This window comes from Coregonus clupeaformis, chromosome 7 (assembly GCF_020615455.1).
Source record: "Coregonus clupeaformis isolate EN_2021a chromosome 7, ASM2061545v1, whole genome shotgun sequence".
Taxonomy (NCBI): Eukaryota; Metazoa; Chordata; class Actinopteri; order Salmoniformes; family Salmonidae; genus Coregonus; species Coregonus clupeaformis.
In genome coordinates, this window is record NC_059198.1 from 8,147,477 (window position 1) to 8,208,424 (window position 60,948).

Below are 60,948 nucleotides of genomic sequence, written 5' to 3' on the forward strand. Positions count from 1 at the left end.
GCGGGCTGCCTACTGGACATCCTCTGGTCCTGCACCATTTTCTCTCTGTACCCTCTCTTTACACTATGATCTCCTGTGCCCTCCAGAGTGGACCAGATCCTGGGTAAAGGCCAGATTCCTCTGGATAAGAAGATCAGGGACAAGCTGCTGTCTGATGGAGACCTGATGGAGGACATGAGTATGCTGGGGACGCGTCTGCAAAGTGGAACGGCAGGTCAGTGGGTTTCCATGAAAACACTGGTTCATTAAATATGAATTAGGTGTGCTTAACCCTTTACACTCGTGAGAATTGGCCTATATGGATAGGGCTAAATTGAAATGTTTCTGACAGAAGAAATATGAAAAGCATATGCATAACCATGGTAGCAATTGAAAGGGAACAGTTTGGAGATAATGGGAAAATAAATTATTAGACCAAAGGTGAGAACACAAGTTCACCTGACACGAGACTGAATCCAAACATTACACTTTTCATTTTATGTGTATTTTACATTTACTGTACTTTAGCCACGTTTGTTGATAACAAAATCTGAAAATACTCTGGATACATTCAGTAACTTAAGCCTGTTCCTCGAAAATGTGGGGTAGGTGCAACATAAGACAAAACATTTACAAGGTTTTGAGAAAGAGGACTAACTGGTGTCTCCAAGTGGCCACACCTCTCCAAGGCATGCACAGATCCTAAGCAATTTCAATGCACTATTATGACTCAAATAAGTTTTGTTTTTTTTAGCTCTCCTAGCTGTGCCATTGAGGAACCAAAGCAAGCACATTTGTAGTTGTTTCATTTGGAACACAACCCTGCATCCCTGCCATCACACAATTACTGTTGCTGTTTACGCAATCCAAAATGAATCGCAGTCTGGGTCAGATGGGCATGATTTGAAAGCTTGTTCTATTGCCAACATGACTAGCTAAGTTAATATATACGATCTTACAGTGTTAGGCTTTCACAAGGCAATTCAGAGAAACAGATTGTAATTTTGGTGTGCATAGAAAGGAGTCATGAGTGCATTCAGGTGCGTGTGCCGCGGCAAGTTTTCTTCACAATAAACAAGCATAGGCTCATTCTGTTTAGAACAACCCAGGGTATGACGCCATGTCATCCTTGTAACTGTACATCAAACATACTGATCATAAACGCTGATATGACATGAGTTTTATGATTTGGAGATGTGAAGTGCACATTTGGACTCACCGGTGTTTGGCTTGCTTGTATGACAGCAAAGTGGTATTTATTATAATAATCCTCAATGTATCATCTTTCAAAATACATTGAGTCCTCTTAACAGAATTTCCCTCACTCAGACAACAAAACATTTCAAAAGTTGTCCAACTAGCAGGAGGGATGGGGGGCAACTTCTTGCCGCGCGGTGCTCAAGTTCAGAACAGCTGTCAGTCAAAACCCAGTACAGCGCTAGGAAGCGCAGAGCCTGAGCTCTGATATCATGTATAGCATGTTACTGTACAGCCACTATGTTCCAATTTAGGAGCTTATTAGTGCCCAAATCTGCCATTTTCAACCCATATACGGGTATGAGTGTAAAGGGCTACCAACTACTGTTATTCAACATATTATAATTGTTTTTTATTATGGTTAAATGTGGTTAAATGTTGTTTGGATGACCAATTATGTGAAAGTACTCTTTCTGTTGTGTAGCTAGTGTTAACCTTCATTTATATTTCCCACCCTTTCTTCCCTTCCTCCCCCTTCCTTCCTTCCTTCAATCCATCCCTCTCTAGGTTCAGTCTATTGAGTCGAAGCTAGACTCCCTGTTGGACATCTACCGGCATGTGTTGGCGTAAAGGCTCCTCGTCTGCTCTCACACTCTCCTCCTTGCCCCTGTTCGAGCTGGAGCAGACCTCAGACTACCAGAACTCTATCCTCTCCAAGGACCACTCCACCTGCTCTACCCAGGTCAGCAGCACCGGAGGTGGGCCAGGGATAGGGGCCAGGGGGTGTGTGACCCGCTCCTCCACCAATGCGTCAAACCTGTCCCGGGTCTTCACCTTATCCTGGCGACCACCGAGCTCAGCCTCAACCTCAACACCAGCACCACCTCACCTTCCACCGGGGGCTCCCGGCCTCCTTGTTCAGTCCGTCGCCCCTTCCTCAACACCACCACCACCATCATCATCATACCCTGCCGGAAGGTGGAGAACCAGTCCATAGGGGAAGTTCTTCTCACTCACCTCCTATTCTTACTCCTAATTGTGTTTCTGGGAGTGGGGGGTTTCCTACTCTGGCCAGGCCCCACCGCCTCCTCCCGAGCCCAGCCGGACAGTGGGTCACTCCAGGCCAGAGAGGGAGGTGGAGGTGGGGGACTTCTGTGGAAGCCCGGAGGAGAGGGAGGATGGTGGTGTGCTAGGCCCAGGACAAGGCCTCAGACTGGGGAGGCTGGGGCAGCCAAGAGGGGGGTCCAGTGGGAACAGCAACAGCCGGCCCTGTAATGCAAAGAAGAGGGCTCCTGGAGGAGAAACACAAGCCTGGAGATGGAGCCCTGGTACCCTCTCTTCTGCCCTGGGAGGAGGGGAGGCCGCTGCTCCTCCGGCTCCAACCCCAGCCAGGTGGACCGAGGCCTGGGCAAGTCCATGTCCATCCAGACCTGGTGCAGGGGACCACCACCTCAGTGCCCTGGACAGCCACCACCATCCTAGCCTCAGCCTCTCGTCCCCCAGCCCCCTGCAGCAGTGGCTCCCCCACAGGCTCCCACATCAGTCAGGACCCCGGTGGAGGGGGCGGCGGGGCGGCTGGGGGGAGGAGGACCTCTTTATCAGCGACAGGGACGTGACGCCCTCCCTCTCCCCCTGAGACTCGGGGCGGAGCCTTTGGTTTTGACTTCCTGTCCCATGGGACAGCCGACGCCACCTCTTACTCTTCAGATCTACTGAGGACGGGGCCGGGACTTGGGGCGGGGTTAGGTGCTCTGGCGGGGTCCAATAGGAGCCTGGCAAGCGGGAGCGGGAACACATCGGACACCCCCTCAGTCGGGAGCACAGAGTCCCTGAGCATGCCGCACGTACGCTAAAATAAGAGACACCCCCGTGTCAGATGGACCAATCAAAAAGCCTCACCTTACAGAGATGCTCTTTATTCTATTTTGGGGAGGGGGAGGGGGAACAGGGAGGGGACTATAATGGTTATTTCTGTTTATTTTTATGTTGATTAATTTGATAAGAAGCATAGTATTTTTCATACATGTCGACCATACATCAACATATCATTGCATGAATTATTCTTTTTAAAAGTACAAAACAAAGAAAATAAAGGTTTTAAGAGAGGGAGAGGTGTATTAAAAAGAGACTTTGATATATATATATATATATAAAGAAACAAGCAAAACTTGATCCTGAAAGACAGTGATCTGTGATCTCGACACTGCATGAGCACTGCATGTTTTCAGTCCAAAGTTCATGGTATTTACAACTTACCCATAAGTCTTCATTCATTAACACAGGAAGTTGTTGACGCGTATAGGACTTATCGCAAAACCCTTCTAGAAAACTCTTCCATTTGAATACACAATCATGTACAGTGACAGTTAAAGTGTGGGGCATCCTAACTTATAAGACTATAGCATATAGGGCAAGTTAAATGCTTACATAAAACCAGGGTTCTTCAATCCTGGTCCTGGAGGGCCGAAACACTTCTGTTTTTTATTTCTACCTGGTAGTTAATTGCACTCACCTGGTTTTCCCAGGTCTGAATTAGCCCCTGATTAGAAGGAGAGGATGAAAAACAGAGGTGTTTCGGCCCTCCAGGACCAGGATTGAAGAACCCTGCATAAAACCAATATCACACTGTTATCCAAAGCTTCTTGAAATGAATGTTGCCTCAACATGACCAAGTTTTCACCCACGTTAGTTCCCTATAATAGTTTCTCAATTGAGAGACTATTGTGGACATACAATGGTACAAAACACCCCTCATTGTAAAGATAGGCTTGCCAAGTCCACTAGTTTGAGGTCAATTAAATTCTGCCAACAGGTCACACACACACACCAATACACACACACTCCGGTAGCTTACATACTGTATAACCATTGTACACAAGCTGCTACACATAGAGTCCCGGGAAAGGAATAGCTGCTAAAACAGGAGAGGAATACAGTGGGGGAAAAAAGTATTTAGTCAGCCAACAATTGTGCAAGTTCTCCCACTTAAAAAGATGAGAGAGGCCTGTAATTTTCATCATAGGTACACGTCAACTATGACAGACAAATTGAGAAAACAAAATCCAGAAAATCACATTGTAGGATTTTTAATGAATTTATTTGCAAATTATGGTGGAAAATCTGTATTTGGTCACCTACAAACAAGCAAGATTTCTGGCTCTCACAGACCTGTAACTTCTTCTTTAAGAGGCTCCTCTGTCCTCCACCTCGTTACCTGTATTAATGGCACCTGTTTGAACTTGTTATCAGTATAAAAGACACCTGTCCACAACTTCAAACAGTCACACTCCAAACTCCACTATGGCCAAGACCAAAGAGCTGTCAAAGGACACCAGAAACAAAATTGTAGACCTGCACCAGGCTGGGAAGACTGAATCTGCAATAGGTAAGCAGCTTGGTTTGAAGAAATCAACTGTGGGAGCAATTATTATGAAATGGAAGACATACAAGACCACTGATAATCTCCCTCGATCTGGGGCTCCACGCAAGATCTCACCCCGTGAGGTCAAAATGATCACAAGAACGGTGAGCAGAGAGCTGGGACCAAAGTAACAAAGCCTACCATCAGTAACACACTACACCGCCAGGGACTCAAATCCTGCAGTGCAAGACGTGTCCCCCTGTTTAAGCCAGTACATGTCCAGGCCCGTCTGAAGTTTGCTAGAGTGCATTTGGATGATCCAGAAGAGGATTGAGAGAATGTCATATGGTCAGATGAAACCAAAATAGAACTTTTTTGGTAAAACCTCAACCTGTCGTGTTTGGAGGACAAAGAATGCTGAGTTGCATCCAAAGAACACCATACCTACTGTGAAGCATGGGGGTGGAAACATCATGCTTTGGGGCTGTTTTTTCTGCAAAGGGACCAGGACGACTGATCCGTGTAAGGGAAAGAATGAATGGGGCCATGTATCGTGAGATTTTGAGTGAAAACCTCCTTCCATCAGCAAGGGCATTGAAGATGAAACGTGGCTGGGTTTTTCAGCATGACAATGATCCCAAACACACCGCCGGGCAACGAAGGAGTGGCTTCGTAAGAAGCATTTCAAGGTCCTGGAGTGGCCTAGCCAGTCTCCAGATCTCTCAACCCCATAGAAAATCTTTGGAGGGAGTTGAAAGTCCGTGTTGCCCAGCGACAGCCCCAAAACATCACTGCTCTAGAGAAGATCTGCATGGAGGAATGCGCCAAAATACCAGTAACAGAGTGTGAAAAACCTTGTGAAGACTTACAGAAAACGTTTGACCTGTGTCATTGCCAACAAAGGGTATATAACAAAGTATTGAGAAACTTTTGTTATTGACCAAATACTTATTTTCCACCATAATTTGCAAATAAATTCATAGAATCCTACAATGTGATTTTCTGGATTTTTTTCTTCTCATTTTGTCTGTCATAGTTGACGTGTACCTATGATGAAAATTACAGGCCTCTCTCATCTTTTTAAGTGGGAGAGAACTTGCACAATTGGTGGCTAACTAAATACTTTTTCCCCCACTGTAGCTGCTAAAACCATAGAAATTGAATTACTAGAATACGGTCCACCCGTCATCGACACAGTTGAATGGGGATGCCCGTTCTAGTAATGATATTTCTATGCCTAAAACACAGTTCAATTATGCAGCCTGTGGGGTTTTCTCCCGACTGACCAAGGGATCCACATTCTGAATGGGATTTCTTGAGATACCCGTGTCTCTTCTCATTGGAATTTGTACTTTTTTGTCACTTCAACACACAAGAGCAAAACACGATGAAGGGAGAAGAATGTGCAAACATATATTATGTTATCTGAGTAAGTGACCCTCTTTTAATGAAATTAAGATACTTGCAGTCTTACAGTACATGGTTTCAGTCGAAATCACACTCACCGGCTGTAATTATTTTAATACATTATAGTTTTGGATGCTTATTCAATTGTTTAAACTGAAGTTGACATGCTGTAGAATGTATATAATGTTATGTTAATAATCTGTAAGTGATATTTTGCACACCCTGGCAAGCAGTGTGAGTGACATCATGGCTAATGCTAACAACATTTAGCCCTTTTGACTTAAAGGGATAAGTCACCCAAATCACAAAATGACATTGTTTTTCTTACCCCTTCAATCAGTCTTTGGACAAGGAGAGATGGCAATGAGGGACAGCGAGTTATTTACAAGGTACCAAAATTAAAATGTAATTTTGTAATTTGGGTGGACTATCCCTTTAAATGGTACAGATTCAGGTACAACAGGGTCATGTTCAATAGGGCACAATGTAGCAAAACATTTTGAAACGGAATGCAAAAATAACTAATTGGACACGCTCAGCCTCAGGTACTAGGCTACCTCATCGGTTTCAAAAGTTTTGTAACATTTCGTGCCTACTGAACATGATCCAGGTAAGGACTCTTGGATGTTTCGCCAAGGGGGATGTTTCAAAAGAGAGAAACCAATTCTAAACAACATTAAATACAGAATGAAATTGTTCTGTACGCTACATCTAAAGCTCCAGTACACATACCATTGGAAAACAGAAACATTAGCATTAACATTTATGGTCGATTAAATCCTTATTGAAGGCTTTACCAGAATATGTGAAGTATACAAAACGTGCAGTACATAATATGGTGCCTTTCTTAGTGATATACTGTCCATTTCAACATGTTCATTTGCACCCAATTGTTGGCCTTTTGTGCTGAAATGGTCGCACATCCTTCATTTTTCTTTCGTCCCTTGTAAAAAAAATGATATCTGATTTGGGCATTATTTATCCACAGACAGACTATGTATTACCACGTGAAACTGGCCTTTAGAAATGTCATGAGTGTCTCATACGATCGCTATCCTAATTTATTTAAATTATGTACACATACCTATACGATAGTAATAATTTCAGTTAGCTCCATCAAGCCTGTAACGTCATGAAAAATGCTAAAGGAACTTTATTGTCATACAGCAATAAAAACAAAAAAGGAAATTCAAGTGTATGTTTGTGACATATTTACAGACATGTTCTGCTAGCCTATGAGCATTGTGGTGTACGTGGTCAGTGTATGTTTTATAGCTGCGTGTTGGCATTTTTTAGCAGCGTAGTCGGCTATTTATTACCTTGAAAATGATTTTCATTTTTCAACTGTCAACCCATATTTAAATGATCATGCGGAAAAATGACAGACATGTAAGTTTGAAGACTTTTTTAATGTCTTTGATTTAGATCAAGCTTACAGGTTGCATACAATAAGGTGTAGAGGACACAGTATCGATAAAGTTTGAACAGTGCAAGGGAGCTTTTAAGCCAAGCAAGGTGCTATAATATGTTAACATCTGATATCTTTTTGAAAATGTATCGGGAACATGCAAGCAGCCATAGGAACACAGGCTAGAACACATATCTTTGGAAGCTGGAACACAACACCATTTCAACATTTATCAACTTAAAAAATGTTGTACATTTTAATAACATTAACTAGCAGCTAGTTTAATGCAAACCAACACTATCAATACAATTATTGAGGTTTAACTGACTACAATAGCACACATCTAGAGGAGATATTTAAATCGTCTTCCACTCAGTGTATCCTAACCACAAACAGAGTCAAACAAACAGACCAAAACATATATAAAACAGAACACTTCCTTAAAGAATATACCGTATGATTTTTTTCCTCCGTCTGCTCTTGCGATGCATCGTGAGCATGGACCAGACTTTGACTATGGTGTGTAGGAGAGGTGTGGGGGGTAATGGGGTTGTTGGTTTTACGGTGGCGGACGCTAACGTTGCAAGCCCAACACAACGTTCATTTGACCTTCTGGGCCTTCTGGGCCGACTTGGTGACCTTGCCCCGTGGACCGGAGCCTTCTTCTCCACTGCCTTGATCACGCCACCGCCACCGTCTGACGCATGTCACGCACCGCAAAGCGCCCTGGGAGGATGGAGAGAATGATCAAATGTAAGTCATATTTGTAATGACTTTATTATAAACGTATTTCAGTCTATTGCAGGCTTTATAACACATGATACAATGACATTTGTGATCAACTGTAGCACTTTGAAAACAGCCCCAACTTCACTAAATGGAAAATGTGATTAGTTCTAGACAAGGAGCACCAAGACTGAAGAAGGACGGGATAACTTCTTATCTCATGAACAGAGCATGTTCTGTAATATCGATATGACAAAGGTAATGTCATCTGTCCCCAATAGGGGTCTGGGTTGAGGGCACACACACACATCACTTACCAAGAGGTGGGTACTCAGAGAAGCTCTCCACACACATGGGCTTCCCGGGGACCATGTCAACGATGGCAGCGTCGCCAGACTTCAGGGCCTTGGGGTTGTCCTCAGCTTCTTGCCCGAGCGCTCGGTCAATCTTCTCCTTCAGCTCAGCGAACTTACAGGCGTGTGGGCCTGTGGCAGTCCAGCACAGGGGCGTAGCCGGCGCTGATCTGACCTGGGTGGTTCAGGATGATGACCTGGGGGGAGGAGGGGAGGAAACACACACTTGTCATTTTTCTTCTGTGACTCTATGCTATTTGTTCCTTCTTAAAAAGTGTGGTGAATGGTGTTCATGAAACACACAAAAACAGCATGTTAATTGGTGTCTGTATGACTCGTTTCCAATCCAGACACACAATGTTCTCCACAGCTAACTCTCCTATCCAGACCTGTGCAGTGAAGTTGGCCGCCTCCATCGGCGGGGTCGTTCTTGCTGTCTCCAGCCACGTTCCTCGCCGTATGTCTTTTACCGACACGTTCTTGACGTAAAGCCCACGTTGTCTCCGGGCATGGCCTCGGTCAGCGCCTCGTGGTGCATCTCCACTGACTTGACCTCTGTGGTCACGTTGACGGGGGCAAAGGTCACCACCATGCCTGGCTTGATCATGCCCGTCTCCACCCGCGCCCCACCGGGACCGTACCAATACCTGGGAGAGAGGGAGGTGAGAGGCATGAAAGGTTTTAGGCAATCTTTCAAGTCTCTGAGGCCAGGATTCAATCCGATTGCACTTGTAGACATTGTAGCTTTTAATGGAAATGTTACCGCGTTCTTGCAGAGATCGCATTCAAGGTAAACGCTGCAGATGTCAGCGTAATTGTAAATTCCCGTGAAATGTCAAGTGTGCTAAATTGCGGATCGAACGCAGCCCGGATTGAATCCCAGCCTGAGTGCAAGGTATAACATCAAAATAAAATTAATGTAAGAGCTGAAAAAACAACTCAAAACCCTTTGGCTTTCATTGCACCACACTAGCCAAATTGACCATTTAAATGGAATTGACCCAAAGCCACTGGCGTAGCCCCTCCCCGGAAGGCAGGGGGCCCACAAGCTCCTCCCAGTAAGGTGATCTCCACCTCCCAGGGCCTCACCTCCTATCTTGTAGACGTCCTGTAGTGGCAGGCGGAGGGGTTTGTCTGTGGGGGCGGGAGGGGGGCTGGATGGCGTCCAGGGCCTCCAGCAGGGTGGTTCCAGAGGCATTGCCGTCTTTACGGGTGATCTTCCACCCTTTGAACCATGTCATCTACAGGGAACAGACAAAATATTAGGAACAAGCATAACTTAAGCGTTATGGCCTACATAAGTAATATGCATTAACACACCTTGTAAAACTAACCTTTTCATCCAATTGTAGTTATACTAATTGGGCAGTGTAATTCAGTGGTGGTGTGCACGACTGCATCTGCAACTCTATTGTGTAATAAGGTGGCGTCCTAGGAATATAAAGTGGTCACCCTGCCTTGGAAAAAGATAAGTAGAAGAAGAATACTAACGTTAGGGCTAGCCTCCAGCATATTGTCCCCATTCCAGCCAGAGATGGGAAACGAAGGCCACCGTATCTGGGTTGTAACCAATCTTCTTAATATAGGTGCTGACTTCCTTCACAATCTCCTCATAGCGTTTTGGCTGTAGTTGGGCTCGGTGGAGTCCATCTTGTTGACCGCCTACGATCAGTTGCTTGACCCCTAGGGTGTAGGCCAGAAGGGCGTGCTCGTGGGTTTGCCCATTCTTGGAGATGCCCGCCTCGAACTCGCCCACGCCCGCCGCCACGATGAGCACGGCACAGTCCGCCTGTGGCGAGAAGGAGACGGGAAGCGACCATGACGTTTAATTTTGTTTGCATTTGAAAGATTTTTGAAAGCATAAAGTGTTACATGAAATAATAAGCAATTTCTTCTAGTAAACATAATAACAAAATTTAATGGTGCCATTTATGGATTCCGGGAATAACGGTTTGATTTTCAGAGTAGCCAACGTAATCCTGGTCAAAGGTTTTGTTTTCTAAGAGTAAAGAAGACATGTTTAATATGATTCATGCTCTTCTTTCTTCTAGTTTTGGGGCCCATATGTACCAAATAAAAAGGCCCATGGCTAAACTTTTAGTCAGGGTCCATGTTTAGTGACAGCTGGATACGGTAGTGTCTGCAGCCCATACCTGAGAGGTGCCAGTGATCATGTTCTTGATGAAGTCCCTGTGTCCTGGGGCGTCGATGATGGTGACGTAGTACTTGCTGGTCTCAAACTTCCACAGGGAGATGTCGATGGTGATGCCTCGCTCCCTCTCTGCCTTCAGCTTGTCCAGCACCCAGGCATATTTAAACGAGCCCTTCCCCATCTAAAGAGAGACCAAATTAATGTCAAAAGTCAGTGCCGTTTGTTTGTCTCTTTTAACTTTATGTTGAACAAAATCGAGAGAGAGAGAGATGGAGAGATAAATAAGTCAATGCTCAGTTCAATGGTATGGATTCAAAGTGGAATCATACCATATCCCTGAAATACAGAGCTTGGCGTAAGGTTTGACAATAGACTCCAACTTCATCGATCCTGCATAACAACAGGATAGACCTTAAATACATTCCCACCAGAAAGCGTGGTTTCGTTTAGCTACTTGTGTCTGGCCACCTCCATACCTCAGCGGCCTCCTTCTCAAACTTCTCGATGGTCCTCTTATCGATGCCCCCACACTTGTAGATGAGGTGGCCTGTGGTGGTCGACTTGCCTGAGTCCACATGGCCGATCACCACGATGTTGATGTGAAGCTTCTCCTTGCCCATAGCTGTTCACTCAGGAAGACGCTGGAGTAGACTGTTGCAAGTTATTAGGAATTAATGTCATTAACTGAGCAAAATGTATTACATTTTAGGAGGTATTAAGAACTGTGGTCCTCTGTAGCTCAGCTGGTAGAGCACGGCGCTTGTAACGCCAAGGTAGTGGGTTCGATCCCCGGGACCACCAATACACAAAAATGTATGCACGCATGACTGTAAGTCGCTTTGGATAAAAGCGTCTGCTAAATGGCATATTATTATTATTATTATTATTATTATAAGAAGAGAAACATTTGTGAAATTGATGAATACTAGTGACGAGTCCAGTCTCCCTTTGCAATGCTTTTGTTTTGTTGATAAGTCTGTAAGCAACAAAGAAAGCTCACAACAGTTTGTAGACTATTGCATTACACACACACACCTCTTCTCCCTCACACATCATCATTTCAGTCAGAGAACCATTCACACCCCTTATCTCTATTCCCTCCTGACAATGTGTCTAACGTTTCACTGAGTGGCTTGCCACCATTTTGAGAGCGAAGTCATCTGAAAGAATGAACAAGTGAAAGAAAAGCAGCTATTTCTCAACAACATAGCTGTTATTATCCTTCCTGGTTCTCAAAGCCTGCCCAGCCATGTTCATGATGACACTGGATACTGGTGGGTGCAAACAGTATTTGGACCGTTTAATATTTCAAGAGACAGTCATAGAAACAATAGCCAGTCAATCAATCAATATACATCAAGGTTACATTCCATATTTAGTATACTGGGCTCTATACAGGGAATAGTGCACTATAGCCTATAAGGAATAGGGTGCCATTTGCAATTTTACCTAGGTAACCCCTCCCTCCCTCCTCATACACTCCCCTAAACACCTGCTACAATTGACACTGAAATAAAGGTTTTTTTTTACATAACATGGCTATTAACAAGATATCAAAGAAATACCATGTAAACACACAATGAACATTTTATGTAGTTGTAAAAACTTGACAAAATAATGGTATTGTGACCATTATATTACATGTTTATTTGCTCCTATGAAGCAATGAAAGACATTGCGGGACAGCAATAGGTAGGCTATTAACAGACTACTGCCTTAGTTTTGCGAATAATGACGCCAGTGTCATGCATGCATCTTGCTGTCTTGGTAACTATTTCGCGTTATCCAAACATAAGGCTACAGCGTCGGTTGATAAAAGATATACCTGAGGGAGGTATTAAACGGCGCCATGTTACATTCGCGAACAACCTCATTATTTTGCTAATAGTGTCAGCCGCGTTGTTATTGTAATTTCCACATGGAGACTGCAATATATCCAAGCCGACTGCCTTGCATAACACTATTACATCCAGCGTTATACCGACCTTTGTCGGAACATAATTTCACAGCACACATTTAAAAATGCAGACCACGGTTTGTAAATACTTTAACTTGTTGTAGCTAAAATGGTATCATACCTGAGTTTGTATAGAGGCGCTCGTCAAAATTCGGCCAGTGATCGTGGATCAAAAGATGCTGTCTGGTTTATTATTAGGGACGCAGTAGTTGGTGCTGCCGCTATTGGCTTCACATACGTCATTAGTTTAACCCCCTCGTGGAGAATTTCGTGTTTTTCGCCACCAGGTGGTGGTGACGTACCATAACAATCAGAGAATCAGGCCATACGGTCATTAATGTGTAACATTGTAACAATTTGTGAACATGAGAGGTATGATTGTCAAACAGAGCTGTGAATTTGGTATACATTTACACACAAACAGACCACCCATACAAGCACACTCAAACAGACATACTGTACGTACCAGTTTAGGTTAAGATCTTCGTTTTGAGTGGAATAGAATACAATGACTTTAATAATATTATTTATTTTCCAACAGATGTTCTGGTATTAACATTCAGTTCATAGCATTGACCAGAACCTCTGTAGCTCAGCTGGTAGAGCACGGCGCTTGTAACGCTAGGGTAGTGGGTTCGATCCCCGGGACCACCCATACAAAAAAAGAATTATGCACGCATGACTGTAAGTCGCTTTGGATAAAAGCGTCTGCTAAATGGCATATTATTATTATTAACAAAAACTGTTGTGTTCTACAAGGTATTTGTGAAAGAACATTACAAGAGCAGAGGAGAAAAATAGTAGAGAACTGTGTGTCACGCACAATCACACAACTCAAAAGGCACTTGTTTAACTTGAAATACAGCATCTACCAGACTGTTGCAGTAGGTTCAAACACATTTGGAGACCAGACCTAAAACTTATGACCAAAGTTTGAAAGCTTCTGTAGTTATACCTCCCATTAGTACGTTTTTTAAAACCATTATTACCAATAGAGGTACAGTGAGGGAAAAAAGCATTTGATCCCCTGCTGATTTTGTATGTTTGCCCACTGACAAAGAAATGATCAGTCTATAATTTTAATGGTAGGTTTATTTGAACATTGAGAGACAGATTAACAACAAAATCCAGAAAAACGCATGTCAAAAATGTTATAAATTGATTTGCATTTTAAATGAGGGAAATAAGTATTTGACCCCCTCTCAATCAGAAAGATTTTGGTTCCCAGGTGTCTTTTATACAGGTACGAGCTGAGATTAGGAGCACACTCTTAAAGGGAGTGCTCCTAATCTCAGTTTGTTAACTGTATAAAAAGACACCTGTCCAGAGAAGCAATCAATCAATCAGATTCCAAACTCTCCACCATGGCAAGACCAAAGAGCTCTCCAGGACGTCGGGGACAAGATTGTAGACCTACACAAGGCTGGAATGGGCTACAAGACCATCGCCAAGCAGCTTGGTGAGAAGGTGACAACAGTTGGTGCGATTATTCGCAAATGGAAGAAACACAAAATAACTGTCAATCTCCCTCGGCCTGGGGCTCCATGCAAGATCTCACCTCTCGGTGGCGTGCAATGATCATGAGAACGGTGAGGAATCCGCCCAGAACTACACGGAGGATCTTGTCAATGATCTCAAGGCAGCTGGGACCATAGTCACCAAGAAAACAATTGGTAACACACTACGCCGTGAAGGACTGAAATCCTGCAGCACCAGCAGAAGGCCCCCTGCTCAAGAAAGCACATATACAGGCCCGTCTGAAGTTTGCCAATGAACATCTGAATGATTCAGAGGAGAACTGGGTGAAAGTGTGTTGTGGTCAGATGAGACCAAAATCGAGCTCTTTGGCATCAACTCAACGTGTTTGGAGGGGAGGAGGAATGCTGCCTATGACCCCAAGAACACCATCCCCACCGTCAAACATAGAGGTGGAAACATTATGCTTTGGGGGTGTTTTTCTGCTAAGGGGACAGGACAACTTCACCGAATCAAAGGGACGATGGACGGGGCCATGTACCGTCAAATCTTGGGTGAGAACCTCTTCCCTCAGCCAGGGGACTGAAAATGGGTCGTGGATGGGTATTCCAGCATGACAATGACCCAAAACACACGGCCAAGGCAACAAAGGAGGGCTCAAGAAGAAGCACATTAGTGTCCTGGAGTGGCCTAGCCAGTCTCCAGACCTTAATCCCATAGAAAATCTGTGGAGGGGGAGCTGAAGGTTCGAAAGGTGCCAAACGTCAGCCTCAAAACCTTCATGGACTTGGAGAAGATCTGCAAAGAGGAGTGGGACAAAATCCCTCTGGAGATGTGTGCAAACCTGGTAGCCAACTACAAGAAACGTCTGACCTCTGTGATTGCCAACAAGGGTTTTGCAGAGGGGTCAAATACTTATTCCCTCATTAAAATGCAAATCAATTTATAACATTTTTGACATGCTTCTTCTGGATTTTTTTGTTGTTATTCTGTCTCTCACTGTTCAAATAAACCTACCATTAAATGTATAGACTGATCATGTCTTTGTCAGTGGGCAAACGTACAAATCAGCAGGGGATCAAATACTTTTTTCCCCCCTCACTGCTAGCTAGGTATATTTGGGTAAAATGTACATTGAACCCAACAATAGTAAATCAACCCATAGTTGTACTACTGTATACATTCTGATACATTTGGTCATCTTGATGAAAACGCACTTTCAAAAGAAATAAAAAGAAATAAAAACATTGAAAAACAAAAGACTAAACCAAGGTAATGTGCCAGTGTTAAAATGAAAAACACTGCATCATCCTTCTCCCTCAGAGAATGCGTGACTGAAATGGATTCGTAACCTCACTCCACCAAACTGCTAGCTTTTCGTACTGTAGTTGGCTAAGACAATGTTCTCAAGAGGCGGTCACGTGTGTTTGAGGAGCAGAGGTGCCTGTTACAAAGGCTATACATTCTGGTGTACATATTAACGTCCAAAACATATTGTAAAGCTTCTGCTAAGGCTAAATGGGTTGATACTGTAGCAAGACCAGAGGAACAGAGTTAGTAACACTGTGTGTGTCAGTTTCAGCCACTTTCAGCCAATATCTGTTTCTAGGTTAATAATCATTGGCCTTCTGTTCAAGTGTGAGCAGCCAGGATACAGCTCACTGCATGTCACTGTAAGGTATTTTAAAAGGGTTCAAAAGTCAGTGAATCAGTCAATGTGGTCCAAAGCAGGTCAAGTGCCTACTGTTCACCTGAAAGTACTGTGTGTCGAGACTTGTGAGCCAATCTTTTCGTATCTTCACTCCAGAGTGTTCCTCATTAAGTAACTTCACTCCAGATTTGGGAAAAGGTTGAGCCGAGAACCACCTCCAGCGAGCAAAGCCACTCTCAATCGTTTATTCTGGAAAGAAGAATAACTTTAACAAATGGACTAATAACAAATAAAACCTGTAGGCCAAGCTCATTACATCGCACTAATGTAGGCCTACAAATTATGAATACGTAGACAAAAACCTATTGGTAACATTTCGCTCAAAGAAGCTAAAGCAAGAGGGCAGCATCTCTAGAGTATATCTAGAGAATATCTTTCAAGTGCAAGAAAGAAAAAAACATTTTACACTGTTTGTATGATAACATTAACAGGTAACTTTTCTGAGCTTCGATGGCGCCAGTACTTACTCTAGAGTCTGTAGTTTGTAGCGTGGGTCGTCCCCTGATGGCAGAGAGAATTCTCAGTCCATCTTCTCCCGTGTCATTTCCCATCAGGCCTAGCTCTGTGATGCTGGAGTGGCTGGACTTCAGGGCTAAGGCTAGGAGGAGCAGCCCTCTGCTGTGATCCCACAGCATCTCAGACTGGGGGAGAGACAGAGGATATTCACTTCACCTATTCAACAAGGCATTATAAATGCATTTTTTTGTGAATATCCTTATAATACAGTATGAACACTGTCAACATGTTACTTACAACAGTCTCTCCAGTTTACAGGTTGTTGAGGTCAGTCCCATGCAGATTGTTTTTACACCGCTGTCTCCCAGTTCGTTTCTAGAGAGATCCAGCTCTTTCAGGTTGGTGAGCTTGGAGCTGAGAGCTTCGACCAGCTCCGGACAGCATCGCTCTGTCAGCTTACAGTCACTCACTCTAGGTGTGTGTGGGGGGAGACTATTTAACATTTGAGCAAATTTTCTACAAATACACACAACATTACAGTCCAAAATCAAAGATTGTTAAATGTTTAGACATCCAAAGTAGTCTCATTTGATTTGAGTGTACTGTCCCTTCTAAATCACCACACACGAGTCATCCTCAGTAGTTTTGTTCACTGATGTGCCATTTCAATTATAAAATATATCTATCAACTAAACTAATCAATGGTGAACAGTTAGGCCTTCTACAATTGTACAGTCTAATCACTGTACTCACCGTAGGGTCTCCAGTGAAAAGCGTATCGTTTTGAGGAACAGGAAGAACGCGGCAACATCCGAGTCACCCAGGTGGTTCCTGCTGATATCCAGCTGTTTGAGGAAGGTGGGGCCAAAACTGAACCCTCCAGCCACCCAACGACAGCCTTCAGACGTGAAGCCACAGCGCGCCAGACTGAAGAGACGGAAGAAGGGCAACACTCTTCAATGTCAATTCATTGATTAATTAATCAATTATTTTATTATTTAATATGCATGTATGGTATCAAAGGAGTTTGGAAAATGATAAGATAGCAAAAATACAAATTTCATATACAAATTCGCTAAGTTTGAATGTGTTGTGCTATTCAGCTCATATGGCCAGCAAAGCAAACTGGCGGCCAGCGGGCAAAATTCGGCCCATAAGTGATTTGTTTTGGCCCGCCAAAATTGTCTAAATTGATTTAATCTGGTGTACATGGAATTGGGCACAACTCTCCGTGAGCTAGCTAACTTACTTGAGTTTCTCCAGTTGACAGCCGGGCAGTCCGAAGGCGTTGCAGAGCATCTTGACCCCCCCTCGTCCTTCAGGTTGTTGTTGCTCAGGTTGAGCTCCCCTCAGACTGGGGATGTTCACCAGACATCCAGACATGTGCTTACAGCATTTCTCAGTGAGCTGACAACAGTACAACCTGGTTGAAAGGGAGATGGTTCATTTATTACAGTGAATATTCGACTTCTGATTCAGTGTGTGGTCGCAATACACATTCAGTCCCTTATTGGTACCCACTCTAATTTGTAAATCTGGGTCAACCTCAGTAAATCCATGAGCAGCTCCAACTCCCTGTCTCCCAGGTTGTTCAGACTGATGTCCAGCTCTCTCAGGTGTCTGGGGTTGTCGATCAGCAACACTGCCAGAGCCTGGCACAGCTCCAGGCCCAGCTTACAATTTGAAAGCCTAATAAAGATTAAAATAAAATTAGAAGACCAACAACTGTATTTCCTTACCGAAGGATATTGCAAGTGGGGGTAAAGCAAGCCTACACATAATCAGAACAACAGGTTCTGTGGACATTTATTTAATACTCATTGATTCAATACTCACTTCAGGGGATCTGCAGTTGCGCACTTAACAACCTTTAGTCCGTCAATGAGATGAAACACCCCGATTCTCCCGGTTCGTTGCCGCTCAGATCCAGCTTTCGCAGGTGCGAGGGGTTGGATTTGAGAGCTTTGGCCAGAGCGGCAAAAGCCATCCTGTTTCACCCTGCACGGACAGGTTCAGTCTCCCAGTCGGCAGTGTGGCTTGGCCAGGCCGGCTCGCCAGTAGCTGCACTCCTGAGTCCTTCAGCGATGTTGAAACAGGTCCAGAGCTTTCAGATTGGACACCTTTGAGGTGAGCGCGAGGCCAGACATTCACAGGATTTCTCAGTCAGGTTGTGATATGACAGCCTGGTGGGGAGGGTTTATGGAATCAAAAAGAACATTAGAAGTCATACTAGTAGCCACTTGAACCACCAAAACTGTAAGACGAGCCCAACAAACTTGAATTACATCATTTTGATGACAATTATCTTGTGCTCTGGACATTTCATATCGATATACAGTGCCCTCCACGAATATTGGCACCCTTGGTAAATATGAGCAAAACGGGCTCGTGAAAAATCTAACTGAAGTATATTCCCATTCATATTTTACGCTAAATTCACCTGAGTGATTAGGAACACTTAAGTGGTAAGCCATGACTTCCTGTTTCACTGGGGTAATAAATATGAGGTGACACACAGCTCAAGTTCCCATAGTCATCCATCACTATGGGAAAGACCCGAGAACACAGTAATGATGTGCAACAAAAGGTTGTTGAGCTGCACAAATCAGAAATGGCTATAAGAAAATAGCTCAACAGTTGAAAATGCCAATTCCTCTATCAGGGCAATAATTAAGAAGTTTAAAGACATTTACATTACATTTACGTCCATTTAGACAGACGCTCTTATCCAGAGCGACTTACAAATAGGTTGCATTCACCCCCATAGCCAGTGGGATAACCACTTTACAATATCTATTTTTTTATTTTTTATTTTTTCTAGGGGGGGTAGAAGGATTGACTTTATCCATATCCCAGGTATTCCTTAAAGAGGTGGGGGTTTCAAATGTCTCCGGAAGGTGGTGAGTGACTCCGCTGTCCAAAGGCTCATGAGGGAGCTTGTTCCACCATTGGGGTGCCAGAGCAGCGAACAGTTTTGACTGGGCTGAGGCGGGAACCATGCTTCCGCAGAGGAAGGGAGCCAGCAGGCCAGAGGTGGATGAACGCAATGCCCCTCGTTTGGAGTGTAGGGACTGATCAGAGCCTGAAGGTACAGAGGTGCTGATCCCCTCACAGCTCCATAGGCAAGCACCATGGTCTTTGTAACGGATGCGAGCTTCAACTGAAGCCAGTGGAGTGTGCGGTGGAGCGGGGTGACGTGGAGAGAACTTGGGAAGGTTGAACACCAGACGGGCTCGCGGCATTGGATGAGTTGTAGGGGTTTAATGGCACAGGCAGGGAGCCCAGCCAACAGCGAGTTGCAGTAATCCAGACCCGGGATTGTTGATGTAAAGCAACTGGAGATGTTAACAATTGGCCTGGAAGAGGACGTGTGTCTATATTTGCCCACATGCAGTGAGGAGGAGGGTTAGAGTGGCCAAAAAATATCCTAAGGATCCACAACGGAGGATTGCAGACGTTAGTTGGGTCTTGGGGTCAGAAAAAGTCTCCAAAACTACGATCAGACGCCACACCTATATAACCACAAGTTGTTCGGGAGGGTTGCCATAAAAAAGCCTTTTTGCTGTCATCAAACAGCAAACTCAAGCGCCTACAGTTTGCCAAACGTAACTGGATCTTTGAATGGGACCAGGTTCTATGGTCAGATGAGACCAAAATATAGCTTTTTGGAAACAAACACCAGTGGGTTTGGCATAGACAGAAAGATGGCCATGCTGAAAAGTATGGTGGTGGATCTTTGATGTTGTGAGGCTGTTTTTCTTCCAAAGGCCCTGGACAACTTGTTAGGATTCATGGTATCATGGACTCCAAGTACCAGCAGATATTAAATCAAAACCTGACTGCCTTCTGCTAGAAGCTTAAACTGGGCCGTGGTTGGATCTTCCAGCAGGACAATGATCCAAAGCACACCTCCAAAATCAACACAAAAATGGTTCACGGACCACAGAATCAAGGTTTTTTCTCATGGCCATCCCAGTCCCCCTGACCTAAACCCAATAGAAAACATGTGGGATGAGCTGAAGAAGAGAGTCCACAAGCTTGGACCTCGGAATCTGAAGGATCTGGAGAGATTCTGTATGGAGGAAGGGTCTCTCAGATCCCTTTGCCATGTGTTCTCCAACCTCATTACGCATTATAGGAGAAGACTCAGAGCTGTTATCTTGGCAAAGGGATGTTGCACAAAAGTATTGAATAAAGGGGTGCCAATAATTGTGGCTCACATATGAGAGAATATTTGTTTTATGATAAGAATATTTTTTCTTTCAATTATTTTACATTAATTAAAAGGTTAGATTTTTGTACATTTTTGAATGAAAGGCCAAGAGGATAAATAAAGAAAAAAATTCACAGCCGTTTTGCTCATGTTTAATAAGGGTGCCAATATTAGTGGAGGGCACTGTATAATAGCTGGTATTATTAAATGACCAAGTACTTACATGACTCTCTGGGAAGCTTTGATCACTGGCAGCATCCTCAGAAGTTCCTTGTCTCCTCTGTTCTCTACTTCCAACCCAAACATGTCTGTCGACCCAGACTTCGATGCCACTAACAGAGAGGCCAGGTCGGACCAATGTGCAGGTGGATATTTGGCATCTGGGGGATTCCGTCCTCGAGAAAGCGCATGCCATCAGTTTCTAGAGAGTAGTCTTTCAGTTCCCTCAGGCAGTTCAGCAAGTTGAGGGTCCTCGGTGAAGAGGGATTCTCCATGACCTTCTTCTTGATGTACTCTAACATTTCCGGAAGGGCAGTAGACGAGGTGAAACCAGCCTCTGAGAACATCTGGTTAAAGTTCTGCGCAATGCCGAGGAGGAAGCGAAGGAAGAGGTCCATATGTCCGGTCTTGCTCCGCAAAGTCATGTCCACCGCGCTCTTGAGTTGGGTGGCATCTCCAAAAAACCAGAGAGTTCTCTCGATCTTGGTTTTCCGGTCGTCAGCACGGTTTTCATCTTGGCTGCCAACAGATTGAAGAAACCGCATTGCGGCGAAGAACTCCTGGATGGTAGTATGCCCAAAGTAGTACATCTTCTTTTGGTGCAGCCCAATATCCTCCCTGAAGATGGGTATGTTCACTTTTGCGTACATGGCTGCCACTTGGACATCAATGTTGCACTCTCGTAGGTCTTCCTCGTAGAAAACTGTGTTGCCTTTCACCAATTGCTTAAAGGCTAGATCCCCCAATTCATCAACCATCTTTACATTGCGGCGCTCCATTTGTAACAGGATGAGTAGGTCGTTGAATAATGGAGTTAGTGCGACAGGTTCGCATGTTTTGTCGGGTACATATGTCTGTTTCTCGAGTATGGACGCTGAGATCGAACAGATAAAAGGTATCTGGCACAAGTCGTAGAGGCCCTTCGAGTTCTTCAAGTAGGTGATAACAGCTTTAGCCTGGTTCTTGTCATTGATTGCCTCCTGAAGAACTCCCTCTTTCTGTGAGTCGGTGAAGCCTTCGATTTCTGACACTCTGTCAATGTATTGAAGAGGGATGCGACTGACTGCCGCAGGTCTGGAGGTAATCCATATGTGAGCGGCGGAGGGAAGAAGATTACCAATAATGAGGTTTGTCAGCAGTGCCGGCACGGAGGAAGCCTCTGTGACATCGGTCACCATCAGGCTGTTCTTGAAGTCGAGAGGACGCGAATTCATCCAGACCGTCAAGGAAGAACACAACTCTGCAGTTCTCCAAGTTGGAAATTCCAGGTTCTTTCAATTCTGGGAAAAACTCGTAAAGAAGTTCAATCAGACTCAGTCTCTCCTTCAGCAAATTCAGCTCCCGGAAAGGAAGGGGAAATATGAGATGGACTTCCTGGTTTCCTTTTCCCTCTGCCCAGTTAAGAATGATCTGACGCACCTGGCTAGTTTTGCCAATACCAGAGACGCCCTTTGTCAGAGCTGTTCTGATAGGGCTCATCGAGACTCCTGAGTTTAGGGATGAGCATGTTCCTTGGTGTCTTCTCCTGTAGCCTGGCTCAGTTAAAATATACTCATGTTGGTTCCCCTTGCTACTTTCACCAGCTTGATAGTGGAGATCGCAATGTATATAAAATGGATGCTCAGTCTCCCCCCCTGGCGGACTTTGATACTTTTTCTTCAGGATGGCTTTTAACTTATTGCGGAGTTCCCCCACATGTGAGGCAGAGGCTTTCCTGTCAAATTGGCAAATAAAAGTATTTCTTATTTTCTATAGGGCAGGTCTCTGTGCAATATGAAATACTAACACTTCAATGAACATGCCCTACTGTGTATTCCAAATGACACATTCATTTTCCATAGACTCATTTTGATCTGGTCATCTGTTCTTACTGTGTGGTGAATGTGATCATCTTACCTTTGCTCAGTCAACCGTTTTTTTTTCCCAGGGGAAAACATTTCCCTGGATTCAGAGGAGGTGGATCTGTTACTACGAACGTTTGTGTCCCTCCAATTTCTCCAGAGACAGAATCTGTGTAGAATGTAGTAAGGCAGGCTAGCTGGTCCCTCACGTGATAAAGGCTGCAAGGAGGTCCCACTACCAACCAACCATTGACCTGTAAACACAAAGAATATTGTGATTAGCAATATTGGTACTGTGTGCATATAGGTACACTATATCAGTGATGTACTGCCATTACTCCTTAAAATTGCACTGCCTCTCATATGGGAAATTATTCATTAACATGTTAAACCACAAATGATTATTGCTAAGATTTCCACCTCAGCTTCTCATTGGTAGCCTGGGTATCTGTTTGTGTTAACATTATACTCCTTGTACTCCGTGACATATGCCAAACAGTTTGGCATGACAAGGAGTGGCATGATGGTACCCAGGCTTGCTCATCATTGGTGCTTTTAAACCTTGATTTTGAAGATTATTACTTTAAAATAGGCTAACCTTGTGAAATTAAGGCAACAGTCTTTGCTAGCTAGCCATTGTAGCTGGCTATCCATTGTTTTAGTCATGTAAACATCAGCTAGGTAGCTAGCCAAGTTAGTAAGTGCCTTGGCTTGTGCGAGCCGGAACGGCTCATAGGCTCCTGCCCTATCTACTGTTTCTGTAGAACGAGGCAGCTTAATTTTTATTTATTTTTTGTCATTTAGCAGACGCTCTTATCCAGAGCGACTTACAATGAGTGAGTGCGTACATTTTTCATACTGCCCCCCCCGTGAGGCTATTTAGCAAGTACACCCCCTGGACAGGACGCTAGTCTATCGCAGGGCCTTACCCCCAATCTATCGCCTTAATGCTGAGTGCCAAGCAGAGATGCATCAAGTCCCATGTTTACAGTCTTTGGTATGACTCGGCCAGGGATTGAACTCACAACCTTCCAATCTCAGGGCAGACCCTAACCACAAGGCCACTGAGCTAGCCAAGTTTGGAGACTGATCAAATAATTTGCGATCTTTAGGAATGTAAACATGATCGATGTGGCCTATGTAGCTAACTAGTTGACAAAACACTGAATCTGCTTCATCAGCTTGATTCCGGGTCCTATTAGGAATCAGTCTGGGCTAGCGGACTACATTTGACATTTTAGTCATTTAGCAGACGCTCTTATCCAGAGCGACTTACAGTTAGTGAGTGCATACATTTTCATACTGGCCCCCCGTGGGAATCGAACCCACAACCCTGGCGTTGCAAGCGCCATGCTCTACCAACGTAGCTACACTACATAGCTAAAAGCTACAGTAAATGGCTACGATAATGTACAGGCTAGCATTCATCACATTCCACGTTTCTTTGCTATAAATTACAAAAACAACACCGAACTAATGCAATTCCATAGTTCTATACTTACTTGCTTTTCTCCCTTATTCTATTTTACCAATTCGTCTCGATAAATTCACGTTTTCGAGAAAGCGCTAGGGGTGAGTGGTTCCGTCTTTCTCTTCTTCCTCCTCTTCCTTTTCTTCTTCTTCCTCTTTTTCTATGATATTATGGCGGTCCGCAAACAATCGTTTAAGAGCATGCCGCCACCTACTGTGCTGGAATGTACGATCAATCATGATCTGCCCAATTCTGTACTGCCTTGAAAATCAACCATACCCAACCCCATTAAACTTTATCTATATCATGCTGAAACACTCCACCCTTAGGATTGTTCAGCATGTCAACAACCATTTCAACAGTAACATCTGTTACCCCAATATCTCTTTAACCTGGCATTTCTGCTTTCCACAACCTGAGTCGTATTGATAACCTTGCCAATAAAAGCCATGAAGTCAACTTGATTCATTATCAAAGTGTCCTTTGACACCGCACATTCATGAGCACAAGATTTCTGAACAGTCCTCGAAACCATGCCAGGACCAGCAGAAGCACCACCCCCGACAGTAGGTCCACTTATTACAGGTACATCTATGTAAGCTCCATCAGTCCGCACTGTAGTTCTACCAATCTGTTTTACGGCCTCTGCATAAGATACATCATGACTGATCCTATATCTCTGAGCCTCTCTAGCCTCTCTCTGTACCTGGCATCCACCAAATGCTGCACTGTGTTCTCCCCCACAATTACAGCACTTAACCTTCACATTGCTTCCACATTCACCGTAAACATGTGCCCCTCCACACTTGGCACATCTTTTCCTTCCTTTACACTGAGCAGCTACATGTCCCATTCTTTGGCATTTAAAACACTGCAGTGCATATGGGACAAATTGAAACTAAGGAATCCTATCTGTACTTTTTCCCGGCAATACTTTTTCTAACCTCAGCATCAATGATAAGCACTTCTTTGACCCTCTTGATCAATCTTTTGGCCTCAATCACTCTGCCTCCTTCACATTTTCTTTAATATCATCTGTGGACATAGATATTGGGACTCCAGTGATAACTCCCCTCAATCTAGCATACGCACCAGGGAGATGGCTTTTAATCTTCTTCCCATTAAGCTTTTCCATTTTCAAAATCGTCTCTTGCTGAGGCTGGCTACCAGACAATATTAACAATCTACCATTTCCAATGAACCAAGCTAATTTCACTTCACCTATCTCTTTCTCTATGGTATTAGTTAGTCGGATAGGGTGTAAGTGAGGCCCTGTGGTCTCATCAAACACTATCACCACTTTCCACTCCAACACATCACTACTCTTGCTTCCTACATTGGCCCTCTTTATGCTTTCTTTACTAGATGCTCCACTGCTTTCTATATCATGATCTCTCTTCTTCCTATGTCTTTCCACTACAGACCATTCCGGTCCTTGACCCTCATCCTCCCGCTCCATACCATCAGAACTGACACCCATATTGTTCGCATTCCAGCACAGCTGTTACTTCACCAACTTTTCTCAATTTCCTCCATTTCGTCCGCACTACACTCTTCTTCTTCTTCTTCTTCTTCTTCTTCTTCAGTGGGGTTTATCAGCGGTTGGCCTCTACACGCTTCACCAATCAAGGAACCTCATGAAAGACAACATACTCAACTCGACCTCCCACGGGACAGTGCTGCCCTTCCATCCACAAACAGCCGCATCCTCTCCAGGTTGCATTGCCCAGTTCCGAAGCCAGAGACTCTCCGTCAAAATAAAGACCCGGGTGTGAAAAATAATAATGTATGCAGTAACTGTATGTCGCTCTGGATAAGAGCGTCTGCTAAATGACTTAAATGTAAAAATGTTGCTAAACTATGTACAGTAGCTGAATATACTATAAGTAAACTTCTGCAGAAGACAAGTCATCATTTGGTTTAGGCTCTGTTGCATTCTAAAAGTTTAGCCTAGGTATAGATTTCATGAGTTTAGCCTGTGTGGCCTATACCAAAGCTGTCCCTCAGGACCCAGAGTGATGTGGCGGGAAAAAAAACATCTGGGGCCCATAGTTTTTCCTGATTTGCGAACCTAACCAGGTAAAACTCTGGACATTATACAGTATGACGTGATTAATCTAAAAAGGTTTAATATGGGCTATGATGGGACCAAAGTTTTTCTAATCAGGTCACGTTTTTTTAATTCCTGGAAAAACTCCTGAACTTGGGGAGGATGAAACCCCTGTCAAATTGCAGCAAACTTGTACTTCATATTCATTCTATTTTAAAGGAGGGGGGGGGTTCCTATACACAGACACAGAGAAGCAACTTGATGGACAATGAAACGCACAGGGCTGAGCTTGCTTTATGCAGGCTTGCATCGTATAGTTCTGCCCTATGCAACTGCAGGCCTTATTAAAAAAATGTACTCACAGTCTGTCAGCTATTGTGTTTATTGATAAATTCAAGTGAATCATTTTGGATTGAAAAAGTATTGGTGTCACAAGAATATAAACCAAATTTGATCCCATTCACATACTGTATTTTAATAAACTAAACCAAAAGATTGAAAAGCGCTGTTGCAAATGCCGCCTCACCACAGGTTTTCCGGTGACCCTACCATAGGCCATGCTGCTTGATTACATTTAGAGTTGTAGACCTTTATAATAGCATAGGTTGTTCTGTTTTTATTGAGGGAAAGAAACACCACATTTTAAATGGTAACTCCATTTTATTAGTAGATTTTAGCGAAAAGAACGATACAGAAATCACAGTCACAGTAACTGAAATATAGAAGCATCTTCTTTTTATAACAGCCTTTCTTATGTTAGTCTATAGTCTAAGTAGGCTAGCTAGTAGGCTATACAATGGGGAGAACAAGTATTTGATACACTGCCGATTTTGCAGGTTTTCCTACTTACAAAGCATGTAGAGGTCTGTAATTTTTATCATAGGTACACTTCAACTGTGAGAGACTGAATCTAAAACAAAAATCCAGAAAATCACATTGTAGGATTTTTAAGTAATTAATTTGCTTTTTATTGCATGACATAAGTATTTGATCACCTACCAACCAGTAAGAATTCTGGCTCTCACAGACCTGTTAGTTTTTCTTTAAGAAGCCCTCCTGTTCTCCACTCATTAACTGTATTAACTGCACATGTTTGAACTTGTTACCTGTATAAAAGACACCTGTCCACACACTCAATCAAACAGACTCCAACCTCTCCACAATGGCCAAGACCAGAGAGCTGTGTAAGGACATCAGGGATACAATTGTAGACCTGCACAAGGCTGGGATGGAAGAAGTTCAAGATGACGGTCAATCACAGTTGAAGTGTACCTATGATAAAAATTACAGACTACATGCTTTGTAAGTAGGAAAACCTGCAAAATCGGCAGTGTATCAAATACTTGTTCTCCCCACTGTAGGTGTATCCAAAATACGCACTGTCAATAGGGCTAAATGGGCCAAGTCAGCTCAATAAAGTGTACAATGAGCAAATGTAAAACAATAATGGTATTATAAAATAATATAACAAGCATAAGTGTCAGTCGTATAAACAGCCTATACTGGTGTCAGTCATTAATGACCCCGTTGTGGCCTCTCTCGGGCATGTGTGCCTTTACGCATAGCAGCAGTTTGTCCGTTAAGCAGAAGGATCTCTTACAGTGACATATCATGACAGTCAACACAAATCTTCGACAAATCGTTATTCTTGAATGAGCACTTTCCGCAGACAAATCGCTTACAGGTCCCGCAGAAGTCGCAGTTTTTGTTACGCATTATCCGTGCACCTGGCACTGTATGTTTTTCTCCGAGAGCGGTGGTGCGTCATTTGGCACGTCGTGCGCTGCTGCCTTGCCCCCGGCCCTAATGTGGTTCTCACGAAGCTCCAATACCAGCTGCATGATGAACTCTCTCCTCGGCATTGTCCTACCAGTGCACAGGGTGAACAAAACGTGCGCGTTGATAGCAGCCAGGTCAAGCAGGTTGTAGAATACGGCAACAGGCCAGCGTTGGGTAGCTGCTTTCACCGTGAACTGTCTGGCCATCTTATCCACACCAACCTGGAATAGAATACAGTACTATAAGTTAGAATTATTTAGCTACAACAGAAGAGCACCGTGCATGGCAGGTGTATGGCTAGGTGCGCAATAGCCTAATGTTTTAACATACCGTTGTGTTGTTGTAGTGCGTCAGCGTCTCTGTTTTTCTCTTTGTGTCACCACCAATGGCAACTGTCGGATGCATAGTACTCAGGATACAGACGTTCTCTCTTGGCTTACATCTGTAAACCGTAAGTGTCGCTTTGTCGTGCTTCAGCACGGTTGTGGAGAACAGCTCTGCCTGTGCCTGGTTGCTCACAGAGGGAGGCAGCCCCCGGCTCGCTTCAATAACACCAACTAAGCTTGTATTTTTGTCAATCAACTTATTTGCCAATGGCAGTGAGGTGAAGAAATCGTCCGTGTTGACATTTCTCCCCTCACCAAGGTAAGGTTCCACAAGTCGCATCACCACATTTTCAGGCTGCTCACCTTTCCCCAGATATGGAAAGACATTCAGCACATACTTGCTATGGACGTCAGCTGCCAACCGAAACTTCATGCCCCACTTGTCTTGCTTGTAGGGGATGTACTGCGTAAAGCTGCATTTAGCTTTTGCGGGGAACCATTGCTCCTCAACGGCAATGTTAACTCCTGGCTTGTAAGAGGCAACACAGTTCTGTACAAACGCGCCCCAAACTTCTGATACCAGGGCAAATGTGTCAGTTTCCAGGTATCGCATGATTTCTCTGAAGCTGTTCCGTGGCATGGTATCTCGGAAAAAAATCACCCCATATTTTTAGTTCCAGAAGCTCTCCAAAGGCGTGGACATTCCGCGGTACAGTCCTCGGACGTACAGGAGCGCAATGAACGCTTCCAGCTCATCCACAGATATGTCCCACGTTTTGCCTCCTTTCGCCTGGCGCGCCTCAGCTACAGTACAGTCCTTGATGTGCTGCAACATCTCCATGTCACATAAACAATGAAAGCTGTCGAATGCTCTGTCGATTCTACCTTTGGGATAAGGTGTAGGGCCCGACTCCAATGGGGTGCCATTCTGTGCTGATAATCGACCTGTAGCGTTGTCCACTGGCTGTTTTATCCAAACCGTGCCCTCCTTCCCCTTCTCCTCTCCCTCCATCTGAGTTGGTGACACCTGCACGGTGGGGCATCGTTCCGCCTCTCTTGTGCCGAGGCTGAGGCAGATCAGGCTCATAATAAGAATCGCAGCCAGCATCGAATCTATTGAAGAATTCCCCCATTCATCATCATAGTCGATCTCAGCATCAAGTTCCTCCCGTCCATCTGACTCCATTTAATCCAAATCTCGTAGCATTGTCAGCGCCTCTTTCACCTCAATTCGCGGTCTTGCCATTGTAGCCTATGAATTACGCACGCTTCTGCTTCCAGGTCACCTCTCTCTCTTCTCCAGCAGGAGGCTCTTCTGAATAGGATCTCTCCAGAGTGAACTTTATATACCGTTCACAGACCCACTTTAGTTTAGAGATTATAATTGGATAGCCTACATGTATTCGGACTCAAATTATATAAAAATAATTATAAACCTAAATGTTTACTACTACAAAAAAAAAATGAAATACTTATGCACGCTAGTTTATAATCAGTTTATGAATGATTATTCATGAAAGTTAAACCTATAGCTAATACATTTACGTGTTATAATTATAAAGTGCTATTAAGTTATTATAACGTATGCTCCCTGCACTTAATGTAGCCTTGTAAACTTACCTTAGCCAGCCTATCCGGAGTCATGGATGTAGTGGTAAAAGGGTTGGAGTCATGGATGTAGTGGTAAAAGGGTGGGTAAACCTTGATCACAAATAAAAGGTGGGTAAACCATCACAAATAAAAGGTGGGTAAACTGAGTTTCCTTGCGTCTTACAGTTTGGGGGGGAGAGAAGAGTGGAAGAGGAGAGCAGGAGAGAGAGGAGGGGGGAGTGGGGAGTAGGGGTGGCGGTAGGAGAAGGTGATAACGTCTGCAAATGGCTTTTTAAGCAAGTGCCAATGGACTATAGTGGACTATAGTGGGAATGAATGAATCTGCTAGATGACTAAAACGTAAATGTTAAATTTAAAGTAGACTTTATCATCACCTCCCACCTACCCTCCCCACTCTTTCTCCCCGTCCCCCTTTTCACCTGTCATCAGCCCTCTATCCCTCACTCCCCCGAGCCTCAGCTCACAAAGTTCAATTGCAAGTAGGCCTAGCATAAGCTAACAAAAGTTTACAAATTCCGTTAAAATAGGCTATCCAAAATACATTTCACAGCAGTACCGTAAATATTTTCATTTGTTAGGCTACAGAGCTGCTGCGTTGTTTCTTATTTTTCAACACGTCCGTGGCCATATTATGTTTAGGCTACATTTGGTATGAGATTACATTTCACCTAATTGATAGTGGACAAAAATGATTTTAAAACTCAAATGTGTCCTGAATGGGAATAAGGGCACGTTCAGTTGCAAAACGTTGACGTGATTCATTATTGTACATGTCGAAGAGGCATGTTTGTTCTACATAGCATATTTATATCTGGACGTTCCAAAACGTTGTATCCTGCTGAACACGCCCCTGTTCTTGACTTTGAGCTCTTTTGCGTGTATCTTGTTTTGTCCGGAAACTGGAAAAGAGATAATAAGGGAAGGCATTTATTTCAAGTACAGAGGAAAGTCGGGGAGGGGAGGACGGTAGGAAGGGGCAGAAGAGATGAGGCTATATTTTACAAGATTAGGTGTGGGACACAGCCAGTTGAATAAGACATTAAATGTGATCGGGATCCCCTGTAGCTGAGTTGTTCGAGCATGGCGCTTGCAACGCCAGGGTTGTGGGTTCGTTTCCCACGGGGGGCCAGTATGAAAATGTATGCACTCACTAACTGTAAGTCGCTCTGGATAAGAGCGTCTGCTAAATGAAGTAAATGTAAATGATAGGGAAGCATCCATCAGGAAAGTGTGATTATTGTCAGGAAACAGAGACCATGGAGTATGTATTGCTACAGTGTGGGCAGTATCAGAGGTAAAGAGAGAGGATGAGATCTAGTATGAGGGAGAAGAGGATACAGGAAATTAGTTTAAAGAGTATATTGAGTAGAACGTCATTATCTATAGTCTCAAATATTCTGTTGTATTTTTTAAGAGAAACGGGGTTGGCAGGTAGGATTTAGTTTCTCCCTGTCTCTGGCCCACACTCCAGTACAGTAGGTGGCGGTAATGCACCATAACGTTGGATGCCAACCGCCGATAAACCCCACTGAAGAAGAAAAATACCGGAAACTGCAACAGAGTTTGGAGCTGCCTCCTCGACCTCTTTTAATACACGTGTATTTAGTGAGACGCAGTGATTGGATAAAGGATTTCCTGTTTGGAAGGTCTATCCAGGTGAGGGTGGGGAAGTCTAACAGGCAGCTACTTGGTGGATAATGGTACACGCAGGGGAGCGTTATTAGTCCTCTGTTGTTCTCAATCATGATCAATTATGTTTACTCTCAGGTACAGCCGGATATAGGGAGGTCGGTATTTGCAGATGATGGTGCCTTATGGAAGAGGGGGAGAAATGTGCCATACATAGTCAGGAAGGTGCAGGAAGCAATTGATGAGGTAGAGCGGTGGGCACTAATGTGTGGATTCAGGTTCTCTGTAGAGAAAACTCAAACAGTGTTCTTTACCAGGAGAAAGGTGGGAGATGAGGTATGCTTGAGGTTATATGGGAGAAACCTGGAGAGGGTGGAGGGCCTTCATGTTCCTTGGGGTATACTTTGATACTAGACTGACCTGGGCAGAACACATTGAGAGAGTGGTGGGAAAGTGTAAGAAGGTGCTAAATGTGATGCGCTGTCTGACGGGGAAGGAGTGGGGGGGCTGAGCGTTCCTCATTGAAGACCATGTATGTTGCATTGATCCGATCTGTAATATATTATGGAAGTATAGCATATGGTTCGGCAGCCCGGACCTCACTGGAAAGGCTAGATGTCATACAGGGGCAAGGACTCAGAATATGTAGTGGGGCGTTTAAAACGTCCCCAGTGGCTGCATTACAGGTGGAGATGGGGGATATGCCATTGCAGATTAGGAGACCGCAGCTGGCAATGAATTATTGGGTCAACCTACAGGGAAATGGGGTGTCTCATCCTGCGAAAGGGATTTTACAGGCATGCTGGGAACATGAGCGAAGACAGAACACGAGCTTTGGGTGGATGGGTAATACCCAGGCGAAGGAGATGGGGCTGTATGGAAGGGAGTTTAGTCCAACAGTAGTTATTCCTGTAAATCCACCATGGCTATTCCCGCCTCCAGTAGTTGATCTAGAAGTGTTGGAGAGACTACAGAAAGATAGATAGGGAGGGTGTTGATCCAGATGATTTCTTTAAGAGACGTCTGGAAACTGTGTATCAGGATTTTGTGGCCATTTACACAGATGGTTCAAAAGATCCAAGGACAGGACGTACTAGGTCAGCATTTGTAGTGCAGGAATGTGGGGTGGAAGTCAGGAAACGTATTACAAATCATCTGGCTGTATATACGGTGGAGCTGATGGCCATACTGTTGGCCTTGCAGTGGATGGAGGAAGCTAAGCCAGACTGAGTAGTTATTTGCTCTGACTCATGCGCAGTGTTAATGAGTCTCCAGTCCTTTAGCTCACGTAGCAGACAAGACCTGCTTTATGAGGTGCTACAAACCCATGGCAGGATTAAACAGATGGGTATTCAGATATTCTTTCACCTTTATTTAACCAGGTAAGCCAGTTGAGAACAAGTTCTCATTTACAACTGTGACCTGGCCAAGATAAAGCAAAGCAGTGCGATAAAAACAACAACACAGAGTTACATATGGGGTAAAGCAAAACATAGTCAAAAATACAACAGAAAATATATATACAGTGTGTGCAAATGTAGCAAGTTATGGAGGTAAGGCAATAAATAGGCTATAGTGCAAAATAATTACAATTAGTATTAACACTGGAATGATAGATGTGCAAGAGATGATGTGCAAATAGAGATACTGGGGTGCAAATGAGCAAAATATATAACAATATGGGGATGAGGTAGTTGGGTGGGCTAATTTCAGATGGGCTGTGTACAGGTGCAGTGATCGGTAAGGTGCTCTGACAACTGATGCTTAAAGTTAGTGAGGGAGATAAGAGTCTCCAGCTTCAGAGATTTTTGCAATTCGTTCCAGTCATTGGCAGCAGAGAACTGGAAGGAATGGCGGCCAAAGGAGGTGTTGGCTTTGGGGATGACCAGTGAGTTATACCTGCTGGAGCGCATACTACGGGTGGGTGTTGCTATGGTGACCAATGAGCTAAGATAAAGCGGGGATTTGCCTAGCAGTGATTTATAGATGGCCTGGAGCCAGTGGGTTTGGCAACAAATATGTAGTGAGCACCAGCCAACAAGAGCGTACAGGTCACAGTGGTGGGTAGTACATGGGGCTTTGGTGACAAAACGGATGGCACTGTGATAGACTACATCCAATTTGCTGAGTAGAGTGTTGGAGGCTATTTTGTAAATGACATCGCCGAAGTCAAGGATCGGTAGGATAGTCAGTTTTACGAGGGCATGTTTGGCAGCATGAGTGAAGGAGGCTTTGTTGTGAAATAGGAAGCCGATTCTAGATTTATCTTTGGATTGGAGATTCTTAACGTGAGTCTGGAAGGAGAGTTTACAGTCTAACCAGACACCTAGGTATTTGTAGTTGTCCACATACTCTAGGTCAGACCCGTCAAGAGTAGTGATTTTAGTCGGGTGGGCGGGTGCCAGCAGCGTTCGATTGAAGAGCATGCATTTCGTTTTACTAGTGTTTAAGAGCAGTTGGAGGCTACTGAAGGAGTGTTGTATGGCATTGAAGCTCATTTGGAGGAGGGGTGCATGGGCAAGTTGCAGCGGAGGGTGCAGAGCTGGTGGCCAGGGTAGTGGTATCCAGGTGGAAAGCATGGCCAGCCATAGCAAAATGCTTCTTGAAATTCTCGATTATTGTAGATTTATCGGTGGTGATAGTGTTTCCTAGCCTCAGTGCAGTGGGCAGCTGGGAGGAGGTGCTCTTATTCTCCATGGACTTTACAGTGTCCCAAAACTTTTTGGAGTTAGTGCTACAGGATACAAATTTCTGTTTGAAAAAGCTAGCCTTTGCTTTCCTAACTGCTTGTGTATATTGGTTCCTGACTTCCCTGAAAAGTTGCATATTGCGGGGGCTATTTGATGCTAATGCAGTACGCCACAGGATGTTTTTGTGCTGGTCAAGGGCAGTCAAGTCTGAGGAGAACCAGGGGCTATATCTGTTCTTAGTTCTGTATTTTTTGAATGGTGCATGTTTATTTAAGATTGAGAGGAAATTACTTTTAAAGAACAACCAGGCATCCTCTACTGACGGAATGAGATCTATATCCATCCAGGATACCTGGGCCAGGTCAATTAGGAAGGCCTGCTCGCTAAAGTGTCTTAGGGAGCGTTTGACAGTGATGAGGGGTGTTCGTTTGACCGCGGACCCGTTACGGACGCAGGCAATAAGGCAGTGATCGCTGAGATCCTGGTTGAAGCCCATGTGGGGGTGGAGGGGAACGAGGCAGTAGATGTACAGGCTAAACAAGCATTTAGTAGTGGGGATGTTGATGTTGAAGTGTCAATTAGCAAGGCAGAGGCAAAAATATATATACAGTGATGGTGCAGAGATGGCAGGAGCAGTGGAATATAAATATTGCATTTATTTCAAGTACAGATGAAAGTCGGAGAGGGGAGGACGGCAGGAAGGGAGGAGGCTATATTTACAAGATTAAGGGTAGGACACAGCCAGTTGAATAAGACACTAAGCATGATAGGAAAGCATCCATCAGGAAAATGTGATTATTGTCAGGAAATAGAGACTGTGGAGCATGTATTGCTACAGTGTGGGCAGTATCAGAGGGAAAGAGAGAGGATGAGATTAAGTATGAGGGAGGAGAGGATACAGGAAATTAGTTTAAAGAGTATATTGAGAAGAACGTCATTAGATATAGTATCACATATTCGTTGTCTTCTTTAAGAGAAACTGGGTTGGCAGGTAGGATTTAGTTTATCCATGTCTCTGGCCCACACTCCAGTGCGGTAGGTGGCGGTAATGCACCACAACGTTGGATGCCAACAACCGATAAACCCCACTGAAAAAGAAGAGACGCAGTGATGGACTAGAATAACGTGAGACAATCAATCAAGTAAGTAACTATGGAATTGCATTATGCGTTTGCTATTAAATTAGAGTTGATAAAGTTGCAGTGTCATGAATGCATGCCGTATTTTAACTAGTTCGTTTATGTCTAGACGTGGGCTAGCCCAGCACCAAGGAACGGATGTAAAGAAGACGCGGAAGCGAGTTCAGTGTTTAGAACATACAGTCGGATGTATTTTTGCATGTACAAATAATTTCAGATGATTCCCCCCCCACATAATCCATTGCTAGTGTTGAAGGCCAGGGATTACACTGCATTCGTGTACCGTTAGCTAGAGCTCTCTGTTTTTGTTTGCAGTCTGTTTTTGGTCTGATCCTAAGCGACCGTATATTAAAAAAAAGGGGGGGGATAAATGGATAGGTCCTCCGGTAACCTGCCTTACTGCCCTCTTCACAGATACTTCCTCCGCCTTTGAGGGAAACAAACGTTTGTCATAGGAAATCCACCTCTCCTGAATCGAGGAAAATGTTTCGACCTGGGAGAGAAAAATATCTGACTGAACCAAGGTAAGACAATTACATTCACCACAGTAATTTGAACAGTGGACAAGATCAAAATGTGTATGGAAAATATATGTGTAATTTAGAATACACATTAGGCATATTTTATGTTCATATAAGCACTCGTTTTTTTGTCTACCATCTGTAAGGTTCTAAGAATTGATGGTATGTAGATAGTTGAGAACAAAACGTCAGACTTGAATTCAATTTAGGATATTTAATACCTGCCGGGAAGAAGTTTACTCGTCCACAACTCAAAGGTTCACAACAGTATTTATAGTGATGTAGAGGAGGGGAGTCTCTGCCTCCCTACATCCCATGGAATGCATATACAATTGTAAATCACAATGGACCAACCAAAATACATGTTAAGTATAGTCCTACAGTGGGGAAAAAAAGTATTTAGTCAGCCACCAATTGTGCAAGTTCTCCCACTTAAAAATATGAGAGAGGCCTGTCATTTTCATCATAGGTACACGTCAACTATGACAGACAAATTGAGAATTTTTTTCTCCAGAAAATCACATTGTAGGATTTTTCATGAATTTATTTGCAAATTATGGTGGAAAATAAGTATTTGGTCACCTACAAACAAGCAAGATTTCTGGCTCTCACAGACCTGTAACTTCTTCTTTAAGAGGCTCCTCTGTCCTCCACTCGTTACCTGTATTAATGGCACCTGTTTGAACTTGTTATCAGTATAAAATACACCTGTCCACAACCTCAAACAGTCACACTCCAAACTCCACTATGGCCAAGACCAAAGAGCTGTCAAAGGACACCAGAAACAAAATTGTAGACCTGCACCAGGCTGGGAAGACTGAATCTGCAATAGGTAAGCAGCTTGGTTTGAAGAAATCAACTGTGGGAGCAATTATTAGGAAATGGAAGACATACAAGACCACTGATAATCTCCCTTGATCTGGGGCTCCACGCAAGATCTCACCACGTGGGGTCAAAATGATCACAAGAACGGTGAGCAAAAATCCCAGAACCACACAGGGGGACCTAGTGAATGACCTGCAGAGAGCTGGGACCAAAGTAACAAAGCCTACCATCAGTAACACACTACGCCGCCAGGGACTCAAATCCTGCAGTGCCAGACGTGTCCCCCTGCTTAAGCTAGTACATGTCCAGGCCTGTCTGAAGTTTGCTAGAGTGCATTTGGATGATCCAGAAGAGGATTGGAAGAATGTCATATGGTCAGATGAAACCAAAATATAACTTTTTGGTAAAAACTCAACTCGTCGTGTTTGGAGGACAAAGAATGCTGAGTTTCATCCAAAGAACACCATACCTACTGTGAAGCATGGGGGTGGAAACATCATGCTTTGGGGCTGTTTTTCTGCAAATGGACCAGGATGACTGATCCGTGTAAAGGAAAGAATGAATGGGGCCATGTATCGTGAGATTTTGAGTGAAAACCTCCTTCCATCAGCAAGGGCATTGAAGATGAAACGTGGCTGGGTCTTTCAGCATGACAATGATCCCAAACACACCGCCCGGGCAACGAAGGAGTGGCTTCGTAAGAAGCATTTCAAGGTCCTGGAGTGGCCTAGCCAGTCTCCAGATCTCAACCCCATAGAAAATCTTTGGAGGGAGTTGAAAGTCCGTGTTGCCCAGCGACAGCTCCAAAACATCACTGCTCTAGAGGAGATCTGCATGGAGGAATAGGCCAAAATACCAGCAACAGTGTGTGAAAACCTTGTGAAGACTTACAGAAAACGTTTGATCTGTGTCATTGCCAACAAAGGGTATATAACAAAGTATTGAGCAACTTTTGTTATTGACCAAATACTTATTTTCCACCATAATTTGCAAATATATTCATTAAAAATCCTACAATGTGATTTTCTGGATTTTTTTTCCTGATTTTGTCTGTCATAGTTGACGTGTACCTATGATGAAAATTACAGGCCTCTCTCATCTTTTTAAGTGGGAGAACTTGCACAATTGGTGGCTGACTAAATACTTATTTCCCCCACTGTATATAGTTAACAAACTATATGGTTAAAACCCTTCACAGGTATGTCTGCTCTATATAGAAACTACATTATTTTTTATTTATTTTTACAATTTAACAGGAAAGTCTCTGCCTCCAATGTGGTAAAACTCAGCAACAAACTCAAAGCCATCCTGAAGAAAAAGTATCAAAGTCCGCCAGGGGGGGAAACTGAGCATCCATTTTATATACATTGTGATCTCCAGTATCCACCCGGTGAAAGTGGAGAGGTGAACCAACATGAGTACATTCAAATTGAGCCAGGCTACAGGAAGAGACACCAAGGGACATGGTCACCCCTAGGCTTATACTTTGATTCTGAACTAGGCAAAGAGCGAGTCAGAATAGCGCTGACAAAGGGCGTCTCTGGTATTGGCAAAACTAGCCAGGTGCGGATGATTATTCTTAACTGGGCAGAGGGAAAAGGAAACCAGGAAAGTCCTCTCATATTTCCTCTTCCTTTCCGGGAGCTGAATTTGCTGGAGGAGAGACTGAGTCTGATTGAACTTCTTCACAAGTTTTTCCCAGAATTGAAAGAACCTGGAATATCCAACTTGGAGAACATCAGAGTTGGGTTCTTCCTTGACGGTCTGGATGAATTCCGACGACCTCTCGACTTCAAGAACAGCCTGATGGTGACCGATGTCACAGAGGCTTCCTCCGTGCCGGCACTGCTGACAAACCTCATTAATGGTAATCTTCTTCCCTCTGCCGCTCACATATGGATTACCTCCAGACCTGAAGCAGTCAGTCGCATCCCTCTTCAGTACATCAACGAAGTGACAGAAATCGAAGGCTTCACAGACTCCCAGAAAGAGGAGTTCTTCAGGAGAGCAATCAATGACAAGGACCAGGCCAATGCAATTATCGACTACATGAAGTACTCAAAAAGCCTCTACGTCTTGTGCCAGATACCTATTATCTGTTCGATTTGTGCGTCACTCCTTGGGAGACCGACATGGCTATCCAATAAAGAATGTGACCCCGGAGCTCTGACTCCAATGTACACTGAACTACTCGCCCTGTTTCAAACACGAGACCATAATACACAGAAGATGGCTATTAAATTTGGGGAACTAGCCTTTAAGCAGTTGGTGAAAGGCAATACAGTTTTCTACAGGGAAGACCTACGAGAGTGCGACATTGACTCTCAAGAGGGGTCCGAGTTTGCAAAAGGAAGCATACAAATCTTCAGGGAGGATATTGGGCACAATCAAAAGAAGATCTACTACTTTGGGCATACTACCATTCAGGACTTCTTTGCTGCAATGTGGTTTCTTCAATCCTGCAACAGCCAAGATGAAAACCTGAGGAATGCAGTGGACATGGCCTTGCAGAGCAAAAACGGAAAGCTGGACCTCTTCCTCCGTTTCCTCCTCGGCATCTCGCAGAGCTTCATCCAGTCAATCGCAGAGGCCGGCTACAACTCGTTGAAGACACTGACGGAAATGGTAGAATATATCCAGAAGAAGGTCATGGAGAATCCCGCTTCACCGAGGACAGTCAACCTGCTGAACTGCCTGATGGAACTGGGTGACAGCTCTCTAGAAACTGATGGCGTGCGCTTTCTCAAGACGGGAATCCCCCCAGATGCCAAATACTCACGTGCACATTGGTCTGACCTGGTCGCTATTTTAATGGCATTGGCGTCTGGGCCGATAGACATGCTTGGGTTGGAAGTAAAGAAGAGAGGAGACAAGGAACTTCTGAGGATGCTGCCAGTGATCAAAGCTTGCCACAGAGCCACGTAAGTACTTGGTCATTTAACAATACCAGCTATTACAGTGAGCTCCAAAAGTATTGGGACAGTGACTTTGGACAGTGATTCAGCACTTTGGATATGATATGATATGATACAATTTTCATCCATATCGGGTGAACCGTGTAGAAATTACAGCACTTTTTGTACATGGGCTAGTCCCCCCATTTTATAGGACCAAAACTATTGTTTAGAAACATATTCTATTCTTATTTACAATAAAAGTGCAGATAATAACAAAAGAAGAACGATTAGTTACCGGAGTGTAACTCCAGTTCTATGAGTGGAGCGGAGCCCCATAGGGGAGCTCTGCTCCTATTGGTTTACCCTCTGCCCTAAGGCAGCATCAGCCTGAGACAAAATTATGCACACACCTGCAGCCAATAGGAGTACAGGTGTCCCTATAAGAGGGGATACCTCCCCTCAATCAGCCTCCCGAGATATTTTTCTTCAGCGAGACTAGAGAGGGTCGGCAGGGCCTTGGTCTATGGGGCTCCGCTCCACTCATAGAACTGGAGTTACACTCCGGTAACTAATCGTTCTATATCGTGGAGCTCCGCCCCATAGGGGAGCTCTGCTCCTATTGGTTTAAGGCGGAGCGTAGCGCTCCAAAATGTACTCCCTGCCGATCCCAACACTTCCCATCGAAACGAAAAGGTCAGGCCTAGCAATGGCTGCGACCAAGTCCCGCAGTACTGCAACTAAAAACCCATACGGGCGTCACAATATACCGCGTCATCGGTTAAAGACCCGCCCCACCTAGTCCAATGGCAACGCCAATGACTAGTGGGCAGATCACCAGAATAGAAGCCATACTACTCTGTACTAGCAGATAGATGTGCCTCAATATCCTGTGAAAACACTACCGACCACTAATGGAATGACACAAAGTGTCACTCTACATTGTGAACGCGGTAGACCGCCTCACTCACTCAATGGAATCCCAAAGATTAGTGGGCAGGAACAAAACATGAGTCATACTAAACTGAACAAGCAGATAGATGACCTCACATTCTGTCAATCAACGCATGCCTCTACTGTACTGAACCTGTCAGTCAGGAGTCATGCCACAAAATATGTTTTCTTATCCAAAGCGGACCTGATGGAAACCTTGTCCATAGTCCTGCTTTTTTTTCTCTCTTCCTAGCTCAAAATCTCCCTTCAGCTATGCTGAGTACAGACCGAGCCAAAGAGTTAGAAAACACATCTGTCAAAAACACGTCTTCCTAACCAAAGCGGACCTGATGGAAACCTGTGTCCACAGTCCTGCTTCTCTTCTCTTTCTTGCTCAAGATCTCCCTTCAGCCACGCTGAGTACAGATCGAGCCAGAGAGTTAGAAGACATATCTAAGAGATAGAAACTGATAAATGGAGACGGCGTCGACCATGATGCTGCTCTACAGATATCCTCTACCCCTGTTCCTCTGAAAAGGGCAGTAGAAGCCGCTACTCCACGAGTGGAGTGAGCTCTGATACCCTGAGGCAATTGCCGCCCCGCTGCCTCATAAGCTGTCTCAATGCCTTCACAAAGCCAGTGAGACAACCGCTGTTTTGAAAGTGGTCTACCTAGTGCAGCCGCACCGTGACACACAAACAACTGAGGCGATGACCTAATCGCTGCTGTGCGCTCGACGTAACACGCCAAAGCGCGTACCGGGCACAGGCGATGGAGCTTTTCCTCACTCCTCTCTCTATGAGGAGGAGGAGAAAAAGCCCACAGCTCCACGGTCTGTGACCTATATGAACTCTTAATAACCTTCGGCACAAATGCCGGGTTAGGACGTAACACTGCTCTGCTCAGATCACCATTGATGGCCAGGTAGTCAGGTCTCGTCGAAAGAGCACACAAATCACTGACCCGCTTAGCTGTAGTCAAAGCGAGCAACAGTGCTGTCTTCATAGACAGCATCTTGAGGGGTATTTGATTCAATGGCTCGAACGGCGACTTACATAGCGCTTCGAGTACCAAAGCCAAATCCCACTAAGGAAGCGTGACTCTAGGTGTTGGCCTAAGTCGCCGCGTTCCTAATAGGAAGCGTTTCACTAGAGGGTGGCTAAAGACATTGTCTCTGCCAAACCCCTCATGACAAGCTGAAATCGCTGCTGCAAACACCCTAATAGTGGCAGGCGATTTTTGCTTATCAAACATGAGCTGTAGAAAAGAGAGAATAATCTCCACCTGACAGCTCATGGGGTCTACACCTTGTGTGACACACCATCGTGAAAACACGTTCCATCTACTGGCATACATCTTAGAAGTGGAACTGGCACGTGAACCCTGTATGGTCCTGATCACTGCATCAGATAACCCACGGCGCTCTAGCCTGTCCCTCTCAGCAGCCAGGCCTTCAGTGGTTGGCCGATTATGGGCAATTTCCCTATCGTGCCAGCCGCCTGAGACAACGCGTCCCGTCGATGTGGAATTGGCCAAGGTGGCGCAATCAACATCTGACTCATCTCCGCAAACCAAGGAGCCCCCGGGCGATCGGGCGCTATCAGTATCACTGACAGCCCCCCTGACCTCACCCTGGCTAGCAGTGGGAGAATGCAGGTTAGCGGAGGGAATGCATACAGGAGAACTCTCGGCCACGGTTGGTGCGCAAAGGCGTCCCTTCCCAGTGGCGGTTCGTCCTGTTCCCTCAGAGAGAACCACAGAGGACATTGCGCGTTCACGCGTGACGCGAATAGGTCCACCTCGGCTCTCCCGAATTGTTCCCAAATCTGGAGAACAATGTCCGGATGCAGACACCACTCGTCGTCTCGAGGACCCCCTCTTGACATGAGGTCTGCTCCTACGTTCAAGTAGCCCGGAATGTGTGCTGCTCTCAATGAGCGAAGGTGCTCGTGAGCCCACAGCCACAATCCCTCTGCCGCCCGATGGAGAGCAGGAGACCTGACTCCTCCCTGGCGATTTATGTGAGCTACTGTGGTCCGGTTGTCTGACCAGACCAGCACATCGCGACCCCGAAGGGTAGACGCGAAGTGGGTCAGAACCAGTCGAACCGTTTCCAACTCCAAGAGGTTGATATGACGACCTGATTGAGGCCACACACCTCCTATCGCTTGGGTCTGACATGTCCCTCCCCATCCCGTCAGGGACGCATCCGTGAATACTGGGATGTGAGAGGACACCTTTCCTATCGGGACTCCGTGCGTGAGAACGCGCGTTTCTCCAATAGTTCAGATCTGCACTGAGCGAGAGGGGAACCACCACCAACCGATGACGTTGACGCAATGGGTCTAGTCTTAGTTGGGCGAACCATCGCTGCATCCTGCGCATATGCAGGAGTCCCAGCGGAACCACAGAGTGGGCTGACGACATGAGACCCAAAAGTGACATGATCGACAGCGCCGTCACCGTGTGATTCGGACTACACTTCCTCAGGGCTAGCAACAAGGCTACCCTTCGGGGGTCCGAAATTCGAGCCCTCATCCTCACAGTGTCTAGCTGTATCCCCAGGTAGACAATCTGATGAGTGGGCCAGGGCGCGCCCTTTTTCCAATTCACAGCAAACCCCAGACTTGTGAGATGCATCACTGTCTGTGTTGTGTGAGTGATCGCCAGCTCTGCTGACGGGGCGAGAACCAGTAGATCGTCCAGGTAGGCTAGTAGCCGTATTCCCTGACGACGCAACGGTTCCAATGCCGCCTCCACACACTTGGAAAATGTGCGAGGTGCCAGGGCGTACCCAAATGGCATCCTCGTGTATTCGTACGCCACCCCTTGAAAGGCGAACCGCAGAAACTTCCTGTGACGTGGCTGAACCGGCACATGAAAGTACGCGTCCTTTAGGTCTATGCTCGTACAAAAGTCCCCTCTCTGGACACATTCCAGCAGACGTTTTGTCGTTAGCATTTGGAAGGGCCGCTTGGTTATGCTCTCGTTGAGAATGCGTAAGTCCAAAATCGGCCTCACTCCCCCCGTCTTTTTGGGCACTAGGAAATAAGGCGAATATAGCCCTTTGTTCCTTTGCTCCCCGGGGAACTACTGTCACCGCTTCCTTCGCCAAAAGTTCCGTAATCTCTGTCATCAGAGCGGCCACTTTGTCTGGCGTTTTCATCACCCGTCTCCACCACTCCCCTGAACAGGGGGTGGTGTCCGTGGAATTGGAGAGCATAACCCTTCTGCAACGTCTGTTCTAGCCAGCGTGAGAGGGTGCAGCTTCTTCGCCACTGCCAGCAATGCAGAGAAAGCGGCTGAGCACGAAGCTGTGGTGCATCCAGTAGGAAGGACCTGTATTCCTCTATGGCCCTTACCGCCACTGTTCCCCAACATTGAAGTGGTGGAACAGCCCAAGGTGGGCCTCCCGTGAAAGGGAGAGGAACCATCAATGCGTTCTGAGAGAGAAAGAGGAGCAGGGACGTCGGTTAAACTCGTAACCGTCGTATTCCTGCCCTCCTTGAACGCATCGCGGGTCTGAATTGCGCTGACCGAGGTCACAGCCTGCGGCAGGGCACCATCCCCAGCAAGCGATTGCGTCATCTTAGGTGACTGCAATTCACTATCAGAGCCCTTCACTACAGTACTCCTAGAAGTCTGTAGTATGAGGTCTCTATGAGGTAAAACAAGGCGGCGCCTTGATACCTTCTTAACTTTCACCTTCTGTGTGTGTTCAACTCTGCACCCCTGGTGCGTTGATTCACACTCAGTGTGGTGAGTACTAGCTCGTTCTGTCAGGGGAGCTGATACTTTGGTTATACCCATAACCCTAGTAATCCGGCCCTCCGTGAACGTAGCATGGGTCTGAATCGCATTAACCGAGACCTTGGTCTGCGATAATGCGCCGTCCCCAGATAGCTGCTGTGTTACAATGCCTGGGGGCGCCGATACTCTGGACACCTTCGTGACCGCGGTAATCGGGCCCTCCGTGAACGCAGCATGGGTCTGGCTCGTACTAGCGGAGACCTTAGTCTGTGCTAGTGCGCCATCACCAAATAGCGGCTGCGTCCTCATGTCAGAATCTGACAGGGACTGCTGCCTGCTATGTAAAGCACTTCTTATACGTGAAGTGTGACGTGACGACCTGATTTGAGGTCTTATGGATACCTACTCAAGTGCCTGTTCAGCAACGCACCCTCGGTGGGCTGAACGGCTCTTAGAGTGGTAAGGAAGAGAGGGTGAGATTTGAACGCTCTCGGACGTATTATGGAAAATAGGCTCTTTTTTGACAAAGTCAGGTGGAGCCAACTCTTTATTAAATACATCAACAAAGGCATTTACATCAACACCCATCCCTTCAATCGAAGGGTGGGGGGGAACAGTGGGCACGTTCGACACCATCGATGCGTCCTCCATCTACTCCCCCGCGTCCCGTCACGTACGCCTCCTCTTGCCTCCCTTGGAGGGCCAGGTTGGCGTCCTCGTCACCTCCCTCGCCGGCTGTAGTGGGGCTACCGTAGCTGCTGGAAGGGCGGGGCCCGTTCCCTTGCTGCTCGTGGCCGCCGGATGACGCCGATTACCCCGGTCTACTTGGAGGGGCGGAGGTAGATGGCCTTTGGGATGGAGCGGGGCCGAGTCGTCCTGCCAATGGCAGGTGCTTGGCCAGCTGTTTCTTCTCCTCCTCCAGCTTGGAAAAACGCTCTGTCGCCTCTTTGACTGCGACCCCAAAGAGGCCGTCGTCAGAGAGGGGGGCGTTCAAAAGAGACGTCCTGTCTGCCTCTTTCATGGATGTCAAGGACAACCAGAGGTGTCGTTCCCCGACCACCGAAGTGGCCATGGACCTCCCCGCGCAGACTGCGGACGCCTGTGTCAGGTGGAGTATGGCGCCAGAAATTCTGGACGCCTCCTCCACCTCCTCCGGTGCCAGCTCTGTCTTGCCCGTGGTTAAACGGGACAGAGAGGCCGCCAAGAGGGCAATGTTGTTAGCTGCTGCTACAGCTTGGGCTCCCAACCCAAAGGACTTCTCTAACAGCGACGCTGTGAGTCGGTCCTTCTGGGATGGCAACGTGGCCTTCTTGGAAGAGGGCCAAGGGCTCGAACCCGGTACGAGATACGCCGCCATGGCGCTCTCTAACCTGGGGATTCCCTGACCCTGGAACCTTCCTTCCACTCTCGTGAATGGGAGATACGCTTTTACTGGCGAACGCGCCGCTAAAGGTGCCTCCCACGAGCCCTCAACGTACCTAGCCAAAGAAGGCATGGCAGGAGCCACTGGCTCTGCCGCCTTCCTTGGCCTGGAATAAGGACCGCCCTCCATCATATCAACCTCCGGTGCGGAGGGAAGAGGGGGCAGCCTTATCACCAGCCGTTGAGCAGCTCTCTCAATGAGACCCGGAAAATCCGCTCTCAGAGAGGTTGCAGCGAAAGAGAGAGCTTCTGATCTCTCAGAGCTCGTATCCCCTTACTTAAAAATCATACAATGTGATTTTCTGGATTTTTGTTTTAGATTCCGTCTCTCACAGTTGAAGTGTACCTATGATAAAAATTACAGACCTCTACATGCTTTGTAAGTAGGAAAACCTGCAAAATCGGCATTGTATCAAATACTTGTTCTCCCCACTGTATATAATAAATTGTCAACCCTGCAAGCAATACAAGACTCTATTATTATGGTGGGAGATTATAATACCGTTTTAAATAGCTCAATGGACCGTAAAGGAAATCACACTACAAACAATCACCCTCATGCGCTTAAGGAAATCGTGAATGTCATGGATACATTAGAACTAGTAGATATATGGAGGCATAAATATCCTGATCTAGTGAGATATACATGGCGGAGACTCAATCAAGCTAGTCATCTTGACTTCTTTCTTATGTCATTCTCGTTGGCACCAAAAGTTTAAAAAGTGTTGATAGGGGACAGAATGCGGTCGGACCATCATATAATTAGCATATACATTACACTTACTGAATTTCCATGTTGGCGAGGATATTGGAAATTTAATCAAAGCCTATTGGATGATAACTTGTTTTTAACTAGGACAGAGGAATTTATAACTGATTTTTTCCGACATAACATAGGTACCGCAAATCCCCTTATTGTATGAGACACTTTTAAATGTGCCTTTAGAGGCCATGCAATTCAGTACTCATCTCTAAAACAAAAGCAATTTAGGTCAAGAGTCCATACTAACAAAGAATATAGAAGGTCTAACAGAACAGATAGATAGCAATAAAAACTGTAACATAGAGGCTCAGAATAAATTAGAGGAAAAACAAAAAGAAATGGAGAAACTTATTCAAGAAAGAGCAAGTGTAATATATTATAAAAATAAAGCAAACTGGATGGAATAAGGGGAAAAATGCACCAAATTCTTTTACAATCTTCAACATAGAAATGCTACCAAAAATAATTTACTGAAACTGTTTCACCAAATTATATTTTGAAGGAGGAAACAAAGTACTTTAAGCATATGTTTTTTGTTTCAGTCGCCTCCATCTCCTCTAACTGAAGCTAATTGTAGAGATTTATTTTTCTATTGATAATGTAAAATTAACAGCCATACAGAAAGACTATTGTGAAGGTGAAATTACAGAGGAGGAACTTCTGGATGCAATTAAAGACTTTAAGTCCAGGGTTGGATGGCATACCAGTCGAGTCATACCAAACCTTTTTTGATATACTCAGAGGACCGTTATTAGCATGTTTTAACCACTCCTGTGTAAATGGTAGATTATCAGACACTCAAGAAGGTCTGATTTCATTATTACTGAAACAGGAGACAAGTGGAAAATATGGATCCAGTCCATTAAAAAAATTGGAGGCCCCTTACACTTCAGTGTTGTGATGCAAAATGTATAGCGCATAGAATTAAAAAGGTATTGTCAGACATTATTCATTCTAATCAAACAGGTTTTTTACATGGACGATACATTGGAGATAATAGAAGGCAAGTACTGGAAACAATAGAACTCTATGAAAAATCTGGGAAACCAGGCCTGCTATTCATAGCAGACTTTAAAAAGGCATTTGATAAAGTACGACTGGAGTTTATATGTAAATGCCTGGAGTATTTCAATTTTGGAGAATCTCTTATAAAATGGGTTAAAACCATATATAGTAACCCTAGGTGTAAAATAGTAAATAATGGCTATTTCTCCGAAAGTTTAAAACTGTCAAGAGGAGTGAAACAAAGTTGTCCACTATTGGCATATCTATTTATTATGGCTATTAAAATCAGATCCAACAATAATATCAAGGGATTAGAAATCCAGGGTTTAAAAACAAAGGTGTCATTGTACGCTGATGATTCATGTTTTCTTTTAAATCCGCAACTTGAATCACTCCACAGTCTCATAGAGGATCTAGATAAATTTTCTAACCTTTCTTGATTACAACCAAACTATGATAAATTTACTATATTATGTATTGGATCACTAAAAAACACAATTTTTACATTACCACATAGTTTACCAATAAAATGGTCTGATGGTGATGTGGATATACTCGGAATACATATCCCAAATGAAATAAAAGATCTCACTCCAATACATTTTAATAAAAAGTTAGCAAAAATAGATAAGATCTTGCTACCATGGAAAGGTAAATACCTGTCAATTTTTGGAAAAATCCCCCTGATTAACTCTTTACTATTATCCCAGTTTACCTATTTGCTTATGGTCTTGCCTACGCCTAGCGAACAGTTTTTAAAATGATATGAGAAAAAAAGATTCCATTTTATTTGGAACGGCAAGACAGATCAAATTAAACGGGCCTATTTATATAATGAATATGAATTCGGAGGACAGAAATGATTAAATGTTAAAGCATTAGACCTATCACTAAAAGCTTCAGTCATACAAAAGTTATACTTAAATCCGAAATGGTTCTCTAGAAAATTAGTAAGATTGTCTCAACCAATGTTCAAGAATGGCCTTTTTCCCTTTATTCAGATTACAACCTCTCACTTTCAGTTATTTGTTAAGGAAATCATCTCCCAAATATCACTATTTCTAAAACAAGCCATAGAAGGTTGGTTGCAATTTCAATGTAATCCTCCAGAAATGACAGAACATATAATGCAACAAATATTGTGGTTAAACTCAAATATACTAATTGATAAAAAACCATAAAAAAAGGTATAATCTTCGTAAATGATATCATAGGTAGGAGTGGTAGAGTTATGTCGCACATGCAGCTAACAAAAACATATGGAAATGTCTGCTCTACCCAAAATTACAACCAAATAATTGCAGCATTACCGCAAAAATGGAAGAGGAAAGTGGAAGGAGGAAAAAGTAAGGAACTTGTGTGTTGGCCCTGCATTAAAGAACATAATTGGTTAAAGAAAATTGTGATAAATAAAAAGTATACCAGTTTCATTTAAGGACCAAAGGATTGACAGCAGTCCCATATAGATTGCAAAATAGTTGGGAAGAGATTTTTGACGTACCGATTCCATGGCATAGTGTTTAGGAACTGATGCACAAAACAACGCCTGATTCAAAACTTTGATTTTTTTCAATTTAAATTATTATATAAAGTTCTTGCTACCAATATAATATTATTTATATTGGGGATACAATCTTCCCAGCTCTGCAGATTTTGCTGCGAAGAGACAGAATCATTAGATCATTTGTTTTGGTACTGTCCATTTGTAGCTTGTTTTTGGAATGGCTAAAGAATTGCAATATTTACCTGGAGCTAACCCTGCAGATAGCACTACTGGGTGATCTGAAAAGTCATAGTCAATCGATCAATAATATAATAATACTTTTAGCAAAAATGTTTATTTTCCATTTACAATCTGTAGAAAAAATCAGAACTTTTGTAAAACATCACAGTACAGTTGAAAAATATATGGCAAATAGAAATCCAATATGGATGGTGTTAAGTGATAGATGGGTCTTGTTGAAGGATGGGACTAATAACAACTAACAACAACTAATAACAACAAGATAACTAATGTAAAGCATACTGTGTCCATAATAAGTATAGAGGTTATAGGTTGAGAGCTTTTGTGAAAGAGCAGAGTTTGAAAGATATGGCATAAACCAGATGGACATCATGAAAATGATCGGAGAGGTTGAGGGTAGACGAAGTTCATGAGTAAAAACAAACAAAATATAATTATTGTAAAATTGACGGTGTCCATAAAATGTATATAGTATGTATAAGCTGGAAGTAGAGGCCTAAGCATTGTTGTTCACTAGTTTACTCTAATTAGGGAAGGGGTGGTGGGGTTGGAAAGTAATAAAGGGGAATATATATATTTTTTAAGGATATACAGTGAGGGAGAAAAGTATTTGATCCCCTGCTGATTTTGTACGTTTGCCCACTGAAAAAGAAATGATCAGTTTATAATTTTAATGGTAGGTTTATTTGAACAGTGAGAGACAGAATAACAACAAATAAATCCAGAAAAACGTGTGCCAAAAATGTTATACATTGATTTGCATATTAATGAGGGAAATAAGTATTTGACCCCCTCTCAATCAGAAAGATTTCTGGCTCCCAGGTGTCTTTTATACAAGTAACGAGCTGAGATTAGGAGCACACTCTTAAAGGGAGTGCTCCTAATCTCAGTTTGTTACCTGAATAAAAGACACCTGTCCACAGAAGTAATCAATCAATCAGATTCCAAACTCTCCACCATGGCCAAGACCAAAGAGCTCTCCAAGGATGTCAGGGACAAGATTGTAGACCTACACAAGGTTGGAAAGTGCTACAAGACCATCGCCAAGCAGCTTGGTGAGAAGGTGACAACAGTTGGTGTGATTATTCGCAAATGGAAGAAACACAAAAGAACTGTCAATCTCCCTTGGCCTGGGGCTCCATGCAAGATCTCACCTCGTGGAGTTGCAATGATCATGAGAATGGTGAGGAATCAGCCCAGAACTACACGGGAGGATCTTGTCAATGATCTCAAGACAGCTGGGACCATAGTCATCAAGAAAACAATTGGTAACATACTACGCCGTGAAGGACTGAAATCCTGCAGCACCCGCAAGGTCCCCCTGAACAAGAAAGCACATATACAGGGCCGTCTGAAGTTTGCCAATGAACATCTGAATGATTCAGAGGAGAACTGGGTGAAAGTGTTGTGGTCAGATGGAGCTCTTTGGCATCAACTCAACTCGCCGTGTTTGGAGGAGGAGGAATGCTGCCTATGACCCCAAGAACACCATCCCCACCGTCAAACATGGAGGTGGAAACATTATGCTTTGGGGGTGTTTTTCTGCTAAGGGGACAGGACAACTTCATCCCATCAAAGGGACGATGGACGGGGCCATGTACCGTCAAATCTTGGGTGAGAACCTCCTTCCCTCAGCCAGGGCATTGAAAATGGGTCGTGGATGGGTATTCCAGCATGACAATGACCCAAAACACACGGCCAAGGTAACAAAGGAGTGGCTCAAGAAGAAGCACATAAGGTCCTGGAGTGGCCTAGCCAGAACTTAATCCCATAGAAAATCTGTGGAGGGAGCTGAAGGTTTGAGTTGCCAAATGTCAGCCTCGAAACCTTAATGACTTGGAGAAGATCTGCAAAGAGGAGAGGAACAAAATCCCTCCTGAGATGTGTGCAAACCTGGTGGCCAACTACAAGAAACATCTGACCTCTGTGATTGCCAACAAGGGTTTTGCCACCAAGTACTAAGTCATGTTTTGCAGAGGGGTCAAATACTTATTTCGCTCATTAAAATGCAAATCAATTTATAACATTTTTGACATGCGTTTTTCTGGATTTTTTTGTTGTTATTCTGTCTCTCACTGTTCAAATAAACCTACCATTAAAATTATAGACTGATCATGTCTTTGTCAGTGGGCAAACGTACAAAATCAGCAGGGGATCAAATACTTTTTTCCCTCACTGTGTGTGTGTGTGTGTGTGTGTGTGTGTGTGTGTATATATATATATATATATATATATTTATTTATTTATTTGCGAGGGGGAAAAAAACATATGGGGGATTGGAAGTGATGCAGACAATTACATTGATGGAAGTTACAATCTATCTGCAATATTAAAGCTGATCAACCCCCTATAAAAAATAAACATGCATCCAAAATGACACACAGCATTATTTACCATTCATTTCAATTTGTAGAGTCACAAGCTTGATGTAGTCATGGCGTGCTATGAATATGGGACCAAATGCTTAACTTTTTACTTTTGGTCCCCTAAAATGGGGGGACTATGTACAAAAAGTGCTGTAATTTCTAAACGATTCACCCGATATGGATGAAAATACCCTAAAAGTAAAGCCGACAGTCTGCATAGTCATTGTTTTGGCTCTGGTTTGGCTCTGATACAAACAAACAAATGTGCCAGTGCCAAAACAAACAGATGTGTCACTGTCTCAATACTTTTGGCACTCACTGTATATATCAATATGAAATATCTGCAACACACAAGATAATTGTCATCACAGTGATGTAATTCAGGTTTGTTGGACACGTCTTATGATCATTACACAGTTCTGTTAGTTTAGTGTCTGCAATTATGGCTATGTTCTTTTTGATTCCCTAACTCGCCTTCCTATTTTTTTCAATAATTTTAATTCAATTAAAGGTTCGATTTTTGTGAATATTTTGAATGAAAGACCAAGAGGATAAACAGCAAATAACATTTTTTCACAGACCGTTTTGCTCATATTTACCAAGCGTGCCAATATTAGTGGAGGGCAATGTATATCGATATGAAATGTCCATAACGCACAAGATAATTGTCATCAAAATGATGTAATTCAAGTTTGTTGGGCTCGTCTTACAATTTTGGTGGTTCAAGTGGCTAATAGTATGAATTCTAATGTTCTTTTTGATTCCATAAACCCTCCCCACCAGGCTGTCATATCACAACCTGACTGAGAAATCCTGTGAATGTCTGGCCTCGGCGCTCACCTCAAAGGTGTCCAATCTGAAAGCTCTGGACCTGAGTTTCAACACGCTGAAGGACTCAGGAGTGCAGCTACTGGCGGCCGGCCTGGCCAAGCCACACTGCCGACTGGAGAGACTGAACCTGTCCGGCTGCAGGGTGAAACAGGATGGCTTTGCCGCTCTGGCCAAAGCTCTCAAATCCAACCCCTCGCACCTGCGAGAGCTGGATCTGAGCGGCAACGACCCGGGAGAATCTGGGATGTTTCTTCTCGTTGATGGACTAAAGGTTGTTAAGTGCGAACTGCAGATCCTGAAGTGAGTATTGAATCAATGGCCCGTTCTGATCATGTGTTCCCCCACTTGTAACATCATTTAATTGTTCCCCTACGGGTTTATCCTGTGGTTTGATGCAAATGAAGTTCTCCTCATAAAGGAAATACAGTTGTCTTCTAAACTATTTTACATTATTTTAAGGGTATAATGTAGTTTTATTGAGCTAGGACAGTGAAGAGGAGAGTTAGGAGAGTTTGCGAGTCAGAATGGCATGGGTCGGATTTGAACTCATGCCGACTCTGGTAGCCTAGGCTGTACATCTGTGCTGGGGTCCGTGGCACTAACCTCTGGACCACATAGGCCACGTCAAGTATTTTAATCTTCGTTAGGCTCTCAAACTGCAAGCTGGACCATGCGCTGAGTCGCGCTCTAGCAGTGTTGCTGATAGACAACCCCAGACACCTGAGAGAGCTGGACATCAGCATGAACAACCTGGGAGACGGGGGGGTGGAGCTGCTCATGGACATACTGAAGTCAACCCAGATATACAAACTGGAGTGAGTACCGCTGGGACTAATACATAGTGCTTTAACTAAATGGGTATTGAGAGAGCACACACATACACATTCCACCTCACTGATTCTAAAGTGGAATACATGTTTTCTCCACCACCAGGTTGTACTGTTGTCAGCTCACTGAGAAATGCTGTAAGCACATGTCTGGATGTCTGGTGAACATCCCCAGTCTGAGGGAGCTCAACCTGAGCAACAACAACCTGAAGGACGAGGGGGTCAAGATGCTCTGCAACGCCTTCGGACTGCCCGGCTGTCAACTGGAGAAACTCAAGTAAGCTAGCTTACCCCACTGAGAGTGTAAGGACCTATCTCCCCTAGCCCCTACTCCATGTAAGCTGACATACTTTGGTTGGTTCAAATACTATTTGAAATTATTTCAAATACTTGTCAAACTTGAGCTTGCCTGGCACAATGGAACCAATTGAATAGTCGCAAAAGTGCAAACCCTGTCCGGCTTCTGGCTCTCCAGGCAGTCTAAAGCGAACGTTTAAAGTCTCTGAAAAATAGTATTTGAACCTAGGTCTGGAGCTGAAGATTGAAGAGTGTTGCTTTTTCTTTACCTCTGTCTTGTCTCGCCAGTGTGGCGAGCTCTGGCATCACCCTAGCCAGAGGGTTTCATTTCAACTCTATCCTCAAAGAGCTGGACATCAGCAGGAACCATCTGGGCGACTCGGTTGACTGGGCCAATGTCTTGTTCTGCTTGTTTTCACTTGAGACCCTCAGGTGAGTTCTGCAACGGTTAGACCTAGTGTGTGCGTGGGGGGGCAACTTTCTCTCAATGTAATTACCTCTCCACACCTAGGCTGAGTGACTGTAAACTGACAGAGAAATGCTGTGGGGACCTGGTTAAAGCTCTCGGCTCCAACCTCACCAAACTGAAAGAGCTGGATCTCTCTGGAAACGACATGGGAGACAGCGGCGTGAAGACACTCTACTTGGAACTGACCTCCAGGTGCTGTACACTGGAGAGACTGTTGTAAGTAACATCATTAGAGAGTTATAAAGCACATGGCTTGGTCTATGATATTGCATCGCAGGCTCTTCACACAATGAATTATTATAAGCATATTCACAAAATGACTTGGTCATTTGTTAACTTATAAATCACTCGTACAATTTATAAAGCATTTTTTAAGTCTTGTTGAACGAAACAAATTGAAGATCTTTTCTCCCTCTCTGGTGACCTTCTCCACTCTCTTTCTCTCTATCCCCATCTCTCTCCCCCACATTCGCCCTTTCTCTCTTTCACCCCCCCCCCCCCCTCCCCCCCCCCCCCCTCCCTCTCTTTCCAGTCTGAGATGCTGTGGGATCACAGCAGAGGGTTGCTCCTCCCTAGCCTTAGCCCTGAAGTCCAGCCACTCCAGCATCACAGAGCTAGGCCTGATGGGAAACGACACAGGAGAAGATGGACTGAGAATTCTCTCTGCCATCAGGGACGACCCACGCTACAAACTACAGACTCTAGAGTAAGTACTGGTGCCACCAAAGCTTACAATGATGTTAGTCATTGATTTATAATGACTTTTGTGGCTGTAAATCCTTGTGTGTGTCAACCTTCCATCATTGGATTGTGTGGCCCACAGGTGTTTTTAGTCAGTGGAAGATTCTGCTAGAATAGGGATGAAATGAGAACATAATTTTGTAGTATTATATGTCTATGGTGGTAACACTATTCTTTGTTCTAGAATCAACGATTGAGAGAGGTCTTGACTCGCTTGATGGGGTTCTTCTTGGCATCTCAGCTTGATCCTCAAATTCCGTTATTGCCCTGGTGAAAAGTGGTTCATTGTAAAGGGAATATGATGCTATCTCGGACACAGACTGGGATTTGCTTTCAGATTACTGAATTGATTGTTGTACAGACTTATTAAAGAAGTGCCTAAACCTGAAAAGTTAATTATATAGAATTGTATAAAGTAGGATGCCATTTAGGATGTAACCAGTGTCTGTGTACTGAACGATGTTACTCAGTACCTCTAGCCTCAATCATTCTCAGTAACCTCGAAGTCCATGCAGTATTTTTTACACATCAATGTCAAGATGTTACAGTATACGATGTAGCCTTTACTGAAGAGAATGGGGATGCTATGTTTTACATAATTACCCCCCCAGGGAACCGTCTTTTTGGCGTTTTGTGTGTTTAAACTCATTAAAACATTGCATTAATAAACGGTTTATTTAAATATTGTACATATGCTGCTGATAAATAAGTATTAAAACATTCATTAAATGTATTAAAACAGTATTAATAAACTGTACTATTATAAAATAATATAATAATATGCCATTTAGCAGACGCTTTTATCCAAAGCGACTTACAGTCATGTGTGCATACATTTTTACGTATGGGTGGTCCCGGGGATCGAACCCACTACCCTGGTGTTACAAGCGCCATGCTCTACCAATTGAGCTACAGAGGACCACATAAGTTATAAGTTAGTAGGACTCTTTTTCTATTTTCTCAGAAATACTGAGTTAGGTAGGAGGATTTAGACATTTAGAGCTAATGTTGTAAACCATGATTGACCACACACTCCTGCACAGTAGGTGGCGGCATGCACCTTTAACGTTTGTTTGCGGATCGCCATTATCATATGAATATCATAGAAGAAGATGGAGACGCGAAAGAGGGGTGACCTGGAAGCGGATGTCATTCGTACAATAGCAAGACCGAGAATGGCGGTGCGAGAAGTGCTGGTAATGCTACGAAATTTGGATGAGATGGAGTCAGATGGAGGGGAGGAACTTGATGCTGAGATCGACTCTGATGATGAATGGGGGAATTCTTCATTACATTCTGATTCTGACTATGAGCCTGATCTGCCTCGGCGCAAGAGAGGCCGAACAATGCCCACTGTGCTGGCGTCACTAACTGAGATGGAGAGAGAGGAGATAGGGAAGGACGGCACGGTTTGGATAAAAGAGCCTGCTGACAATGCTCCGAGTCGATTATCAGCACAGAATGGAATCCAAGTGGAGTCGGGCCCTACACCTTACGCAAAAGACAGAATCGACAGAACATTCGACAGCTTTCATTGTTTATGTGACATGGAGATGTTGCAGCAAATCAGGTACTGTACTGTAGCTGAGGCGCACAGAGCAAAAGGAGACAATACGTGGGACATATCTGTGGATGAGCTGGAAGCGTTCATTGCGCTCCTGTATGTCCGTGGACTGTACGGAGGAAAGAACACGCCTTTGGAGAGCCTCTGGTCAGACAGGTATGGGATCACTTTCTTCCGAGACACCATGCCACGGAACCGCTTCAGAGAAATCATGCGATACCTGCGTTTTGACGCAAGAGAGACCAGACGCATGCGCCTGGAAACTGACAAATTCGCATTAGTATCAGAAGTTTGGAACGCGTTTGTACATAACTGTGTTACGTCTTACAAGCCAGGAGTGAACATCACCGTTGAGGAGCAATGGTTCCCCACGAAAACGAAATGTCGCTTTACGCAGTACATCCCCTACAAGCAAGACAAGTGGGGCATGAAGTTTCGGTTGGCAGCTGATGTCGACAGCAAGTATGTGCTGAATGTCTTTCCATATCTGGGGAAAGATGAATCTCAGCAGCCTGAAAATGTGGTGTTGAGGCTTGTAGAACCTTACCTTGGCAAGGGTAGAAATGTAAACATGGACGAGGTCTTCACATCACTGCAATTGGCAAACAAGTTGATTGACAAGAACACAAGCCTGGTTGGGGTGGTGAATAAGATGAGACGGGAGCTGCCTCCATCTGCATGCGACCAGTCACAAGCAGAGCTGTTCTCCACAACAGTGCTGAAGCACGACAAAGCAACACTTACGGTTTACAGAAAGAAGCCTAGAAAAAACGTCTGTATCCTGAGCACTATGCATCCGACAGTTGCCATTGGCGGTGACACAAGGAGAAAACCGGATACCATGATGCACTATAACAGCAAAAATGTAGGCTATTAGGCCTATACATTTAGGCTACACATTTAAGCGCACTTTGCCATATTTCATGCACTGTGCTCTTCTGCAACAAATGTGTATTTCTTTCCTATTACTTTGCTAACGTTTAATACTCTATTCCAGGTTGGTGTGGATAAGATGGCCAGACAGTTCACGGTGAAAGGGGGTACTCGCCGCTGGCCTGTTGCCGTATTCTACAACCTGCTCGACCTGGCTGCTATCAACGCGCACGTTTTGTTCACCCAGTGTACCGGCAAGACAACGCCACGGCGAGATTTCATCATGGATCTGGCATGGGAGCTTCGTGAGAACCACATGAGGGCCAAGACGAAGGCAGCTGCAGCTGCCAAGGAAGCAGCCAAGGCCGCACCGCCTCCTTCCCGGGCACCCATCCAGCTCCCAGCTGGGAAGAGAACACAGTGCCAGGTGAAGACGCAGTGTGCACGGAACCAGGCCCATGAAAGATGTGCACAATGCCACCGATTTGTTTGTGGGTCTTGCACCCACAAAGGTCCGAAGCTATGCGCTGACTGTGGATCAGAGCAATAGAGGAGAAAATAAGAAACTGATTAATGCATAAAAGGCACATATCCCACTCAAGGCACAGGCGAGGGCACAATACCGTGTCCAACTCCAAACGAATGAACAAATGACTCTTGTTTTGTGTCATGGATATTTTTCAATGAATATCCCCATATATATTTAATGTTTCACATGTGTTTTGCACTCTTTATACAAGTTGGCGCTTCTGTGAATGCATAAATCAGTTGACCGTGCTTGTCTTGAGGGAGACTATTTGACTATTTCTCTGTGATACTTTTAAGTAAATCTACTATACAAATACAATTAATTAAATTGTGTGTTTTTATTCCAAGAAAAACTCGAATACGTTTTAGAGGCCTGTGGAATTATGCTGCTGATATTCAGGGAGGTAGTAGTAATGGGTGGGTGAACCTTAACACAGGCCTAATATCTGGGGATGGTAAATTACATTCACAATATAACAAGTTAGGTAAAATGACTGTACTTTTGTTTTACCCCCTTTTATTATGCTGGCCGTGTGAGTTCCTCTAGCTCGAGGGTGTTTTGTTAAATTTCTTCCAGTCTGAAGACGTGTATGTTGTACAAGACCGATCTGTGTGTTGAAGGCTCGTGAGGGGAGAGAGGAAGATGTCAGGTGAAAGGGGGAGTGAGAAGTATGGGTGGTGAAAACATCTCCAAATGTCTCTAAACTGATTCCCATTCATTTAATCCCCCCGATAGTACTTATAATCATAATGTACTTCATTAATGGCAAGACAAAATAACATAATAGTGCTATTGAGTTTTCATGTAAAATAGTCACACATTTTTAGTGATTCAAAGTCGACGCCACATACCAAACATCACTAGTAGGGGAAAACCTTCAAATCTTATCATTGATGTGGTCCAAATAGAGAACCGGTCCTCTATGGTTATTTTTTTTACTCATACTTTTCCAATCCTAGACATGATTTATTAAACCCCCGCACAAGTTAATACATATTATCAATTGTATTTTAAAATGTAGCTAAAAGTATCACACAGAAAGTAAGAGGCCAGGCCGCTAACAACTTAAAGACCAAAACATAATTTCCTGTGTTTTATATATATTTCCACCCTGAGGTTGGAATAATATGAATCATAAAGGGACCATCACACTCTCCCAGAAGCTTGGCTGCCGTGTAAAACCTGCGAATTCAGTCAAACAAAAAGATGAAGAAAGCTTAGGCCTACTTTCATTATTCGATTTTTTAAATTATTTTCACTTCATTAGGAATAGCGTCCCCGACCACATCTGATTTAACCAATATGTTTGATAGATTTCTTAAACATTTATAGGTGAATAAAGGTGGATTCTGGATTCTGATGATAATATATGCCAGAGTTTATTGACAATAGACTTGATGCCATTACGGCTATCATTGAAAGTAAGTATTTAGTTTACAGAAAACGGTTTATTCTGTTTTTGTTGGGATTTATTAAGTAACTAGAATAATACTATGAAATTGTGAAAATGAGGATAGTGCCCGTTTAGTGTAAGGGCTGTTTGAAAAGACTGCCTGATATGTCAGCCTGTTTTGGTGGGAGGGGGGGGGCTTTACTTGGCTCAATGCGTTCTAGCGACTCCTTGTGGCAGGCCAGGTGCCTGCAGGCTGACCTCGGTCGTCAAGTGAACAGTGTTTCATCCGACACATTGGTGTGGCTGGCTTCCGTGTTAAGCAGGCGGGTGTTAAGAAGCGCGGTTTGGCGGGTCATGTTTCGGAGGACGCATGTCTCGACCTTTGCCTCCCGAGCCTGTTGGGGAGTTGCAGTGATGAGACAAGATTGAAAAAGGGTGTAAAATACACCCCCAATAGACCTATATGTTGACATCACAGTTCAATTGTACAATGATGACATTAGTGTCAGGGGAAAGATGAACACTGCATAGGTTAGACATGTGGCTTTGACTTTGCCACAGTCTGTGAAGTGTCATCATTAGTGGGATTGAATGAATGAATGAATGAATGAGCCATCTATCCTATAGTGAATAGAATTAACTAATGAAAAAAATGAATGAATTAGCCATTTGGAAACATATTTTCCTTTTCCTAAATAGACCTGTGTTTAACACACTAACTTCAATATCATAAACAAAAAATAAAATGACATCATAACTCTTACACCAAGGACAGCTTTCTGGCATTGGTAGGTCTATTTTTCATTCCCCCCTGCACAAATCGGCCTGTCTTCCCCCAACTGATAATGGCACATCGAAAACTCACATCGAAACTCGTGTCAAGTAGTTTCATGGGCGATATAGGGACAAAGTGGAGTCGCAATTCAACGGCTCAGACACGAGACGTATGTGGCAGGGTACAGACAATCACAGACTACAAAGGGAAAACCAGCCACGTCGCGGACACCAACATCTTGCTTCCGGACAAGCTAAACACCTTCTTCGCCCAAATGGCATCCCTAGCCGCGTCCTTAGAGCATGTGCAGACCAGCTGGCTGGTGTGTTTACCAACATATTAAATCTCTCCCTATCCCAGTCTGCTGTCCCCACATGCCTCAAGATGGCCACCATTTTCCCTGTACCCAAGAAAGCAAAGGTAACTGAACTAAATGACTATCGCCCCGTAGCACTCACTTCTGTCATCATGAAGTGCTTTGAGAGACTAGTCAAGGATCATATGACCTCTACCTTACCTGCCACCCTAGACCCACTTCAATTTGCTTACCGCCCCAATGCAATCGCCATCACACTGCACACTGCCCTATCTGGTCAAGAGGAATACCTATGTAAGAATGCTGTTCATTAACTATAGCTCAGCATTCAACACCATAGTACCCTCCAAGCTCATCATTAAGCTCGAGGCCCTGGGTCTGAACCCCGCCCTGTGCAACTGGGTCCTGGACTTCCTGACGGGCCGCCCCCAGGTGGTGAAGGTAGGAAACAACACCTCCACTTCGCTGATCCTCAACACTGGGGCCCCACAAGGGTGCGTGCTCAGCCCCCTCCTGTCCTCCCTGTTCACCCATGACTGAGTGGCCAAGCACGCCTCCAACTCAATCATCAAGTTTGCAGATGACACAACAGTAGTAGGCTTGATTACCAACAATGACGAGACAGCCTACAGGGAGGAAGTGAGGGCTCTGGGAGTGTGGTGCCAGGAAAATAACCTCTCACTCAACATCAACAAAACAAAGGAGATGATCGTGGACTTCAAGAAACATCGATGGGACCGCAGTGGAGAAGGTGGAAAGCTTCCAGTTCCTTGGCGTACACATCACTGACAAACTGAAATGGTCCACCCACACAGACTGTGGTGAAGAAGGCGCAACAGCGCCTCTTCAACCTCAGGAGGCTGAAAAAATTTGGTGTGGCACCTAAAACCCTCACAAACCTTTACAGATGCAAAATTGAGAGCGTCCTGTCGGGCTGTACCACCGCCTGGTATGGCAA

At 44.4% G+C, this 60,948-nt stretch overlaps 3 protein-coding genes, 1 long non-coding RNA gene and 1 pseudogene across 5 annotated transcripts; 1 reads left to right on the top strand and 4 right to left on the bottom strand.

The window, feature by feature from the left end:
- Positions 1–7,594: 7,594 nt before the first annotated feature.
- On the bottom strand, positions 7,595–13,196 carry LOC123491199 (annotated as a pseudogene).
- Positions 13,197–16,232: 3,036 nt separating this feature from the next.
- Positions 16,233–17,487, bottom strand: LOC123491309 (ribonuclease inhibitor-like). The gene is made up of 4 exons (XM_045221599.1): positions 17,433–17,487; positions 16,937–17,110; positions 16,481–16,654; positions 16,233–16,368 (listed from the first exon to the last, which is right to left on the bottom strand). The coding sequence occupies exons 1-4, from the start codon at positions 17,480–17,482 to the stop codon at positions 16,326–16,328; spliced, it is 441 nt and encodes a 146-aa protein (XP_045077534.1). The 5' UTR covers positions 17,483–17,487; the 3' UTR covers positions 16,233–16,325.
- A 4,620-nt stretch (positions 17,488–22,107) lies between these two features.
- On the bottom strand, positions 22,108–24,050 carry LOC123491310. The gene is made up of 3 exons (XR_006661271.1): positions 23,959–24,050; positions 22,512–22,710; positions 22,108–22,329 (listed from the first exon to the last, which is right to left on the bottom strand). It is a non-coding gene; the product is annotated as an uncharacterized LOC123491310 (long non-coding RNA).
- A 3,258-nt stretch (positions 24,051–27,308) lies between these two features.
- LOC121570756 (piggyBac transposable element-derived protein 4-like) lies at positions 27,309–29,327 on the bottom strand. Its single transcript, XM_045221600.1, has 2 exons — positions 28,087–29,327; positions 27,309–27,977 (listed from the first exon to the last, which is right to left on the bottom strand). The coding sequence occupies exons 1-2, from the start codon at positions 28,720–28,722 to the stop codon at positions 27,693–27,695; spliced, it is 921 nt and encodes a 306-aa protein (XP_045077535.1). The 5' UTR covers positions 28,723–29,327; the 3' UTR covers positions 27,309–27,692.
- A 5,599-nt stretch (positions 29,328–34,926) lies between these two features.
- On the top strand, positions 34,927–57,824 carry LOC121568842 (NACHT, LRR and PYD domains-containing protein 12). 2 transcript variants are annotated; one of them, XM_041879291.2, is made up of 10 exons: positions 34,927–35,154; positions 35,566–35,675; positions 37,754–39,418; positions 52,159–52,506; positions 52,854–53,021; positions 53,140–53,310; positions 53,619–53,762; positions 53,842–54,015; positions 54,332–54,505; positions 57,102–57,824. In XM_041879291.2, the coding sequence occupies exons 2-10, from the start codon at positions 35,635–35,637 to the stop codon at positions 57,136–57,138; spliced, it is 2,922 nt and encodes a 973-aa protein (XP_041735225.1). In that variant the 5' UTR covers positions 34,927–35,154; positions 35,566–35,634; the 3' UTR covers positions 57,139–57,824. The 2 variants fall into 2 exon arrangements, with proteins under 2 accessions (XP_041735225.1, XP_041735226.1); XM_041879292.2 differs by lacking the exon at positions 57,102–57,824 and adding an exon at positions 54,725–55,229 and having other exon boundaries at positions 34,928–35,154.
- Positions 57,825–60,948: the final 3,124 nt, after the last annotated feature.

Bases quoted from the DNA above. Each gene is read 5' to 3' on its own strand.
- LOC123491309 (XM_045221599.1), bottom strand. From the start codon at position 17,482: ATGCTCTGCAACGCCTTCGGACTGCCCGGCTGTCAACTGGAGAAACTC. The intron at 17,111-17,432 runs GTAAGTTAGCTA...CCGTCTCTTCAG, and splicing joins TGTCAACTGGAGAAACTCAA to TCTGGCGCGCTGTGGCTTCA. The intron at 16,655-16,936 runs GTGAGTACAGTG...ACACACACCTAG, and splicing joins TTTTCACTGGAGACCCTACG to AGTGAGTGACTGTAAGCTGA.
- LOC121568842 (XM_041879291.2), top strand. From the start codon at position 35,635: ATGTTTCGACCTGGGAGAGAAAAATATCTGACTGAACCAAG. The intron at 53,311-53,618 runs GTAAGCTAGCTT...TTGTCTCGCCAG, and splicing joins TGTCAACTGGAGAAACTCAA to TGTGGCGAGCTCTGGCATCA. The intron at 53,763-53,841 runs GTGAGTTCTGCA...CTCCACACCTAG, and splicing joins TTTTCACTTGAGACCCTCAG to GCTGAGTGACTGTAAACTGA.
- LOC121570756 (XM_045221600.1), bottom strand. From the start codon at position 28,722: ATGCCACGGAACAGCTTCAGAGAAATCATGCGATACCTGGAAACTGAC. The intron at 27,978-28,086 runs GTATGTTAAAAC...ATTCTATTCCAG, and splicing joins CGCACTACAACAACACAACG to GTTGGTGTGGATAAGATGGC.